Consider the following 72,089-nt stretch of genomic DNA (forward strand, 5'->3'; position numbering starts at 1 on the left):
CAAGGATTCTTCAATATATGCAAATCAATCAATGTGATACACCATATTAACAAATTGAAGAATAAAAACTATATGATCATCTCGATAGATGCAGAAAAGGCTTTTGACAAAATTCAACACCCATTTATGATAAAAACTCTCCAGAAAGTGGGCATAGAGGGAACCTACCTCAACATAATAAAGGCCATATACGACAAATCCACAGCAAACATCATTCTCAATGGTGAAAAACTGAAAGCATTTCCTCTAAGATCAGGAACAAGACAAGGATGTCCACTCTCACCACTATTATTCAACATAGTTTTGGAAGTTCTAGCCACAGCAATCAGAGAAGAAAGAGAAATAAAAGGAATACAAATTGGAAAAGAAGTAAAACTGTCACTCTTTGCCGATGACATGATACTATACAATAGAGAATCCTTAAGATGCCACCAGAAAACTACTAGAGCTAATCAATGAATTTGGTAAAGTAGCAGGATACAAAATTAGTGCACAGAAATCTCTTGCATTCCTATACATTAATGATGAAAAATCTGAAAGAGAAATTAAGGAAACACTCCCATTTACCATTGTAACAAAAAGAATAAAATACCTAGGAATAAACCTACCTAGGGAGACAAAAGACCTGTATGCAGAAAACTATAAGACACTGATGAAAGAAATTAAAGATGATATAAACAGATGGAGAGAGATACCATGTTCTTGGATTGGAAGAATCAATATTGTGAAAATGACTATACTACCCAAAGCAATCTACAGATTCAATGCAATCTCTATCAAATTACCAATGGCATTTTTTACAGAACTAGAACAAAAAAATCTTAAAATTTGTATGGAGACACAAAAGACCCCGAATAGCCAAAGCAGTCTTGAGGAAAAAAAACGGAGCTGGAGGAATCAGACTCCCTGACTTCAGACTACAAAACTACAGTAATCAAGACAATATGGTACTGGCACAAAAACAGAAACATAGATCAATGGAACAAGATACAAAGGTCAGGGGTAAACCCACGCACCTATGGTCAACTAATCTATGACAAAGGAGGCAAGGATATACAATGGAGAAAAGACAGTCTCTTCAATAAGTGGTGCCGGGAAAACTGGACAGCTACATGTAAAAGAATGAAATTAGAACACTCCCTAACACCATACACAAAAGTAAACTCAAAATGGATTAGAGACCTAAATGTAAGGCCAGACACTATAAAACTCTTAGAGGAAAACATAGGAAGAACACTCTTTGACATAAATCACAGCAAGATCTTTTTTGATCCACCTCCTAGGGAAATGGAAATAAAAACAGAAATAAACAAATGGGACCTAATGAAATGGAAAAGCTTTTGCACAGCAAAGGAAACCATAAACAAAACAAAAAGACAACCCTCAGAATGGGAGAAAATATTTGCAAATGAATCAACGGGCAAAGGATTAATCTCCAAAATATATAAACAGCTCATGCAGCTCGATATTAAAAAAACAAAGAACCCAATCCAAAAATGGGTAGAAGACCTAAACAGACATTTCTCCAAAGAAGACATACTGATGGCCAAGAAGCACATGAAAAGCTGCTCAACAACACTAATTATTAGAGAAATGCAAATCAAAACTACAATGAGGTATCACCACACAACAGTTAGAATGGGCATCATCAGAAAATCTACAAACAACAAATGCTGGAGAGGGTGTGGAGAAAAGGGAACCAACCCTCTTGCACTGCTGGTGGGAATGTAAACTGATACAGCCACTGTGGAGAACAGTATGGAGGTTCCTTAAAAAACTAAAAATAAAATTACCATATGACCCAGTAATCACACTACTGGGCATATACCCAGAGAAAACCATAATTCAAAAAGACACATGTACACCTATGTTCATTGCAGCACCATGTACAATAGCCAGGTCATGGAAGCAACTTAAATGCCCATCGACAGATGAATGGATAAAGAAGATGTGGTACATATATACAATGGAATATTACTCAGCCATTAAAAAAGAACAAAATTGGGTCATTTGTAGAGACGTGAATGGATCTAGAGACTGTCATACAGGGTGAAGTAAGTCAGAAAGAGAAAAACAAATATTGTATATTAATGCACATATGTGGAACCTAGAAAAATGGTACAGATGATCCAGTTTGCAGGGTAGAAGTTGAGACACAGATGTAGAGAACAAACGTATGGACACCAAGGGGGGAAAGTGGGGGGTGGGGGGGTGGGGGGGTGTGATGAATTGGGAGATTGGGATTGACATGTGTACACTGATGTATATAAAATGGATGACTAATAAGAACCTGCTGTATAAAAAAAAAGTGATCAAATGTATTCTATTGGAAAGAAGCAAAAATAGACCATGTTTACTGTCTAAATTATATAATAATTTAATGATATTTAGCATCTATTGCAGATGTATTTATTATTGCAGATTGTATTTGCTTTATAAGTGTCTTTGCTTTGGTAATCAAAAAAATTTTTTTAAATAAAAAAAAGAATACAAGTTCAGAATTGTTATAACTTCTTGATGAATTGAATCTTTAATCATTTTATAATGTCCTTAATGCTGCTTTTTCTTGATGTTATTTTGTATAATATTAACAGTGTCAATATCAGCTTTATTTTGGTTAATATTTTCTTGGTATATATCTTCTATTTTTTTCTTTCCATGTTTTCTTTTTTTAGTTTTAGGAAAGTATGAAAAAAAAGAAAAAAGAAAGAAAAATATTTTAAAGTCTTAAGGAACCAGAAACATGTCAAGTGGGGGCTCTCTCTGTAGAGTGACAGGGAAGTCACCTGGGCATTTCATTCGTGAGCCCAATTATTTTTATCTGTGAATCTGCAGCAAAAAGTGATGGGGTTTTCATTGTATTGGAAATAAGAAAAAGTGTAGCTTCGTTTCTGGCAGACTTGTAGGTAACATGACACTTGAATTGCATGCACTTAGTTGCTAAGAAAAATTTTATACAGCGAGGTTTATATGTCTAAATCCTGAAAGGTACAGCAGACATCTGCAGGCCTCAGAACACAATGAGATGCACATGATCTAAATGTATTCCTTCCAGGATTATTAATTATAAAATTCAATAACTCCTTTAAAGACAGGAATTGTGTGTTCAACAAACATTCCAGCAGAGCCAAGAAGCAAAGCAATCTGTAAAACTGGGCATTTGGCCCCAAAAGAGATTCCTTCTCTCAAATTGCTAAACTGATGTTGCTAAACTTAGCAGCTCTTGCCTAAGAATTTTCACAGGTGTTCATTTGCATGTGTGCAGTTCCTCTTGTTACATCATTTTTTAAACAAATTGTTTGAGTCATGTTTCAGATCTAATTTGTGAACATTGGTATCTGACTATGCAACCCCATAGCAGAGATAGTCATTTTTCAAATTTTCCGGCCATTCTTAGAGATCAAAGAGTTAGAAATTAGGCAAAATTTAAACTACAGTCTACTGTAGTCTATAGTAGACTGTATCATCAAATGCCCAGGCTTTAAACATGTCATCTTATTTAATATCCTTGCCTCTGTTGATGAAAAAATTTTGCCTGACGTATCATTATACAAAGGATGTTGTGGCCATCAAGCCAGTAGCCACTGCAGCTGCCCCCAGCTGTGCACCCTGAAGGGATTCAGGCTGGAGAAAAGCAGGATACTGGTCCTAAGGTACCTATCAAAGGAAGGATTTCAATAAGCCCAGACTCCTGCATCTTCCCATATATAGAAAAGCACGTTTTCTTTAATTAACAGTAATCTTTTGATGTTCTGAATACCTGGTCTTTCTTGCAAAACTCCTCTATATCCTGGCTCCTCCCTTACCTCTTGGGAGCCATCCCTTAGAGTGATCTGAGAGGCTGTCTTCCGGGCCGAAATGCTCAGTTTTGTGCTTAATTTTGTGCTGTTTTTTGCTCGACGCCTCAGGTGTGCTCCCCCTGCAACTGATACAGCGAGCAGTGATGGGAAGCCTCACCTTCCAAACCTCACTTCATCGTGTTTATCAAAACCTTCACATTCCTCTCTCCTGCCAGGCCCACTAGAGGTGGTCTCTTTGTTCTTAGAGTCCCCTCCATCGCCACTGTCGTTACCCGCTCATGGGGCCCCTCATGGCCCTGCCACAAAGCGTAGCAGGTGAGGTTCTCCACCATCTGACCCTGCCCCTTTCTCCAGCCCACGGCTCCAGGCGCCCCTGCACCGCTTGCCGTCACCCCACCTACCCCTCCCACACGCGTGCAAAGCTGATTCATGCCTGTGCCTTCGTTCACTCCGGCTCCTCTGCCTGCGCTCTACACCGTCCACCCTCCTCACCTTCTAAGCTGTGCAGACACTTTCTCGTCTCAAGAATCACCTCTGCCATGAAGCCCTCGCTGAGCCCGCCTCCTTTCTGATGTAAAACTGATCCTTCCTCTTCTGTACCCCACATTTTAAAGTCCTTATTGTTGTCACGTTACTCTCCCGCATGTAGACTGTAACTTCTCTGAGGACAAAAACGGGTTGCGTTTCTCTTTGTATTCCCCGTCCTAAAACCTTCCTGGCATATGTTGTAATGTTCGTTCCATGTTTGTTGAGTTAATGAAAGAACAAACAAACAAATGAATGTGAAAACTTTAATTCAACCAGGAAAATCTAACAGTGGTTCCTTACACATAATTTATCTGCTTACATCTTAGTAGAATTTCTCCAAACCATAATCACTCATCTTTCTACAACTTCCTTCAACATTCATCAACTTCAAGGGCTCCATGATTTAATCCTCTTCCTTTGATCCTTCTTTTCTGCTATATTCTAGATCCCAAACTCTTTGGAAGGAGATTTAAGACATTATCTTTCTTTTCCTTTAAGCATTTACTTAGCTCCTTCTTGGTGCCAGGGGACTAGATGGGAAAGGTTTTTTAAAAATTTTTACCTCTGTCTCATTTAATTCTCACAACTTTGTGGGTGAATATTAATATCTACGCTTTATAGATGAGAAAATTTAGTAACTTGCCCCATAATGAAGTCGGCATTTGAACATGGATACTCTGAAGACGCGCTCTTTTTCTCCATACCAGCATAGGGGTTGAGGACCATACTCGAGGCTGGATACTGGTTTTATGTTCTTTCTGTAATAAATCCATAATAGAGTTTCAGACCTGAAATATTTTTAAAACAACAGAGTAGTTCCTGGCTTTAAATTAAAATCATATATGTGCAAAAGTAATTTTATTATGCAAGTCCATTTTTCCTGTGTTTTGAAACAGCAAGACACCGTGGCACAGTGGGTGCAAAAGGGGGGTACTGGAGGGGCTGCCCCAAGGAAAGATGTACAGACTCATGGGCCTTATCACAATCTGCCAAATTCATTTCCAAAAATGTATTCAGGTCTCAGCTCCCGTGACAAAAATAACTCTTAATTTTAAGAATAGGAAGAGTGAGGGGGTTTTCATATCTTCTTACAAGAAATTTCCATCCACTGGCTTTAAATTGTACTTTTTATTCAAAAGCACAACATGTTTTTATATTTAAAGCTTCCTGGGAAGATGAGAGCCATTTTCTCACACTCTGAGTCATGGTTTTACTCTGACTAGGTGAACAGAATCCTCAAACTCTTACTAGACAGAGCCACTGAAACCTTTTAGATCAAAAGGAAATGATCGGTAAATAGCTCCTCCAATTTTCAGTTCTGCTGTAGGAAATGGAAAAGCAGAAGCTACAATGCTAAATATTAGCATCAGATTCAAGTAACAACTTTGCAGAAGAACAAGGATTAATCCGAAACTTGGGCTCTTTTAAGCCAGACCCAGGTAGTGAGGGGCCTTCTGTCATTCTGGAGAAAAAGGATGCAAACTTATACAAATTTTAAAATGAATACAAATATTTATATAGAGAAACAAAGCACAAATTATAAATTTAATGTTCATATTAGATAAGATAAATTTAATGAAGCAGTGGTTTGACAATAAAATCCCCCCTCAAATATTAGTATTTTGATTAACAACCTCTAGACACATTTCATTAATGCTCCTTTTTCTGCATACACTTTTTAATCACTTTTTTAAACATCTTTATTGAAGTATAATTGCTTTATAAGAAGGTGAATCAGCTATACATATACTTATATCCCCATATCTCCTCCCTCTTGTGTCTCCCTCCCGCCCTCCCTATCTCACCCCTCTAGGTGGTCACAAAGCACCGAGATGATCTCTCTGTGTTATGTGGCTGCTTCCCACTAGCTATCTATTTTACATTTGGTAGTGTATATATGTCCATGCCACTCTCTCAGCTCGTCCCAGCTTACCCTTCCCCCTCCCCATGTCAAGTTCATTCTCTATGTCTGCAGTCTTTATTCCTGTCCTGCCCCTAGGTTCTTCAGAATATTTTTTTTTTAAGATTCCACATATATGTGTTAGCATATGGTATTTGTTTTTCTCTTTCTGACTTACTTCACTCTGTATGAGAGACTCTCAGTCTATCCACCTCACTACAAATAACTCAATTTCGTTTCTTTTTATGGCTGAGTAATATTCCATTGTATATATGTGCCACATCTTCTTTATCCATTCATCTGTTGATGGACACTTAGGTTGCTTCCATGTCCTGGCTATTGTAAATAGAGCTGCAATGAACACTGTGGTACATGACTCTTTTTGAATTATGGTTTTCTCAGGGTATATGTCCAGTAGTGGGATTGCCAGGTCATATGGTAATTCTATCTTTAGTTTTTGAAGGAACCTCCATACTGTTCTCCACAGTGGCTGTATCAATTTACATTCCCACCAACAGTGCAGGAGGGTTCCCTTTTTTCCACACCCTCTCCAGCATTTATTGTCTGTAGATTTTTTGATGATGGCCATTCTGACTGGTGTGAGGTGATACCTCATTGTAGTTTTTTAATCACTTTTTAATAAGATTTTTTCCGCATACCCTTTTAAATCACTTCTTCCTATGAAGATTTTGTAACATTTTGTGTAGAAAGAATAAAACTTATATCTGACTTTTTTTAGCTTACTTGATTAAAATGGTGTTCTCGTCAACATTAATAGTTTAGAATAATTTTTTCAGCTTCTCAACTCATTATTGGTGATGTCATTTAAATTTTTAAGACTGTTGTGAAACTTGGAGAAATTTCTATCAAGTTTCTTTCATATAGAAGCTGTAAAATCTGGAAATTTTTTCCACAGGCAACTTTCTGGCTCCATGTATCTCAAACCTTTTTTCTCCTCCAGTACCCACATACTGCATCAGTGCTAGGCTCTGTAAAAAGTGTTCCTACATGTGTTTTTTTTAACATATTAAATCTATATTTTAAAATTTGTCTATTTTTGGCTGCACTGGGTCTCCGTTGCAGTGTGCGGACTTCTCATTGAAGTGGCGCGAGTGCTTAGTCGCTCTGCGGCGTGTGGCATCTTCCTGAATCGGGGCTTGAACCCGTGTCCCCTGCATTGGCAGGCGTATTCTTAGCCACTGCGCCACCAGGAAAGCCCCTTATATGTGTTCTTATTCGTCTCAAAAGCTGGGTGAGTAGGCACAGTGGCCAGTGGGAATACCTCTGCAAGGCCCTTGTACCCCAGATTAGCTATTAACAGCTTACATATTCAAGGAGGTGGCTGCAAACCACATAAATACATCTCACTGAACCCAAATTAAATGTATCCATAAGTCAACTTTCCCTTAGCCCAGGCCCCACATCCCCATGGCCACTCCAGGGCCATCCAAGTGGCTGGGGGTCAGGGCAGAGGGGCAGAGCGGAAGGAGGCCGCAGTCCTAACTGACTGCAGTTAAGATACCTTTTGCAGGTTTTTTCAAAGCCACATGACCATTTGATCCATTTTTGACCTTGACCGTTCCCAAAGCCTTAGGAGGGAGCTGGGTAAGTACAGACTATTAGCTCAAGCGGACTCTGCTTCACAGTAAAAGCCACCTCTAGGCTCCCTAGCTTTTCACGCCCTCAGTCTCCCACTAACCATTGGGGAAAATCATGCATGAGCTCTTAAATTACTTCAGTTTTCCACCCACCCCCATAATCACAGTCATGGAGGTTGTCAGTTAAACTGTAGAGAGTGAAGGCGAAGCTTATGAGGCATCAGGTTAGGTGATTTCAGATGTGTTCGTTCATTGACCTCTCACAGCAACACTGAGAAATAGTCCTCCCATGTTCAGATTAGGAAACAGGCTCAGAATTACTAAGTAGCAGAGCAGGACCCAGGGTCATCTCCCTGAAGTCCTTACTCTTTCTACTTTCAATGGCTGCTTCCTGCGGTCTCTTTTCCCTCCCATAATAAAATGACACACACTTATGATAGAAAACACTTTCAGTATAGAGAAGTAGAAGGAATTTTAAAAAAAGTTACCTATAGTTGCATTACCCAGATACAACCAAAGTATATTTCCATGTTTTATGGAATCTAGAAATTGAAATTATTATATTAAATAAATCTATTTCCCTCACTTTTAAAGAAACATATGTTCCTTGTCAAAAATATGAAAAATATTGAAAAATATAAAGAAACTAAAAACCATCTGTGTTAGTTTTCTAGGGCTGCTGTAACAAATCGATTGGCTTAAATACCAGGAGTTTATTGTCTCATAGTTGCGGAGGCTAGAAGTCCAAGATCACGGTGTTCATGGTGTTACTCAGGTTGGCTCCTTCTGGGGGCTGTGAAGGAGTCTATTCCAGTCCTCTCCCCGAGCTTCCGGTAGCTCCCTGGAAGTCTCTGGCATCCCCTGGCTTGTAGCAGCACCATACCAATCTCTGTCTTTAGCTTCACAGGGTTTCTCCCGGTGTGTGTATGGGGGGGGGGGGTTGTGTTCAAACTCCCCTTCTTAAAAGGACCCCAATCATGTTGGACTAGGAGCCCACCCCACTCCAGTATGACATCATTCTAAATAAACTAATTGTATCTGCAAAGACCCTATTTCCAAAGTACTGAAGGTTAGGACTTTAACAGATGAATTTGTGGGGAGACACAATTCAACCCATAGCAACATTCCAAAACCTGTGAGCCAAAGAAAACCAATGTTAGCAATTTATTATCAGGTAGTTTCTAAAATAGAGCCACAAATTTTTTGACACTCCTCCCACTGAAAGTGGGATCTACGTCCCCTTTCCTTGAGTCTCGCCAAGTTAGCAACTGTTTTGCTCAGTGGTCCTAGTATTCAAGTCATCACAACCCAGGCACCAGACAGGAGAGTGGAAGAGCTTCCAGATGTTTCCAGCCCCTAGCTGTCAAATCATCTCCAGTTTGAGTCTTACTAGCTGAGGTCCCAGGCCTCACGGAGTAAAGACAAACCATCCCCACTGCAGCCTGTTCCAATTTCTGACCCACAAAATCTGGGAGCATGAGACAATGGTTATTACTGAAGCCACTCATTTCTGGGGGAACTAGCTACACAGCAATAGTAACTAGAAATGTTATGATTTTCAGGTTTTTTTCTGTGCCTTTAAGAATATCTGTCTTACTGAAATGAGTCACTAACTTCCTTGATCAAAAGGAAATGATAAATTGTATATCTGCTTCTGAGATTTTCTATAAGAAACAGAAAAAGAAATAAGCTACATTTCTAAACGTCAGCATCATATGTATATAATGAACATGCTGGTTCCAACCATAGGTAACACAGGGACATTCACAAGTCCCAGATGAGATAAGGCGAAGATTCAGGACTCAACGGCTGCTAATACACAGTTTACTAGTCTTGCCCAATTAAAAGAACCGCAAGCTCTTGGACATGAAAATGATCAATAAGCTACACGACTGTGTTCTGAGAAAAGGGTAGTGTTTAGTTCTTCTCGACATTGTATCTCAACCAGGTAAGTAGCTAAGGCAATATTAGCAGACGTTGGAAACGAAATCAGTTTTAAGCGGTCATCAAACATGACATTTCTTCTGAAACAAGGGGTAAAGCATGTGAGGCAAGAAATACGTTTTCTGGGGCTTCCCTGGTGGCGCAGTGGTTGAGAGTCCGCCTGCCGATGCAGGGGACGCGGGTTCGTGCCCCGGTCCGGGAAGATCCCACATGCCGCGGAGCAGCTGGGCCCATGAGCCATGGCCGCTGAGCCTGCGTGTCTGGAGGCTGTGCTCCGCAACGGGAGAGGCCACAACAGTGAGAGGCCCGCGTACCGCAAAAAAAAAAAAATTTTCTGGAACATGAGAGTTGCCTCAGGAGGAATAGCTCAGGGAAGTTCTGCAGGCCAAGCTTCACCCTCAGTCCCCAGAACTGACCAGACCACATGGAGGTCAACCAAGTAGCTGTATTTTGGTCCAAAATGAGTAAGGTTGGTCTCATAAGTCCTTGTGAATCATAATTTCCTCATTACTGAGTTCTTCATTTTGACTGCTCTTTTGTGAGTATTTTTTAATGAGGGTCAGGAATGGTCTATGGTGCAAGGCTTTGCAAGTCTGAAAGTAAATGCTATTGCCTTGAAAAATAATGGAATTTTTGAGGGTGAGGTTGTTCCCAACATTTTCCCTGAAAACTCTATTAGATGTTGTTAAATTGTCTTCTGATCTTGTTGCAGAAAAGCCTAAGGTCAGTGGGATTTTCATTCTTGCAAGGTAATTTGCTTCTTTTTGCCTGGATGCTCGTAAGATCTGTTTTCTATATCCCTGTAGTATAAAAATGTTGCCATTAGTTTTTCTTGGATTGTGGAGAGCCATCTTGATCTGTGTATTCAAGTACTTTTTCAACTCAGGGAACACTTGTTAAATTACATGTTTCATTGTTACTTCTATGGTCCCATAGGAATATGAGTTTTAGGTTGAATTGTTATCTGCTCTCCTATATATCAATACCTATCATCTCCCATGCTGGGTCAATATTTTAATCCTTTCCTCTAGTTCTGAGAACATTTCTCAGGATGGTTCTTTAAATCACTCATTTGACGTTCAACAACATTCTCCATAATGTGGATTTGAATTCTGTAACTGCAGGTTTAATCTCCTTTTAATCACATATTTTTAATACCCCCTGCCTCATATTCTGATTCAGACACGTTGAGCTCTCAGATCCTCAAGATTCTAGGCATTCTCTCACCTCTTGGGCTTCACACCTGGTATTCTTTCCCCCTCATTTCATCTGGCAAACTCCTACAATTTCATTCGGCCTGATCTCCAGCATCATGTCACACAGGAAGCCTGCCACGACCCCCAGCATGGGTTAGGGGTCCTCGTGCTTCTATTGCACCCTGTCCCACCCTGTTATCACTCATATCACACAGGATTGGAAGTTTCTGTTCCCCTGGTTACCCCACTAGAGTCGTGAGGGCAAGAACCATGGCAATTTTATTCATCATCCTAATCTCAGCCCCCAGCACAATCCCTGGCATTCAGAAAGTATTTCTGCGTATAATATCACTCCCTTTCAATCGCATCTAATTGTCATTCAAGCATTCTTTTTCTTGTGGCTTCCTGCTTTTATTCATGGGTGGTGCCAATGTCTTTAGGGATGCCAAACTGTCTCACTTCTAGAGATGCGTCTTCCTCTGACTGTCCAAATACATACTTCCTTTCCCCTGTCTGACAGCACTTTTTCCAGAAGCTCCATGTTTCTCCTCTTCCTCCTCTTACCTTCCAGCAAGGGAATAAATCCAGACTTGGTGCTTTGCCAACAAACAGCATCATAACTGCCCCCCGGCCTCACTCGTTGTCTACCTGGGTGCCTTTTAAATCTCCTTCTCAAGCTGAAACAGACTGCTATGCACAACTTCTACCCCCTGCCCCTTGCTTACATCTACTGCGCTCTTCTAAACAGAAATGGACAAACCCTATCACTGCTGCCACAGATATGTAGCTAGTACTTGGAAGAAATTCCCACTTCATTCAATGCCATTTTAAACCAAGAGTCCCCAACCCTGTCCTTTTAAAACAAATCTCAGGGACAAGGATGTTATAATTTTGGGAAATATCCTTGAACACAGTTTAGAAGACCTAGTTATGCTCTATGTTGTATCAGAGTTTCTTATAGAGATCTAAATATTTAACAATATTCATAAACAGCTGGGGCATATATACAATAAAGCACAATTCTACCAATGTTGTCAATGTTTGGGTGAGCTGTACGGAGAGCAGGGAGACACCAGTCTCCCAGGAAAGGGAATGGTCTTTGCTTTTGAGATGTTTCCCTCAAAACAGGGGACTTAAGTGCTAGTGTCTGCATTTCCTGGATTTCAGTATAATCTCAGGGCTGGGAAGAGAGATTCCATCCATTCAATATAAGAAAGTTTATAAAACTTGCTTCTGCTTCTGCCAAGGGAATTCAGCTCAGAATTTATTTTCAGATAAAATCTCATGGATAACTAAAGTGACTTTTGATTAATTAATGCATATGCAGGGAAAAAATTCAGTAATAGTTCTTAAGATTTTTTGGTTAAAAGGAATTGGCATACTTGGGGGGGTTTAAAAGAAATTAAATACATTATACATGACTAGCAAACACACCCATAAAATTGTGATACATATGTTCCTGAAGAGTTATGTAAAAATAGGTTTTAATTAACATATATTCCAGATCAGAATGCCTTTTAAAAGAATACCATTCTGAAATGTTTAAAATGAAGATTTCTTTTTAAAAAATTATACCTCTTTTTTTGGTAATTTTAAAAAAAATTTTGCTTTCTTTAAATTAGGTACATTGATCCCATTATCTTAACTCTTTATAATATGAACTTATTGAAGATAATAAAGACTGTCTAACTTTTTAAAATAAAGACATGCAGACCCAAAGATACTAGACTGTTTCAGAACATTTGGTTTTTATTTTTTTTAATTTGAAAGTCAGTATTGACACTAATATAACTGCCTAACGTTATACCTACATTGCTATAAAGTTGGGCATAAATGATTTTTATAAAAATTGTTTTAAATCTTGTATTTACATTGCACTTCACCATTTTCTAAGCATCTCTGTTATACACATCTCTTTTGACGTGTAAAAATAATTGGGCGAGATGGGTAAAGGAGCCTCTACTGTTATTTTAAAATAATAATGAAAGATTAAAAAAACAATAAGACAAAGAATCATAAATTTTGCCTGAGGTCACACGGCTAGTGAGCGCAAAACTGGAGTTGCACCCCAGTCTTCTCTCAATCCAGTGCTCTAAGTCCAGAATCCTGGCCCTCTGATACCCAGCCTCATGTTCAATGTGTCCCTTTAGGCCTGGGCACAGATGTTGAATATTCTAGAGAGACTGGCTCTTGAAAGGAAACCTTTCCCCAGTGTAAACAACTGCCTTCTAATTGGCCTATTTTGTAAATGTGATTTAAAAAAAAAAAAAAACAGTATTTCCTTAATACCAGGTATGCTTGTGCTGCAATAATTTTACTTACCAGAAGATAATAAAGAATTAGTGACACCTTGTGGCAAAAACACATTAATTTGTGAGCTACTACCATCCATTTTCAGTTGAGAGACTTGTCCAAAGGCCTTATGCCCTTCACTAAGTAGTTAAGACAATAGCAAAACTTCTGGAAAGAGTAATCTATGGTTGTAGACTCTGCTTCCCACAACTAAAACTGTCCTCCCTTTGTTCCACTTGGGCTCAGTTCCCACCACTTCACGGAAACTGCTATTTTTGTCAAGTTCACAGACAACTTCCATGTTGGCAAACCCAATGGTTACTTCTCAGTTCTCATCTTACTTAACTTCTCATATTTGACCAGGCTGACCCCAGCGGTCCTGAAACTTCTGGTTTCAGCGAGACCACACTGTTTCTTTTTAACTTCTAAAGTCTCCAAAGCCTCTAAATGTTCTTGAGTACCAAATTCTTATCTCTAGCCCCAACCTTTCCACCAGACTCCAGGCTCACATCTCTAGCCTACTCCCGTGATACATCCGTTTGATGCCCAAAGCATTTCAGAATGAACAATGCCCAAAACAGAACTCCTGATTTCCTACTCCTTCCACCCAGTCGGCTGCGTCTCTGTAAATGCCATGATTATCACGTCGTTTTGCTCAAGCCAAAAACTTAGCAGTCACCCTTTGCTCCTTTATTCCTCCCCTCCATCTAATCCATCAGTAAATTACCTAAATTCATTCTCCAAAGTATCCCAAATGCACCCCTTCTCTCCACCTTCCCTGCCATCACCCTGACTCAAGCCACACCCTCTCTCTAACCTGCAACGCCTTCCTGACTCATTTCGTACCCTTACCTCTTACAATCCTTTCTTCACAGAGCGATGGGTGACCTTTGTACCCGCTAACTCAGATCGGGTCATCCCCCCACCTTAAAACCTTTGAACAGCTCCCCATAATCCAAAGTCCTCCCCCATCCTACAAGGCCCTAACGGGCTTTGACTCCTCACTACCTCTAAAAACTCACTGCCAAGCTCTCCTCCGCCTTCAGGACGGAACCGTGCACCAGCTCCTCCCCTCTGCCTGTGCTGCTGTCCCCCAAACTCCATGTGGTTGCTTCCTTCTTATGTCATACGGGTCTCAAGGTAAGTATTACCTCCTCAGGCCTTGTCTTAGAGCTAATCTAAAGCAGCTGCTCAGGCACTCCTTACATAACACCCTGCTTTGTTTCCATCGCAGCTTTTATCATTCCCCCCAAATTTTCTTCTTTCTTTCTTTTTTGGTTTACTTGCCTGTTATCTGCCTCGACCTATCCCTAGCACCCACTAAAGTGCCTGGTACAAGGAAGTTGCTTGATGTGTCTTGAATAATGAACTGTCATAAGTTCTCTCTTGCATTCTCTTACCTATGCTCAGAAAATTTCAGAAACCACAGCCATTCACTCATTTTTTAAAAACTCTAAAAGGATAAGATGCTTCCTTTTCTTTTCCTTGGAAAAACTATACAACTGTGCTATTCATTCATTCATTCACACATTCACTCAACAAACTATTATAGACAAACATTACAAACACAAATAGGATACAATCCCTACCCTCAAGGAATTCATGGCCTAGTTGTGGAGGCAAACATGTCAACACATCATTATGAATATCACTTGATAAGTAAAAGATAGAAATTGCTTGAGGACTATGGGGAGTCTAACAATATTTGAGACTGGAAAAACAGGCAGTAACCAGACAGTGAAGGCTCAGCATGTTTAAGGAGTTTGAACTCATAGGGCAAAGTGGTGACAGAAATATTTGAGGAGGGAACTAGCACGGTCAGAGTTGCACTTCAGATAGACCATTCTCTGATTGCACAGAAGATACAACTTAGGCTGTATGGGTCTCGTCAAAGGCTGGTAAGAATAGTAAGAATGCAAAGAAGAGGACTCAGAATCAAGAAGCATTTAGGAGGTAAAATGGGCACGGCTTGGTGATTATTTGGGAGATACATATATATATATATATATATATATATATATATATGAGAGAGAGAGAGATACACAGCAAAAGAGGTGGAGGGATGGGAAGAGAACAACCACCGTAAGCTGATATGTTAGTGCACAGGTTCTAGAGTCAGACAGATAAGGGTTTAAATCTTGGTTCGGTCACTTACTTGCTGTATGACATTAACATCCTTAAGCTTCAATTTCCTTGTAAGTTAAATAGAAACAATATGACAACTAACCTCAAAGGGTCATTGTATGAAATCACGTATGCAAAGTGCTTAGCATAGCGCCTGCTATATCAGAAACCTCCATGAATTGTTAAGGGGTTTTAAAATTACAGATCCTCCTCGACTTACAATGGGGTTATGTCTCAAGAAACCCATCGTAAGTTGAAAATATCATAAGTCGAAAATGCATAACCTAACAAACATCACAGCTTATCCTAGCCTACCTTAAACGTGCTCAGAACATTTACATTAGCCTACGGTTGGGCAAAACCATCTAACACAAAGCCTATTTTACAATAAAGTATTGAAAACTTCATGTAATTTGTGGAACACCTTACTGGAAGTAAAAAACAGAATGGCTGTAACTGTATCAGTTGTTGACTCTCCTATCATGCCTCACGGGGAGCTGTGGGTCACTGTCTCTGCCCAGCATCATGAGAGAGGATGGTCCCACATACTGCTAGCCTGGGAAGAGATCTAAATTCAAAGTAAGGTTTCTACTGGATGCTATTGCTTTCACAACATTGTAAAGCCAAAAAATCATAAGTCGAACCACTGTCATTGGGGACCATCTGTATTACCAATCTACCTGAATCTGTGATCATATACCTACTTTTTCTCCAATGCTATGGATGAACTGTCCATGCTTCTAGACAAGGCCAATCCCTCTACTTGTGGGTAAGAGCCCATCCCTTCTTGCCTACATCCTTACATCCATTCCCTCTCTCTCCTACATCATCCATTCTGCCCTCTCTACTGAATCACTCCTTTAAATAAACACATATACAGTTAATTCTCCCATTAAAAAATAAAAAACCTTCTCTTGACCCAATTTCCTTTTAGCTACCACCTTAGTTCCTTCTTTTCCTTTGTGGCAAACCTCCTTGAGTCACAAATTTCTCTCCTCCCATTCTCTTCTGAATCCATTATAACTGACCTTTCTTCTCCATAACTCTACTGAAGGTGTGCTTTCCCAGATCACCTCTATGTTGCTAGATCCAATGTTCACAACTTGCTTAACTTCTGAATAGGATCAGACATCGCTGACTACTCCCTTCTCCTTGAAACACTTTCATCACTCGACTCCCAGGTGACCAAACTGTCTGCAATTTCCTCCATCTCTCTGATCACCTTTTTCAGTCTCCTTTGCTTATTCCTTAACTTTCCAACCTCTAAATATGCTCAAGGCTCATCTCTCTATACTCCCTTGATAATCTCATCAAGCCTCATGGCTTTAAATGCCACCTATATGCTATTGAGTCAAAAATCCACATCTCTACTCTGGACCAATCCCCTGAAACCCTAGACTCCCATATCCAACTCCTACTCAACATCTCTACATTCAGATGACTAACACGTCTCTCAAGCTTAATGTGCCCAAAACTGAGCTTCCAATGCTGCCCCCGCAATCTGCTCCTTCCCAGTGTTCCCTGTATCAGTAAACGGAAACTTCATTCTTGGCATAACTTCTAGCTATGACTTAGTAGCTTGAATCAAACCAACACTTCTATAGGAATTAGGAATATCTGTTGCTGAAAAGAAAAATAAAACCAAAGGATAAGAGTAAAACAAAAACCAAGAAAAGCTGAAAAAACAAAACAAAACAAAAACCACAGGCGATTTGAAGGCACTGGAGAGCAACCAAGCCAGTGCGGACATACGGGATTGGGATCCCAGGGAGAAGAAAAATACATAGTGATAGAGAACTTCTCCATTGCTTTTTCTCCTGGCGCATTTACTGAGTTTCTGAGCACAGCACTTAGTGCAAGCAGAAAGCAGTGACCCAGAAGTGTCAGGAGTCTTTCAGATCTGGGAAGATAAAAGCTAGAGTTGAGAACTTTAGACAGGTCTTGAAGGGACAAGACCCCAGAGATAGGGGGACCACAGAGAAGTAAATTGGACAATTTGCTTGACAATTTGCTTAATTTCCTTTTATCCTTGAGACATTTGCTTAATTCTAATCTGCAAGGACACTAGAAATCAAGATACCAAGCAGGTGCTAAGTGGTCAAAAAGCTAAGTAGACCTTTCCACAATCTCACAGAGCTGGGAATACAAACTTTCAGAGTTCAAGGCCCCCCAAGATGGGGACCCGTTAAAATGCTAGGTTTTCTGTTGAGATTCTTAGAGGCCTATGGTCTGGAATAAGGGAAAACCAGAAATCGATCAGTCCTCCCAAAGCCTGAATCCTTTATTAAATGTCAACTCTGCCAGCTGGGTAAATTAAATCCTCTGAAGAAAGACAACATAAGCCAGAGCGTCTCTGCATTTTTTTCTACACAATGCCCGACATTTAATCAAAACCCTTAGAGTCATCTTTAACTCGTTTCTTTCTCTAGCCCCCCACTTCTAGTCCATCTGTTTCTATGCACATCAGACACAATTTAAATGTCACTTTCTCCTTTGGCCCATTCAGAAACCACCTCAAAATTAAGAGATCAGACCTAAAATCTTCATTCAGTGTTTTTACCTCTCGCATTTACCATATACCTTTATGTTAGTGTTTATACAATGCCTACATCTGCTTTAGACCATAAGCTTCAAGGCACAGGAGGGATCTCGATCTTAATAGAATGCCTTATCATTTACCAGATACAGTTCTACGTATTTTACTCTTAACTCTTTTAATCCTCATGACAAACTCTTAAGAGATAAATTCTATTACCCCTATTTTGCAAATTAGCAAGATGAAGCACAAAAACATTACCTTGCCAGAGGTTACAGGGCTAGTACGTTGCAGAACCTGCATTTAAATCCACACAGCACTTAACTGAATTGAAGAACGCAAACGCAAATGCAAATAACCGATCGCTCAGGGATGCCTAAACTTCACTTACACAAACCAATATTCTTACATTGCCAGTACTAAAACCAATCCATTGCGTTTCTAAGGGCAGACTCACCCCATGATGCTTCATTCTTCAGGGCAAAGGGGGCCTAAAAGACTCAAGAAAGTGCCCACCCTTTCCCAAAATGAGACGTCGGTGGGGCAGGCCTTCACGCTCCCTGCGCCCGAGGGTCCCTTGTAGGACTAGCAACAGAGCGGTAAGCAGAGAAGGCGGAGAATGCAGACCAGCTGCGGAGGACGGCGGCAGGCGGCCCCTGGGGCGGGAGAGGTGGCGGTGCTGGGAGGCACCAGGGAAGCCCTGGCCCGGCCCTGGCACGTAACAGAGCTAGGAGCCCGGGTGCCACGCGTGTGCGACCGTAGGTGGACAGCCCGAAGTAGAGGCGCGGCGTCAGTGCCGGGAGAAGCAGGCGAGGGCGGCCCCCGAGGAACGAGGCCTGGGAGAACCGCGCCAACACAGGCCCCGCAAAGCCACACTCAAAAGTGGGACCGGGGACCACGGCCGTCCTCCTCAAGCCTCCGCGGGGGTCTGCCACGCCCGCCTCCTTCACGCGCAGGTGCATCTACAAGGTAGACTTGGGTGGGCGGAGTCAAGACCGGAAATGCCCCGGCGCACTGGTCTTCCCCCGAAACCCTCCAGCAGGAACTTCCCTGAGGTCCCGCTTCCAGCCGGAACGCTGGGTTGCTGGGCAACCGGTGCGGGTGGCGCCGGCGGGCTCAGTGCTGCACCGAGTAAGCCGAGTGTAGCTCCCACCTCCTGCCCTGGCAACTTCCCGTCCCGCCCGCTTCCCTTCTTGCCGCCTCTCCTTGCGTCGCGGAATCCCTGCCCTTGGCACTACGTGCACCTCTCCGGCTCCCACGACACTTTTGTGGCCACCTGCTTCGAACCCAAACTTCACCGAAAGCGAAGCGGTCTGACCCTGGGCGTGGCCTGCACGTTGACGGACCGCGCCTCTCCAGCCATGGCCACCTACACCTACACCAGCCGGCCCCGGGCCCTGCCTGGCCGGCGCCGCTGTTACCGGGACGACCAGATGCAGCAGTGAGTGAGCCAACCAACCCCTCTGTGGTCTCCACGCCCACCCCCCACGTCCCGGGGCCGCGGGGTCCTGGCCCCTTCGCCCTGGCAAAACCTGCCTATGCTGCTTTCCCTTTTCTACGCTCTGCGAAATATAAAATTTCCTCCCCTAAAGAACTCTCCCGTGGTGTGGAGAACTGAAGCAAGAAAGGGCAAGAAATCATGCTGGCATGATTGATAACATGTGGACGGAACCGACTTATTTCACTAAGTTTGAGTCAAGTGATGTTTACTGTTGGCCGACTATGTGCCATGCAAGCACCTTCTAGGGGCATTTACAGACATTTTCTTACGTAGTCCCCAGTGCTGTGAACTTGGTCTATAACTCCATTATGCAAATGAAGAAACTGAGGTAAAAAGGTGTCACACAGGGCTTCCCTGGTGGCGCAGTGGTTGAGAGTCCACCTGCCGATGCAGGGGACACGGGTTCGTGCCCCGGTCCGGGAGGGTCCCACATGCCGCGGAGCGGCTGGGCCTGTGATCCATGGCCGCCGAGCCTGCGCGTCCGGAGCCTGTGCTCCGCAACGGGAGAGGCCACAACAGTGACAGGCCCGCGTACAGCAAAAAAAAAAGGTGTCACACACAATAGCGTGTCCAAAATGGGAGTCAACTAAAGCTGTTTCCACAGCAGTCTTTGGACAGGAATCAGGTTATCCTAACATGCTGGACCCCAAATTGTACTTTTACATTCATCAGTATTTGCAAATATTCAAATATCCATATTTGGAAAGGGCGTTAAATGTTATGGTTCTCTTAAAGTTCTTGCCGTAAGCCTCAAATTTTGGAATCAGCAGCACTTTACAAGAATTCAGGCTCCATGCAAGCAGGAACCTTTGTGACTTTTGTTCACTTAAGACTCTGCCTGACACGTAGCACTCAACACAAATTGTTGAATTAATGACTGAACAGGAGCAGTGTAGCTCTTGATGCTTATTTCAAACAGAGTCTAAATTCATAATTATCTTATTCTGACAATAAAGACTTTTTTTTTTTTTTTTCTTTTTTGCTGTACGCGGGCCTCTCACTGTTGTGGCCTCTCCCATTGCAGAGCACAGGCTCCGGACGCGCAGGCTCAGCGGCCATGGCTCACGGGCCCAGCCACTCCGCGGCACGTGGGATCTTCCCGGACCGGGGCACGAACCCGCGTCCCCTGCATCGGCAGGCGGACTCCCAACCACTGCGCCACCAGGGAAGCCCAAGACTTCTTTTATAATAAATGTCTACCACTTTAAGAAAGCCAAAACAAGGAAATTTAAATTTAAATTATTTATATTATAAAAGGATTCAATTTTAAAAGGGACTCCTTTGAGAAATACTTCCTGGTGCCTTTAAGTGGTTGCTTACAAATCCTTCCTATTAAATCACACCAACAGTTGAAATAAGAATCAATGGTGGTTCATTAGGAACAATTTCTTTTTTTTTATAGAGTTAGTTGATTGGTATATTCAAGTAATCTGTTGATTCAGGCCTTTGGAAGGAGTTCTTTTATATTATGTCTTTGATTTTTCAGTTTAAAATTATCCTTATTGGTGATTTTCAATTTATAAAAGTAATATATGCTTGTTGAAGCAAATGAAGAATACAAAATAAGGGGGAATAAAGGCAGAGTTAACTATCTCCCACCGACCTCTACTCCCACTTTCTTGTTGTAACCAAATTTAACAATCTTGGGCTTCCCTGGTGGCGCAGTGGTTAAGAATCCGCCTGCCAATGCAGGGGACATGGGTTCGATCCTCCCCTGGTCCGGGAAGATCCCACATGCCGCAGAGCAGGTAAGCCCGTGCGCCACACCTACCGAGCCTGTGCTCTAGAGCCCGTGAGCCACAACTACTGAGCCCACACACCACAACTACTGAAGCCTGCGTGCCTAGAGCCCGTGCTCCGCAGCAAGAGAAGCCACAGCAATGAGCCCATGCACCACAACGAAGAGTAGCCCCCGCTCACCACAACTAGAGAAAGCCCGTGCACAGCAAAGAAGACCCAATGCAGCCAAAATAAATAAATTTTTAAAAAATCTTATTCTTCCACACCTCCTTGCTTGTTCACTCATACAGGAGCATATGCACATATGTATAGAAAGTTTATTTCCAAAGTAGAATCATACTACACACATTAATCTGCAGTTGGCTTCCCCCTATTTTATAAGCTCTAATTCCTTTTTTTCCTAATTTTTTTATGTATACATGCACATACATATCTAATCTTTTAATAATTATCCTATCACTCATGCCTGTGGGTTTTCTTAGTACAGCCTTATTCCCCAGCCCCTTCCCTTGCAAACCTACTCTCCCTCTCCTGCCCCCAAACCATGTTAATGACTTTGAATGAATACTTCTGTACTTTTCTCCAGGCTCACAGGTTTATGTACACGTGTATAAATATATACATACACATACACAGCTACAAGGGCTTTACTTCATAGCAGTGGTAACATACACAGTTCTCAACATCTTCCTTCACTCACTTAATTCTTTGTGGAAATTCCTCCAATTATTTTTACTAGCAGCATGATATCCCCTGATACCATATGTTATTAAAATTTTCCACTATTGATAGATATTTAGTTCACTTCAAGTTTTTACCACAAAGAAGGAAGTTTCAGTAAATAGCCTTATGTACCTGCTTTTATATATCTATGAGGCAGATTCCCAGGGTGGGATTGTTAAGTCATGTGTTTTTTTAATACAGACAAATGGAACAAAATATCTTTCCTCCAGAAATGTTTAAACGTATCCTTTTTCCCACATCCTCTCCAGCAATAGGTGTTATGGATTTTTTTTCTTTTTGTCTTTGATATCATAAAAACAAAACCAAAATTTATCCTCACTATCACTTTTAATTAGCACTAGGAGGCTTTAATCAAGTAAGCATTATGTTTGGATTTTTCCATTCTGAAAGATCACTGGCTACAGTGGATAGAAATGTTGGAAAGAAATGTTGTTCCACACAGTTAAGAGACTAAGAGACTTCTGCAACAGTCCCAGTAAACGATAGTGGTGGCAGTGAGCAGTGGATGGATGCCAGAAAGATTTGGGGGGTAGAATCAATAGGATTTGCTGGTTGTAGAAAATGGGGAAGAGGGAAGAGTCATGGATGACTCCCAGGCTTCTAAACCAATTGGGTGATTAGTAGTACCATTTAATGAAATAGAGAACACTACAGAAGTAACAAGTTGGAGTGGGAAAATGATAATTAGTTCAATTTTGAGGTTGCCTTTGAGACATTTGAGTGAGATGTCATCAGGCATGTCAACTGGCTGTACAGTCTGGAGCTCAGAGGAGAGTTCTGAACTAAAGATAAAATTGGGAGTTTTAGGTATATGGACATTAAGTGAAGCCTTGAGAGTGGATGAGGTCAACTCAGGACAAGAGAAGACTGAATCATAAGGAAATTCTTCAGTGGGGGGAACTAACAAATACCTGGCTGGGAAAGGAGTCAGAGAAAAAGCAGAAGAGCATTCAGAATAATATGGTGGTATCAGGGAGGCCTGGGATGGAGAGCACTTCAGCGGGGAAGTGGCTGGCTGAGCCGAACACTGTCCAGGAGTGGAGTAAGATGAGCAGTGAAGCATGTCTGGGTTTTGAGTAATATGATGCCAGGCTATCCAGTAGTGGTTTCAGTATATGATAAACAAGCAATTTACTACCCCTAACAGAATCATTTCTGAGAGAGTACTGTTATTGGTACAGGTCGCTATTTGGTTTCATAACCACAAATGGCATATCGTTTACAGAATTTCAAATGAAAATATCAGCTGTGTATTTTTCACTATTGATCATTCTGACCTCTGAAGTTAAAATTTTATTAATATTTTAAAAATATCATTTTAAAATATCTTGGAGGTTAAAGAACAATAATAAATGTAACTTATGTTTTAAGCCTGATTCTATTAATGTAACTTTTCAATTCTGGAATCAAAATGTTTTCAGTCCTTTAGAGCAAGCCCCATTTCACCTGGGCTCTTTTCTGGTTTGTTAAGTCGTCTAACAGATGTACATCCTAAATCTAGCTCCACCTCTCACTAGCTAGGTAACCTTGGTCAGATTCCTTTCTGGGTCTACTTTCTCTTCAGTCAAATGGCAACCATCATTCCCAACTTGAAGCTTATTGTGAGCAATAAATAATATCTGTGAAGCGCCTGGCTTTGTAATAAACATTCCATAAACGGCAGCCATTTGTCTCCTTACTTTATGGACTGTGCTAAAAAAAATCAATTAAAATATTTTCATCTTAAATGAAAATATTTTCATTTCTAAATCCTATTAAAAATGAGTTGACTTCAGACAGAGAAAGACAAATATGACATCACTTATATGTGGAATCTAAAGAAGTGATATAATTGAACTTATTAACAGAACAGAAATAGACTCACAGACATAGAAAACAAACTTATGATTACCAAAGGGGAAAGGGGGGAGAGGAATAAATTGGGAATTTGGGGTTAACAGATACACATTACTATATATGAAATAGATAAACAACAAGGACCTACTATATAGCACAGGGAACTACATTCAATATCTTGTAATACCTTATAATGGAAAAGAATCTGAAAAAATATATATCTATGTATAATTGAATCACTTTGCTGTACACCTGAAACTAACACAACACTGTAAATCAAGTATACTTCAATTTTAAAAAATGAATTGACTTCATAGATACCAATACTCTATTACAGTCATTATTTAGAATTTGCTTTTTTACAGAGCTGAAGAACCTATGCATTACGGAAACATAATGTATGACAGAAGGGTGATCCGAGGCAACACTTATGCTCTGCAGACAGTACCACTGGTAAGTATAATTTGAATAGTATAACACAGAGCGTTCTTGTGGTGAAGGACCAATTTTTGTTTCTTTTAATTTCTAATCTGTTATAGACTAACACATTTATGAAATAAAATAAAGATGAATTGCTAGAAAAATGAAATGAAAAAAAAAAAAAGACATGCAAAATACAAGCCAGATAGTGGTTGCCAGGGATGGGGGAATAGGGAGTAGTTATTTAATGGGTACGGAGTTTCCTTTTTACAAGATGAAAAGAGTTCTGGAGATGGATGGTGGTGACGGTTGCACAATGTGAATGTAGTTAATGCCACTGAACTGTGCACTTAAAAATGGTTAAGATGGTAAATTTTATGTTATGTGTATTTTACCACAATTAAAAGTATTTTTAAAAATACGAACCCCAATTTTTTACTAGGTTAATAGAACTGTGGAGATCTATTCTAAAAGTTTCCAAATGTTTACTCTCAATTTCTATAATTAAATTGTTATAGACCAGTTCAAATAGCTCACAGACAACACGAGTCTGAGGACCACACTTTCAGTAGCACTCGTCTAATATATTTAGGTTTGTTTAAATTATCTCATGCTCCAATACTGTTATCATTATTTAATCAAAAAGTCTGAATTATGCTTCTTTTCTTTAGTTCACTCAACAAATATTTATTGAGTTTTAAGTCCTGTGCTGGGTATGTAGGATACAGAGATGAGTAAGATATAGTGTGATATTAAGAATGATTTCTTGGGGATTGACATATGTGCTCTAATATGTATAAAATAGATAACTAATAAGAACCTGCTGTATTAAAAAAAATTAAATTTAAAAAAAGAATGATTTCTTGGCACAGAAATGAAATATAGTTAACTTGTAAACACTATTTGACATATAAATGCTTAACACCACATGGGATGTATGGGATGTTAGACATTCTGAATCAGCATATATCAAAATCACCTAGAAAACTCAAAAATATATATGCTTCAGCATACCATGCATCTACTGCATTAGAACCTCCAAAAGTTGGACACAGGGGTATGTAGTATTAATAAACTTCCCTGGGCCATTCTGGTACAGCCAGTTCAGGGGCCAGCATTTAGAAACAATAGCTCAAACATGTGATATAGACATGTTCCAGCATTTTCTTGTGGCAGTAGCAATGAATACTGCCAGACCTCAAACAAGAGTAGAATGGAGAATCACTGCTTTTTTAGTCCTTTTTAAAAAAATTAATATTATGATGATTTGGTACATTTTTTTTTAGTTCTTTAGTCAGTTCATCAACACCTCACTTTAAAAGTATACTCAGACTTCCAGTTCCAGACATGTAGGAATTCACCAATTCCTTCCTATTCCTCCTTTTACAACTAAAAAACCCCGGATGTAGCACCACAAACAAACAGGAAGATTCTGAAAGGTGGAAAGAAGAAAGTGGCCTGGCTAGGAACCTCTGGACTTGAACAACATGGCAATGAGTCCATGGGTTTTCTTTTTGCCTCTCACATATCCCAGAGTGCCAGAGAAGCCTGCAACCTGCAACCACGAACACCCTGGAACCTGGCACACCCTAAGAAAAGCCTGCTCCCTCTGTCCAAAGGTAGAGGGTGGCCTCGTGCAACAGAAACCTCCTTACCATTGTAGCCCTCCTCCAGCCACACACCAATGGATAAACCGCCCTGCCCCTCCACATGGCCATTGGTGAGGCTAAGGTGGAGAGCTGGACCTTTTAACATCTCCACGTGACAGCAACAATACGAATCAGTCCTCTGATTAATCCATGGAGTTGGTGTCAACAAGGGCAGAGCAGGAGGCTGAAGTGCCACCCTCACCCGGGGCAGTGAGGTGGTAAGAGATGGTATAAATGGATCCCCTACTTTTTCTGGGGTGGCATCAGCTGAGCCAGGAGGGAGCTGAATTTTCAACCCTACCTGACGGCAACAAGGAGGAACAAGGTAGTAAGAGGCAGTGCTAGCCAGAACTCAACTCCCCTACACTCCAACGCTAGTGTCAGTGGAGCATAGCAAGGAGCTGAACTATCACCCCCACCTGGCACCAGTGAGGTGATGCAGGTTGGCACCCTGCTTTCACTGCATGGTGGTAAACTTCCCTCTCCACTCACACCTGTGCACTAAAACAAAAGGGGTGACTTCCTGCTAAAACGATTAAGACCCATAGTCTCACAGCATAATACCCAACATGTCCAGAAGACAATTTAAAAATCACTCAATTGTACCAAGAACCAGGACAGTCACAACTTGAATGAGAAAAATCAATCAAGAGATGACAACACCAAGATGACTCAGATGTAGGAGTAACCTGACAAGACTTTTAAAGTGGTCATCATAAAAATACTTCAATCAAAAATGAACAATTATGAACTTTCTTGAAACAAATGGAAAAAAATAGAAAATCTTTGCAAAGAAACAGACAAGATTAAAATGAACCAAATGGAAAATATAGAACTGAAAAATACAATAACCAAAATAAAAACCTCTCAGATGGACTTATTGGAGATGACATAGGAAACAGTCAGTCAACACAGAAACAAATCAGTGGAATTACCTGGTCTGAAGAACAGGTAGAAAATAGACGCCTGCCCCCAAAAAAGCCTCAGAGATCTGAGGAACAATAACAAAATATCTAAATTCAGTCCCAGGAAAGGAGGAAAAGTGTGGGATTTGAAAAAATACTCAAAGAAATAGTGCCTGAAAATTCCACGAGTTTGACAAAAGGCATAAACCTACAAATTTTCACCAAGACACATCAAAATCAAACTTCCAAAAGCAAAAAACAAAAAAAGTCTTGAAACCAAGATTAGGGAAATACAAATTAGAGAAATACAAATTAAAACCACAATGATGTAACTACACACCTGTTAGAAAAGCTAAAATTTTAAAATAATAGTAAGATGAAGTGCTTGTGAGGATGTAGAGCAACTGGAACTCTGGTAGATTGCAGTTTGAAATGTAAAATGGTACATTGACCCTAGAAAATCGTTAAGTGGCTGCTTATAAAAACTAACAAGCACTTACCATTCAAGTCCACAATTTAACTCTTAGACATTTATCCCAGAGAAATGGGAACATATGTTCACATATTAACCTGTTCACAAATGAACATTTGTAGCAGCTTTATTCATAATAGCCAAAAACTGAAAAAACCAAGTGTCTTTCAGTAGGTAAATGGTTAAACAAACCTGGTACATTCATGCAATCAAGCACTGCTAACAAAAAGCCATGAGGGCTTCCCTGGTGGCAGTGGTTAAGAATCCGCCTGCCAGTGCAGGGGACACAGGTTCAAGCCCTGGTCTGGGAAGATCCCACATGCCACGGAGTAACTAAGCCTGTGCGCCACAACTACTGAGCCTGCGCTCTAGAGCCCGTGAGCCACAACTGCTGAGCCCATGTGCTGCAACTACCGAAGCCCATGCGCCTAGAGCCCGTGCTCTGCAGCAAGAGAAGCCACTGCAATGAGAAGCCTGTGCACCGCAACAAAGAGTAGCCCCTGCTCGCAGCAACTAGAGAAAACCAGAGTGCAGCGGCGAAGACCTAACCCAGCCAAAATTAAATAAATTAAATACATAAATTTTTTTTAAAAAAAGGAATGAACTATTGATACAGGTAATAACCTGGGTGGACCTCAAGGACATTATGCTTAGTGAAAAAAAGGCAATCTCAAAAGGTTACATTCTGAATGATTCCTTGTATATAACATTCTTAAAAAGACAAAATCTAGAGATGGAGAACAGAATTGAAGGTGGGACTTGGAGAAATATAAAAGAGGCTCCTTTGGGGCAATGAGATAGGTCTCTATCTTTATTGTGGTAGTGGTTACACAAATCTATATATAAAATCATATAGAATAATATACACAGACACAAATCAATGCCTGTAAAAATTGTGAAAACCGAGTAAGACCTGTTAATATCTTATATGTTAATTTCCTGATTTTGATATTTTTTTATGATTGTATAAGATGTCACCATTGAAAGAAGCTGGGTGAAGCATACACAGGACGCTATGTACAGTTTTTGCAAATTTCTGTGAATTATTTCAAAATAAAACTTTTTTAAAAAGATTATAACTAGATCTGAAACAGTTAAGTTAGGCAATGCATTTCTAAAATGAACTTGTTGTATTTCTGTTACCCTAAATCTTTCAAGGCTGACATTTATAATTCTATTACATTAAAAAATAGAAATAAATCAAGCATGATATTTATAATAATGTAGAATATACACATTATACAAAGGAAAAGTCCTCCATTGAAGAATCCCAAAATGATATTAGTAATTGTATTAGAAAAATAAAACTGTAGGTGATATTTCTTTCTTTTTGGTAAAGATATTTCTTTCTTTTTGGTGGTTATTTTATAATAAAAGGAAATGATAACTATGTAAGGGAAGAGCTATTCTATGACAGGTATTGTGTTAGACTTGTTACATTATCATCTGATTTGTTCCTTATAATCTAAAACTTAACAGATGTTATTCCCATTGTACAGAGGAGAAAACTGAATATCTGAAAATGTGGGTTATTAGTCCAAGCTTTACTAATCCTAGTAATTAATAAATTAAGGAGTTGGAATTTGAGCTTCAGAGCCAGTGCTCTTCTTTCCACTATATAATGTGAATATGGGGAAAATTTACGATAGGTAGTGTTAAGTTAGGAAAACAGTATAAAATGTATGGTATCACCACAACTTCACAAACACTGTATGCATTTCAATAGCAGTAGCCATTGTATTAGGAAGATGGGATTATAGGTAATTTTCTTTTTTCTTTTTTAAAAAACTACAATTTCAATTAAAATGTTTTTAGAAGTCTAATTTTAAATATTAAAAATTTTCATGTAAAGTACTTTTATATTTCTCCTTTTCTTTTCATATTTACCTTGAGATAAGATAAGTTAGCTATAGAGAAGGACTACAGAATTAGATATGAATATGAAATCAAGGACTGCCACATATTGCAGGACTGCTGTGAATAATTATACTTTTAATCCCTTAGCTACTATTTTGTGCACTTGGACAGGCTTCGTTTGGACTGAGGATATTTTCTTTGTGAGCTAATATAGTTTTTAAGGAAATTCTGTCCATGAAATCAGATTTTTAAAAAATTCGAGCGCTTTTCAATTTCTTAACTACACATTAAAATTTACTGTGACTGAATGGTTGTATCGGTTTACTAGGCCCCAGAGGAGTTCATGGTAAAAATCCTTGAATGAGGAAAAACAATTTATTAGATGGGATTCTGTACCCATTTTAATTAACAGTCATAAATTGAAGTTACTTTATATGTTTTGTCAGATACCTTTGTAATTACCAGACAAAGTTCAAATAAATTTTTAATCATCAAGTCACTGATGATAATCAAGAGGCATTCTCTGACAGAGGCTTTTATACCATCCAGGAATCACTTTTGGAACAGCAGTCCTATATGCTTTGAGAAATATTTTCTAAATTTTAGAAGCCTTTTCTGTCACTCAGCCTGAGCAGCCCGATCCTGCAGAGATTCAGAGACAGCAGCAGGCTAAGAGGAGGGCTCTTGCCAAAAAACGAGCCCAAGAAGAGCTCAGACCACGAACGCCCGAACCCGTGGAAGGCAGAAAGCATGTAGATGTACAGACAGGTATGTGGGCCCGCCATTGGCATGGTGGCTCCTGGGTGTGCTTGGTTTTCTAAGTCAGTTCATTTTATTTGGCCTTTATATTATTTATGTGTCTGTTATGCTGTCCAGTACTTCTCCAGTCACATGGTAGGAGAAGTCCCTTCATTAAACAAACTCATAGACTATATATTATTATTATATTGGGTATGGCTGCAAGTATGAGATGGGGTTTTTGAAAAAAGAATTTAATGACCAAATTAAGTTCTCTCTTAGCCCTTTTCACATATTCTATTCTCAAACTGGCATTATTTCTTACTTTTTATAGCCCAACATGAATCAGTGTTGGACCAACAGGAGAGGACAGCAATCTAGTTTTATTTTGGTGTTTTATCTTTTGAGGGGAGTAAACCCATTTAGATCTGAGTCCCCCACTTCTCTCACCATGGCCTCTTCTTGTCTCTCCTTTTGTTCTCCATTCGCTTTGCATAGTCCCCAGGGCCATTTGGGCTTTCCTAGGCTAGTGCCAGGCTTTTCCTGCTTGTTTGACTGTTGTCAGCTGTGGAGGCTTACCTAGATCTATAGGGTCTAGCTGTGTTGTTGATAGAATCTTGATAGTCAAACAGTACTTGGTGTTCTCCTTGGACCAGTGTAACTACTCGGCATTCACCTTGCACCCTGCCAAGATGGTGAGTAGATTCATCTGAGATATTTCTGGATAATAAGGATGAAAGGAAGAGGACCATTCCGTGTTTTTTCCCTACGTTGAGGCCAAGTGTAGAATGAGTATATGTCTGTGATTAGCCAACATAGTTGTAATTCTGAGAGAGCTAAATTTTAGTGTTTATTTATACCATCAGAATATTAAGTGATGGAATAGCAGGTACTTTTTGTTGAGTATTTCTTATATCTCAGAGACTACACCAGGTCCTTTTCCTATGTATCTCCTTTATTATTACAAAGACTCCATGTGACTGATAATTATGAGCCCTTTTACACATAAAGAAACTGAGGCCCAAAGAGGATGTAATTTGGCTGGGTTCTGTGTTCAACATCTGACTCCGATTCTCATGTTCTTTGCGTGATACCATACTGCCCTTGCCTCATATAAATTATTCCTAAGGTGAAATTTGGTTTCATATGTCTGTTTATAAGATGTAGGCTAGAGGGAACATCAGGTAACACAGTGACATGGTGCATAGTTTTTTTAAATATCCAGGAATTTTAAAATCTTTATAAGTTGACTATCTTAGGACTCGTTAAATAAATGGATCGTTAACTTTGCATCCTTTGTTATACTTTGTGTCTTACGTACATCTATGGTTTCATGCTCTTCTTTAGTTCTGTTTTCAAATACAAAGCACAGTGCTTTCTCAACATTTAATTAATGTTCTAGCCTGAGTAACTCTATAGTCTTCCAAATATTATAAAAACGCTTAGCACACTATGTGAATTGAACCCCACATTTGAGTACTTTTATTCCAAGACTTGTTTTCTGATCCATTCAATTCTATTTTGAAGGGACTGTAGTTTCAAATACTTGGAATAGACCAGAATTTCAAACTTAATGTATATGGTGTTCTCTTAGAATTATACCTTGAAGAAATTGCTGACCGCATAATAGAAGTTGATATGGAATGCCAAACAGATGCATTTTTGGACAAACCACCAACACCGCTCTTTATTCCTGCCAAAACTGGCAAAGATGTGGCCACCCAAATTCTAGAAGGAGAGGTATAGTACATTATTGGACTTCCCTCTATCTTCTTTATAAATAGTTAAAGTTAGGTTTACTTAAAAGCTTAACATGAATACAAACCACTTCACAGTCAAGAAGATTCTACTTACTGCATTTCTTTACAAATTTATCTATAATAGTTTTATACTGAGCTACCCAGAAATGTTATTTTTTAAATTATTTTTTAACATGTTTATTAGAGTATAATTGCTTTACAGTGGTGTGTGAATTTCTGCTTTATAACAAAGTGAATTAGTTATACATATACGTATGTCCCCATATGTCTTCTTGCATCTCCCTCCCAATCCTACCCCTTCTTGCATCTCCCTCCCTCCCACCCTCCCTATCCTACCCCTCTAGGTGGTCACAAAGCCCCGAGCTGATCTCCCTGTGCTATGCGGCTGCTTCCCACTAGCTATCTATTTTACGTTTGGTAGTGTATATATGTCCATGCCACTCTCTCGCTTTGTCCCAGCTTACCCTTCCCCCTCCCCGTATCCTCAAGTCCATTCTCTAGTAGGTCTGCATGTTTTTAAATACCATGATCTCATTTTCCCTCTTTGCTGTTCAGAAATAAAAATTTTTAGAAATGTTTTTAGAATATTTACATATTTAATTTTTGTGCGTTTGCATACTTGCTTAATATATGAATATTAAGGTAGATTTGTACCAAATAAAAGTAATATCTCTGGTATAAAAAGTTCCACTGTTAGTTCCTTGTAGATTACATAAATTTTATGAAGATGATCTATGTTAGGAAAATAATTCTGAAATAATTACATTTTCATATCAGTGTGGAATGCATAAATAGGCCAGTTTATGAAATTGAAGAAGAGAAGGCAGTCCTTATGTACATAATGACTTCAGTGAGATTTAAGATTTGAAGGAATTTGAAAGTACGGTCGTTGAGATTGGGAAATTAAGTTTTCATAACCTACATAGAAGGGTATATTTGCCTCGAAATCCTAGAGATGAATCACCAAAATATCCGTTACTCTTGTTCCTTTGTTCTTCAAACCGTTATCAAAACGACCAGTAAAAACTGAGCAGAAAAGGCAGAGAATAAAAAAGACGGACATTTCCCTTGGGTTTCAGAGTTTTATCTGAAAATTGTTGAGTATCGAGGTTCATTCTGATGATTGCATAGGTCTTTTTATAACTTAGACTCAATCATTTTTTGCTTGTAAACAGCCTGTGTGCCCTTCAGGCTATTTTGAGGATCAGAAACCATAAATAAAACACCAGCACAGGGCTTCCCTGGTGGCGCAGTGGTTGAGAGTCTGCCTGCCGATGCAGGGGACACGGGTTCGTGCCCCGGTCCGGGAGGATCCCGCATGCCGTGGAGCGGCTGGGCCCGTGAGCCGTGGCCGCTGAACCTGCGCGTCCGGAGCCTGTGCTCCGCAACAGGAGAGGCCACAACAGTGAGAGGCCCGCGTAACGCAAAAAAAAAAAAAAAAAAAAAAAAAAAAAAAACCCACCAGCACAGTGTCTGGCACACAGAAGACACTCAATAAATAGTATTCTGTTATTGCTACTCTTCCGGATATTTTTTCACTGAGCCTTTGGTTCATGATTACAATTTTAAACTTGCTTTGTTTTGTGTGTTTAAGCTCTTTGACTTTGATCTTGAAGTTAAACCAATGTTAGAAGTTTTGGTGGGAAAGACCATCGAGCAGTCTCTTCTGGAAGTAATGGAAGAAGAAGAGTTGGCAAACCTGCGGGCCCGTCAGCACGTACATGAGGAGTTACGCAACGTCGAGCTTGCGGAAGTTCAGCGACTTGAAGAGCGGGAGAGACGACACCGAGAGGAAAAAGTATAGAATTTTAGTTTCTCTCTTAGATTTTGGTTATTTAATAGACTATGTTCAAAATCACATGTAGTATGAACAGAACTCAAGATCTTTGCAAACATATAGAAAAGACCTGTAGTAATTGTTGCTCAGGTCTCTCCTGTAGATCACAGATCTTTCCTGGACTGAATTACGTTTTTAAATTCCACTTTACATAAATGTACCTACACAGAGTTCCCAAAGTTCCTAAATGTAACAGTTTAAATTACATATGTTCCAGTGAAAGGCACTCTTAAATATCAAGAGTGCTAGAGAAAGAAATAACGTCAATTTGCCCCAAGTCAGTGGCAGAGAAGGTGGCAGGAAAAAGTGGAGTATCTTTGGGTAGGTGGGCAGTAAGAAGCAGAAGATCTGCCTGGAATTCTGCATCTTATTCTCTGTGGTGAGCCTTGCTCCACATCTGTAGAGTCTACTACTTGGGTCTTTATAAAATATTTATACTTGGGGTCTTTATAGAATATTTCTCTACATTATAGGTTTTTAGAACCTTTAATAAGAAAAGTTTTAGAATCCAATTTTTAAAATATGCCAGAAACCTCTAGTTAGGAAGCACGAGGCTCAGTAATCTTTAGATAAGAGTCTGTCTGGGTTTGGCAATAACTGTCACCCTGTATTAAACACTGGCTGGATAAATGATGAAGGAGTTCCCAGGCACCTGAAAGGGCTCAAAGAGTTTAGCTTACCACGCAGAATAGCTTAGTTGTCGGGACATTTTACCCAAAACCTAGTCAAATGGACTTTCAGTTCTCCTCCAAAGTGAATAATTAATTGTGTAAAGAGCATAGGGCTGATGGTAAAGATTGTGCAAATGCAGGATTATTTGTTCACAATTATAAAATGAACACTGACAGAATTAGCTTTGTTGAAATAATTGGTGAAGACCCTATCAAAAAAAAGTTAAATTTGTTTATTTACTGTTAGGAAATATATTTTAAAAAATGAAGTCTACAAATCATCTAGATTTATATTTGCTTAAACTTTGAAAATAGATTTAATTAGAAAATATATTAATGTTCCCACTTGTACATAGGAGTAGAGAATAGTTCATTAGCTTCAGAGGTTTCATATGAGCTACAAGAAGCAACAACAACAAAAATAGGTTTTATAATTTTCTGAACTTTATGAACTCAAAGAATCATTACAAATGAGATAACTTATTGGCCCAAGTTTTTAATCAAAGATATCTAAGCAACTGTAATTTTCATATCAGCAATACTTTAAAATACTAATTAAAAATACATATAACTGTTATTATTCTTTGATATCAGCCATACAGTCAAACATGTATGTCTTGAAATTATTTTACTTGAAAATGGATCAGGAAACAAATTTTACCTTAAGTTTCATCTCCTCTGAATTCAGTACCTACCTAGCTGTTGAAATTCATTAAAATCTTGATGAAAAACCTGAACTGGTAATAGACACCTCGCTGTTCATTTTTGGATACAAATATAAGTCCAAATTCTTCCCGCTCACTAGAGTCAGCATTTGGGGAAGACGTAATAGCTGAATAACCACCTGTGGTGGCGTTTTTCTCTGGGCAGGAACGTCGTAAGCAGCAGCAGTGGCAGGTGGTTCACAAGCATAAGGAGACTGCACAGAAAATCGCCGCCCGAGCGTTTGCACAGCGCTACCTGGCCGACCTTCTCCCTTCTGTTTTCAGCAGCCTCAGGGATGCAGGCTACTTTTATGATCCTGTTGAAAGAGGTCTGTGGAGGTCTTTGTTAGATTAACTGTCTAACAATAAGCATCCTCTTCATGGTTCAGATTTATCGCGTGCCCATTTTTATTTTGAATTGGAATCTTTCTGAAACAAATTTTAAAATCAATTACAGTTGTTTTAAGAAAGAACTGTTACTAGTAAGAGGTGCATTATAAAGATCTTGATTTTAGGATGTTTACTTTCATTGAGAAACAACATTGGATAGTAGAAAGAAATACGGACTTGATGTCAAAAACTTGAGCTTGAATCCCAGTTTTATCATTAACTAAGCTCTATGACCTTCAGTCTCCTCCTGTGTGACACGAGGATCATTTAGGAGCTAAACGTCATAATGTAAATAAAACCTAAACGCGGACTTTTTCACCCAATACGTACTGCAGCATAGTACAGCCCGTGGTTGGTTGAAGCCACAGATGCAGACCTGCAGATACAGAGGTCTGCCTGGGAAGTCATACGCAGATGTTTGGCTGTGCCTGCGGTCAGCAGCCCCAACCGCCATGTCCTTCAAGGGTCAGTTGTATATGTAATCTATATGTGTAAGTAGTTGTCGCTAAGTTTTTCTCAGTAGACTTCCTATTCCAATCAAAATCTCTTTGGGGACAGCTAGTGAGGTTATGTAATGAGGTGTTTATACTATCCCAGGCATTGTATTAAGTGTTGGAGGCTTCAACAACAACCAAACCAACCTGGTCTCTGCCTTGATAGAACCCGTACCTGTTAGCCATCTCCCAGCATCCCCTCAGAGCCACTCTCCTCAGCTTGGTGTGGCCAAACGGAGGGGAAGAGTTGGCACTTTCTCACTGCCGCCCTCCTTCCTCGGGTTCAAAAGCACTTACATCCATGCTGCTTTGTACACAGCTCCTATTTCAAATGGCTAATACTGTCTGAGGGCAGATACTAGCCATGTCAGTTTTCACCGATGACACACTGAATTCAATACATAAGGGTCAGGTTACAGACAAATATTATTAGTTTACATTTCTATTGTACTTTGCAATTTTTGTCGTGTTTTTCACACATGATACCATTTGGCCCATCCGAAAGGGCTGTGAGGGAGGGAGTATGGCAGATTAAGTCCCATTTTTCAGAAGTAGAAACTGAAGCTCAGAGAACTTGAATTGCTCTTGGACACTCGGGGGGTGCTTAGGTCTGCACTGACTGGGACTCTGACTCCAGGTCCAGTGCCCTTGCCATGCTGCCAGCTTCCCGGGGTCCAGCTGGGCCTCTTGCTCTTAGTCACAGAGGCCAGCAACCTTTTCTGCGTTCATGGGTTGCTGGAAAAGTCAGTTATAGATCATTTAAAAGCTTGCAAAGGAGATTCATGCGTCAGATTAAGACTATTTATAGTAGTGAATATATATTCTATCACACTCTCTCTTGTCACCCATTGAAAAATAACAATTAGGTGCCTGCCCCCAAAAAAAGCTTTTTTTTTTTTTTTTTGGCCATGCCGCACGGCATGTGGGATCATAGTTCCCCAACCAGGGGTCGAACCTGTGCCCCCTGCAGTTTAAGTGCAGAGTCTTAACCACTGCACCTCCAGAAACGTCCCCCAAAAAAGCCATTTTAAAACATTAAAATGTATATTGTAAGGGACCTTTTTTTTTTTTTTTTTTTTTTTGCGGTACGCGGGCCTCTCACTGTTGTGGTCTCTCCCGTTGCGGAGCACAGGCTCGGGACGCGCAGGCTCAGCGGCCATGGCTCACGGGCCCAGCCGCTTTGTGGCATGTGGGATCCTCCCGGACCGGGGCACAAACCCACGTTCCCTGCATCGGCAGGCAGACTCTCAACCACTGCGCCACCAGGGAAGCCCAGGGACCATATTTTTTAAAGGCTTATACCATAGAGTAGATTTCCATTTCAGTTTGAACAAATTTATCACTAATGGAAACACCTCGTTTCCAACCCATTTCTACATGGCCTTCTTAGATGCCCTCTGACCCTTACCTCTGAATCTTGATCAGCTTCTGTCGTCCCCAGGCTTCAGCTGGGCTTCAGGTGGAGGTGCCAGCATTGCTGAGTCCTGGCTTTGCATTGCATTTGGCTTGGAGTTCTGCTCCCAGTTCCACACCCCCTGCTTCCACCACCCCCCCCCCCGCCTCCTTGATTCATCTCACGTTGCACCTATAAAGTCAGTTCTAACACCTTTGACCCCAAGGAAGGCCTCATAGTTCTAAAAATACTGTTTCTACTGCAATTGAACAGAAATAGACCAGAAGATATATAGAGAATGTGGTAACAACAAAAGTGATGCTGTATGAGTCTGACATTTTATAATAAGAAAACAATATTGATGTATCTGTAACATTAGGGGAAAACACAAATTCTTCCAATCTATAATGATTCCTAAAAATCACTTAATGAAGTTAACTTTTTAAATTACAGATATTGAGATAGGATTCCTTCCATGGCTAATGAATGAAGTTGACAAAACCATGGAGCGCAGCATGGTTGGAAGAACAGTGGTTGACAGTAAGTTCTTTTATTTTATTATTTGAAAGTCATTTCTGAAATTTTTCAGTAGAAAGAATATATAGAAGAAAGATATTTTAAAGTTTTGGTTCTTAAATTTTCAGTATACCAGTTATATTAACAAAGGTACATAGTTTTACCCTCAATATTAATTTTGGTTCTTGTATAATTTGATCAGAATTAATATCTTCTGTCATTACTTTATAAGTTATATTCTGTTAAAACGGGCATTGACTATAATGCATATTTAGCGCATAAAGTGGCACCGAAGGTAAGTATGTTGACTTTATATAAAAGGTCATGATACAGGGAAGGGACGAGGGCTGGTGAATATTTTGTACTCATCTGTAAGTCAGCATTATAACTACCAAAATACGAAAAATCACAGTGATTTCTGCACCTATAATTTCTCAGTGTTGATCCGTGAGGTGGTTGGGAAACGACTGAGTCTGTATGAGCGTAAGGAGGACAGGCACTCTTCTCTGAAACCTGAGGATGGGCTCAGTGGTCCTGGAGGAATGAGAGACCCACCGGTGGGCTACGAGTTCCAGGATCACGGTGCATCACAGGCACAGAGGCCACTTCCAGACACAGACTCCCTGCAAAGAACACCGTATGATGCAATGTATATGGAGAGAGTGTCATCCCAAGACAGGAAGCTTATGGAAGAAGAGGATGAGCAAACAAATGAGGAAATCCTTCAGGAGTGAAGAACTGTTGCAATAGAGGGGAGCTTCGGAGCCGTGGAACCCAGCAGCAGCCAGTCAGCTTTGCGAGCAATCAGGTAACGATGCGCGAGTCCCCTCAGGTTATGCGCTAGGTTGTGTTTAGTCAACATGTCTTCTTGTCCAATGGACTGAGCAAATCAAATACGTTGAAATAATAAAACTAATTTTTAAAATGAAACTTTATTTAATAGTAGACTATTTAGAAGCTATATTATAACTCTAATGAGAATTATGTCTAATTACAAGCTTCCCATTACCAGTATATATAACTAATGAATGTATTTTTCCTTAGCCCTTCCATCACCACTGTGTAACTAATATATTTTTACTTACTCTTCCCATTACCACTATATATAGCTAATATATTTTTCCTTAGTTTTGTGGTTTCGTTCTTTTTTTAGTAAGTATGCTATTTAATGTTAGATATCAGTGCTGTCAGCCATTGAGCTTTTCTTCTCTGCAGAAAAACTGTTTAACTTACTCTAACCAAGAATCCCTAAATGTTGGGTAACTGAAAGCTATAGTGCTCTCTCCTTGCAAAGACCAAGAAGTATACCCATATTTGTATAAAATTAAACAGATAGTTACCCCTTCAATCTTCAATCTTCAAGTAATGCTCAAGGGATTCTATGAATTAGTAATATGCTCTCATCTAGTTTTTCACATTCCTGCTATTAAAAAATTTCAGGCAATGCCAATAAAGCTAAAAGTCCCTCCTCAGAGACGACCACTGTCATCGATCAGGTGTGTACCTTCCAGGCCTTTTTCAAGATATTTTTATAGATATAGATTTGAACACCTGGAAGTATATGGGATGTGTTATTTGCATTTTTCACCTAACAGTATATCTTAGACCTTTCAACATTAGTACATATAAATCTCTTTTTAAAATATGGTAAGATATTACCTAGTATGACTGTGTTATAGGGAATTACCATTTGACTTTTTAATCTGAACTTCTCTGGTGAATTTACCTGCACTATTGAAAATCACAGATATTTTATTTCTGAAATTATGAATCTTTAATCACTGAAGTCTTCTGAAGCTTTAGGTAGATATAGTCTGTTTTTCTCAGAATATTTATAAATATATAATATTTATAAATATAAATATTTATAAATGTATGTTATTTGAAATAGCTTGCAGTTATTAACACACTTACTTTAGTTTCTTTTTTCTTTTAAAGATTTTTTTTGATGTGGACCATTTTTAAGGTCTTTATTGAATTTGTTACAATATTGCTTCTGTTTTATGTGTTTTGGTTTTTCTGCCACAAAGCATGTATCGTCTTAGCTCCCTGACCAGGGATCAAACCTGCACCCCTTGCATAGGAAGGCGAAGTCTTAACCACTGGACTGCCAGAGAAGTCCCAACCTTAGTTTCTTTTTAAATTAGGTATTAAAAATATATAAGAACATCTTTCTCCATTTGTAAAATGAACTGCACTGTATGTCTCTATAGCATTTTTCATGATTCTCAAGCTAATTCCCCACATATTATAACCCCACATCATTTTAACCTCAGAGCAACTTCTGCGGTGTATGTGACAATATTTTTATTTCCATTTTCAATCAATCTTTGGTTTGTTCAGCCAGCAAACATTCACTGAGTGCCTTCTGGGTGTGGAGCACCTTGAGGAGGCTGCCTAGCAGTGGAGCTGAGTGAAGCAGGGATAAAATGAGGAAACCACAGCTCAGGGGTTTTAAGTGATTTGCCCTAAGTGACAAGCCTAGTAAGTAATGGGATGAAAGCTGGAGCCCCAATCTCCTTCCTTCTAATCTACTATACTTTCTTCTGAACAACCTTGAACCTTTGTGAGGTGCAAAGAATAACTTCAAATAAATTATTGCATTAACAGCATTTTAAAAATTGGAATCACTTCTGTCATTCATTGCTGGGTTAGTTCCATCTTGTTAAAAAGTCGTTATGATCCTCCTAAAATTTACAAAATACTAATCTTGGTAGTAAGACCAGGACATTTTTTTTAATTGGGGTTGTTGTGGATCACTTTTATTATGGATTGTTAAATACCCACAATTTTAAGAATGCTTTCTAGATGGATTTGAGGTTGATTATCTTCTACAATTCTAACCTGCCTTTACAGTAAGCCAGTCCGTTAAACACTTTGCAGATGTTTTGCTAAACATCCAGTTCTGAGCTCTATAATTCCATAAGTTAATTCAGTTTATTAAATATACCTACATCTGTAGACCCCACAGTGAAGTTGGTTAAGCTTAACTGCCATCCTGTTCCATCCTAGAGAGAAAAAAAATAGTTGCGAAGTTAGGGCACTGTCCCGTGAAGCCGGTTATATATTATCTGTAGGAAAAAATACTGAATGGAAACTTTAAATTGGCTATGCTCACATTTGCTAATACTCTTCTTACGAGTCCTGTTCCTTTCTATTTTCAACCAACACTAAGCTAACAGAAGCTAAATAGTAATAAAACGGATAATATGTAATAACTTTATAGAGATTGTCATCCCTGACAAAAATTCCCATATCACTGAAATAGATCTGAAAGGTAGAAGTGATTTTCTCTAGTGTAGGTATCATGGTGTTTAAGCCATTCTGACTTCTGTTGAGCTGAGGAATATTGGCGTGGGCTGAGAAGTCACTCAGAGCATCACATGATGGTGACTGAAAGCAGACACCAGAGCCAGACTGCCTGGTCCTGAGTTCTTCGCCACGCATAAGGGGTTTGCCTCTGTAGTTGGGAAAAAGAACTGTTTTATCAGACTGTGGTTTATTTTGAAAACATGTAGGAGAGTGGAGGTTTTGCAGAAGGAAAAAGTATTTGGACATGATAGTTCCTTTAAAACTCATAATGGGTGTGGGAGAAGTGGCATTTTGCATATCATATCAAAATGTTATGGTACCATAACCACCCGAACGTTAATGGTACTCATTTCTTCGAACCTAAAAAACTTTCATTTTCTTGTCATGTTGTTAAAACATATTAACCACATCAGCTAAATTTTTTATCTATAATTTTAGTTTTCATATGTTTTGTTTACTATGCAAAATCTGTTCCATTCTGCTTTTCTCTTTTGTTTGTAGGTGACTCACAGTTTTATTATGTATTCTGTAGCTCAGTAGCCATAGCCATTTATCTCAGTTTATTTAGCATAAAGGCATTCTGAAGAGGCCCAAATATGGGTTTGATTTCCCCATAGCCCAATTAACACCTATTGTTTTTTAGCCATAACTCCTAGGTCTAACCAGAACCAACCTTCTCCAAGCTTCTCCAAGTTTGTTCACAGAGACCCAAACAAAAATGTTACAGATCAGGTGTCACTATCATGAAAAACTACTATTAATGGTATTGGATTGATGTCTCTAATTCTCCCTTTGAATTAGAGCATATTAACCTTTCTGTTTTAGTGCTTTCAACTTACAGATTAAAATTTAATAAATTGATAGCTTAGGTGATATTTTTCTGTTTTTCATAAACCATGAAAATAGCATAAATGAAATATATGAGTTAAAAGATACAGTAGTGGTGTTATAGGTTTGCTTATAAATAAAATCAATCAAGGTATCAAAGTTTGAAATTTCAGTATAAAAATATAACATTTAAAGAATTTAAAATTCTTTTTGAAAATAGAATTTGAAACATTAATACATTTTTATCACAATGTGCATTTATAACTTTTGTAAATTATACATTTTGTTGTTATACATCTTTATATTTATAATGAACTTGTGTGTATGGTCTTCTAACATTTTGGATTATATTGATGTCTATTTTTACCACTAGGTGTCAGTAAATCCCTAAAGTAAAGTTGACTTGCCTCCAACGTCATACATAATTTAATGACCCTAAAGAGACCTTGGTAGACAAAGAGTTCAGAAATATATTGTACTCCTTGGAGACTCTAGACCAGGGGTCCCCAACTCCTGGGCCGCGGATCACTACCGGTCTTCAGGCTGTCAGGAAGCGGCCGCACAGCGGGAGGTGGGCAGCGGGCCAGCAAGCAAAGCTTCATCTGCTGCTCCCGTCACTCGCATTACCGTCTGAACCATCTTACACCTCCCCTATCCCTGGAAAAATTGTCTTCCACGAAACCAGTCCCTGGTGCCAAAAAAGTTGGGGACTGCTGCTCTAGACTCACACTGAATATTTTATCTTGCCCTAAAGTCATCTGCCAGCTCTGCAGGGACTGCAGCAGACTCCACCCTATACCTCAGACCCTTAAAATGGTGGTGTTAGAATGGACGTTAGCTGTATGTACTCCAGTCTTCTATCCAATACAGCATCCTTAACAGGTGGTCACTTAGTCTTTGTTTAATCACTAAGGATGGGGCTTTCCCTTTATGAGCTGCCCTAGAACAGTGATTCTATCTTATTTAGTTTTGTCTCCCCAGGCTCAAGCTATGGTAAATACTTAGTCAATTACATTGTTTGACAGTTCTCATTATGAGAAATCTCTTCTATACTGAGTCAAAATCTGTCCCATTATAACCTATTCTTTTTCGTTTATAACCTGTAATCAATTGGCATGATTATGGTGGAGGAAGACAGAATAATTTTATTACCATACCAGCACTGTCCTGTACTCCAATAGTTTTTTCTTTTTTCCAAGTTTTTCTTTCTCCCAATGAAGTACCACCACTGTTCCCAATTATTCCTTGTATGGCATAGTTTTAGAACTACTCACTCTCCATCCTGGTTACTGTTACCTTGAAATTCCTATTTGGTCAAAGTCATCTTAAAACATGTTACCCAAAATTAGGTATCCTACTATAGATATAATCTGACTCAGCAAGGAGTATTGTGGGACTATCATCTCCTATGATTTGGACATCACCAACTCACTTCTTCTAAATTCAGATATCTAGAAACCTCATTTTTAGAGCATAAGAGAGAGAAAGCCAAAGTGACTTCTGAGCAGTCACAGTGTCCGAGTCCACACATTTTGCCATGGACCATCTAAAGCTATTCTAACATTGCTACCCAATTGGGCTGTTTATTAACCCCACAGCGTATTAGAAGTAGCATATTGACAAGGAGAGAGGGACTGCTATGGGAAGACCGTGGGCTAACATTTATAAGAAAAAAAAGGTAGAAGAAAGGCAGGAAACAATAGATAGCTCAAAAGGCACAGCAGTCTGGGGCCAAAATTGAATATTCCTCATCAGCTCTTGAATACATGATTACATTACAGCACAGTACAGAAATTAATGTTTATGGAAGAAGCACTTCTGGAATGGTGGAGTAAGGACCTCTGAAACTCAGCTCCTCCATAAAAGCAATGAAAACACAGGCAAAAATTGTCAAAAAAATAACATTTTCAGAACTCTGGAAATTAACCAAAGGCTTGCAACAATTAAGAGTATTTATTCAAGAACAGTAGCTGAATCACAGAAGAGTAAGCTTTGTGGCATTTTAACTTGCCCTGTTCCCATCTCATTCTTCCCAGCTCCACAATAGCCTTGAAAACCAACAGACTCAAAACCACGGTAACTGAGAAAACAAGCAGCCTATCAGCCACTGGAGGGAGCAAAACATGCCCTAGAGCTCTCCGGAAAAGCCATATCCCTAGAAAACTGTCAGTATTTGACCTGTCTGGGGGCTAGCTCCCTGGATAAGTCCTTTTACAGGGCTTATCTTTATTTGACCTGACTCAGAGCTTGCTCGGTGAGGAAAGTCCCAACACCAGGGCATTTGTTTAAAAATAAATAAATAATCAGCAGTAATTGTCTAACATCACAGCTGCCTGAGGTGGAAATGCCAGTTGGAGCAAACAGGAGGCTGGCCAAAAAACTTGAAAAGGAAATCTGAGGAATGTGATGTCCACAGGAGGTTTTGAAAAGCTTCAACATATTCCTGGGAATCTAGGAATATGTGTAAGGTATGTGTAACGTGTAAGGAATATGTGTAAGGTATGTGTAACGTGTAAGGAATATGTGTAAGGTATGTGTAACGTGTAAAATATGTGTAACGTGTAAGGTGCTTTGTAGGGCTGTTTGCATGCTCAGGAGAGACCTGGGAAGGCCCTTATCTCTCATCCCTGGCTGACCTTGAGGATCTACACAAGCAGGAGTTAAAAGCTAAGTCAGAGTTGTAAACTGCTGAAATACTGAGGGTGTGTCTCGACACACATAGAGCCCCGCAGCAAAGGGTGTAAGACTTACTGGTTCAGGGCACTTAAGAAATCTCTCTAATCATTAGCTGAACACTAAGCTAACTGAGCAGACTTCAGTGGCAACACAAAGAATACAGACTTTACAGAATTTGTTCAGGAAGGCCATTAAACAGACAAACACCAACAAAAAACCCAGGTTGAAGGGGTAGAGCAAGAATCTGATGTCCAGAGTTACCACATTTTAATTCTTTAAAATGTTCAAGGCCTCTCTGGTAGCGCAGTGGTTAAGAATCCGCCTGCCAATGCAGGGGACACGGGTTCGAGCCCTGGTCCGGGAAGATCCCACATGCTGTGGAACAACTAAGCCCACGAGCCACAACTACTGAGCCTGCGTGCCACAACTACTGAAGCCCATGCGCCTAGAGCCCATGCTCTGCAACAAGAGAAGCCACTGCAGTGAGAAGCCCACGCACCGCAACGAAGAGTAGCCCCCACTCACCGCAACTAGGGAGAAGCCCACGCGCAGCAACAAAAACCCAACACAGCCAAAAATAAATAAGTAAAATAAAATGTTCAAATTTCAACAAAAAATACACGACATGCAAAGAATAAGAAAGTATTGCCCATGCAGAAGAAAAAACAAAGCAGTCAATAGAAACTGTCCCTGAGAAAGTCCAAATTTTGAACCTATTTAACAAAGACATTAATCAGCAATTATAAATATGTTCAAAGAACTAAAGGAAACCATGTCTAAAGACTTAAAGTATGAGAATGATTCTCACCCAAGACTGAATATCAAGAGGTAGAAATCATAAAAAGGAACCAAATAGAAATTCTGGTGTTGAAAAGTACAATAACTGAAATGAAAAATTAACCAGAGGGCCTCAGATGTGAACTGTTAGAAGAAAGAAGCCATGAAATTGAAGTTAAATCAATTGATATTATCCATTCTGAGGAATAGAAAGAAAAATGAATGCAGAAAACTGAATAGAGCCTCAGAGACGTGTGGGACACTATAAGAACACTGACAGACACATAGTGGGAATCCCAGAAGGAGAGGAAAGAGAGAAAGGGGCAGAAAGAACACTTGAAGAAACCATGGCTGAAAACATCCTCAATTTGATGGAAAAAAAATGTTAATATTTACATCCAAGAAGCTCAGTAAACTCCACGTATAATAAACTCAAAGAGATCCACAATTGCACACATCATAGTCCAACTGCCAAGAGACAGAGACAAAGACAATTCTGAGACAGCGCCGCCAGGGAAGCCCCATAGTGGGTTTTATATATCATTTTTTTCACTGACTGTTTCTCAAGTAACTTTAATTCAAAATAATCAATATGCCACTGAGACATATTTGGGGGCAGCATGCCCTGGGCCTCAACAGCAGCAAGACAAAAATAACTCATCATATACAAGGGCTCCTCAATATTAACAGCTTATTTTTATTCAGTCACCATGGAGGTCAGAAAGCAGTAGAATGATGTACTCAAAAGTGCCAGAAGAAAAAGGCTGCCATTCAGGAATTTTATATCCGACAAAACTGCTCTTAAAAAATGAAGGAGGGGGCTTCCCTGGTGGCGCAGTGGTTGGGAGTCTGCCTGCTGATGCAGGGGACACGGGTTCGTGCCCCAATCCGGGAAGATCCCACATGCCGCGGAGCGGCTGGGCCCATGAGCCATGGCCACTGAGCCTGCGCATCCGGAGCCTGTGCTCCGCAACAGGAGAGGCCACAACAGTGAGAGGCCTGTGTACCACAAAAAAAAAAAAAAAAAAAATGGAGGAAGTAGGCAATCTGAATAAGCCTATATCTGTTAAATAAATTGAATCAATAGTTAATAACCTTAGAAAACAAAACACCAGGCCCACATGAGTTTACTGGTGAATTCTACCAAACATTTAACACATTATACCAATTCTCTACAATTTCTTTCACATAATAAAAGCAGAGGGAATATTTCCTAACCTACTCTATGAGACCAGCATTACTCTAATACCAAAATCAGACATAGACATTACAAGAAAACTACAGACCAATATCTCTCATGAACCTAGTTGCAAAAATCTGCAGGAAAATATTAGCAAATTGAATTCAACAACGTATAAAAAGAATTATAGGGGGCTTCCCTGGTGGCGCAGTGGTTGAGAGTCCGCCTGCCGATGCAGGGGACACGGGTTCGTGCCCCGGTCCAGGAAGATCCCACATGCCGCGTGGCCCGCCAAAAAAAAAAAACAATGGAATGGCACATGGAAATGCTAACTGGTCAGTAATTACATCAAAATTAAATGGGTTAAATGCTACAATCAAAAAGCAGAGATTGGCAAAACGGATTTTTAAAAAACAATTTAACTATACTATCTATAAGAGACATAATTTAGATTGAAAGAACCATTGGGTTGAAAGTAAAAGGAATGAAAAAGATATGACATGCAAACAGTAACTAAAAGAGAACTGGAGTGGCTATACTAATATCAGACAAAATAGACTTTAAGACAGAAATTGTTACAAGAGATAATGAAGTGTATTATATGATGATAAAAGTATCAGTTATCAGGAAGACATAACAATTATAAACACATAGGAATATAACAACAGAACTCCAAAATAATGAAGCAAAAACTGACAGAACTAAAGGGAGAAATAGACAATTCGAAAACAGCAGTTGAGGACTTCAAAACCCCACTTTCAGTAATGGATCAAACAACTAGGCAGCAGATCAACAAAAAAAAATAGAACATGGGAACTACATTATGAACCAACTAGGAATACACATCCATAGAGCACTCCTCCCAGCAACAGAATATATATTCTTTTCAGGTGTACCTGGAACATTTTCCAGGATAGGTGATGTTCGGCCATAAAATAAGCCTAATAAATTTGAAATATTAAAGTCGTACGAAGTATGTTCTCCAACCACAATACATTTAAATTAGAAGTCAATAACAGAAGGACATTTTGGAAATTCACAAATATGGAAATTACACATACCCCTAAATAAATAGGCCAAAGAAGAAATCACAGGAAAATTAGGAAGTATTTTGCGATGAATGAAAACTAAAATATAACTACCTGGGCTTCCCTGGTGGTGTAGTGGTTGAGAGTCCACCTGCCGATGCAGGGGACACGGGTTCGTGCCCCGGTCTGGGAGGATCCCACATGCCGCGGAGCGGCTGGGCCCCGTGAGCCATGGCCGCTGAGCCTGCGTGTCTGGAGCCTGTGCTCCGCAACGGGAGAGGCCACAACAGTTTTATATATATATATATATAAAACTACCAAAATTTACGGGATGCACCTACTTTTTTGTTTGTTTGTTTGTTTGTTTGGGGCCATGCTACGCAGCTTGTGGGATCTTAGTTCCCCAACCAGGGATCGAACCTGTACCCTCAGCAGTGAAAGCGTGGAGTCCTAACCACTGGACCACCAGGGATTTCCCTTTGTTTAAAAGAAAAAAGATCTTAAGTCAGTAACCTAACCTTCCACCTAGGAAATTAGATGATGAAGAGTGAAATAAACTCAGAGGAAGCAGAAGGAAGAAAATAATAAAGGTTGGAGTAGAAATAAATGGAGAATAGAAAAACAATAGAATCAATAAAGCCACAAGTTGGTTCTTTGCAAATATCAACAAAATTGACAACCCTTAGCTAGACTGACCAAGAAGACTCAAATTACTAAAATTACAAATGAAAGAGAGGATATCACTACCAACTCTACAGTAATAAAAAGGATTATTATAAGAATATTATGAACAACTGTATGCTACAAAGTTAAATAACCTAGATGAAATGGACAAATTCCTAGAAAGACACAGATTACCAAAACTGACTTAAGAAGAAATAGAAAACCTGAATATACCTATAACAAATAAAAAGATTGAGCTAATAATTTTTAAAACTTTTCACAGAAACCCAGGCTAGAATAGCTTTACAGGTGAATTCTAATAAGCATTTAAAGAAAAAGTGATACCAATCCCTCACAAACTCTTCAAAACATAGAAGAGGGAATACTTCCCAATTCATTGTATGAGGCTAGTTTACCTTGATACCAAAGACATCAAAACTACAGATCAACATCCTTTAAAGTCATAGGTGCAAAAATCCTCAACAAAATACTAGCAAATTGAATCCAGCAACATATAAAAAGTATTATGGGGCTTCCCTGGTGATGCAGTGGTTGAGAGTCCGCCTGCTGATGCAGGGGACGCGGGTTCGTGCCCCGGTCCGGGAAGATCCCACATGCCGCGGAGCGGCTGGGCCCGTGAGCCATGGCCACTGAGGCTGCGCATCCGGAGCCTGTGCTCCGCAATGGGAGAGGCCACAACAGTGAGATGCCTGCGTACCGCACAAAAAAAAAAAAAAGGATTATGTATCATGACCAAGCGGGATTTATCCCAAGGATGCAAAGTTGTGAAATCTGAAAATCAATCGATGTCATATACCATATTAATAAAATAAAGAACAAAACCTCATCATCTCTATAGATGCAGAAACAGCATTTGACAAAATTCAATTTTTTTAATTAAAGCAGCCAACAATACTGGGAATAGAGGAGACCTCCCTCAGCCCTATAAAAGGCATTTAGGAAAACCCCACAGCTAACATCATAATGTAATGTGAAAGACTGAATGCTTTTTCCCCCTAAGATCAGGAACAAGACAAAAATGTCTACTCTTGCCGCTTCTATTCAACATTGTACTGAAAGTTCTGGCAATGGCAGTTAGGCGGGAAAAAATAAATAAAAGGCATCTAGCATCCAGATTGGAAAGGAAAAGTAAAACTAGAATTGCAGAAGACATTGTCTTGTGTACAGAAATTTTAAGGAATCTACGAAAAGACTACTAGAACTAATAAATGAGTTCAGCAAGTTTTCAGCCTATGAAATCAATAGTATGCAAAAGTCAATTGTATTTCTATACACTAGCAATGAACAATCTGAAAGGAAATTAAGAAAACTATTTTATTTATAATAGCATCAAAAGGAATAAAATACTGAAGTATAAACTTAACCAAAGAGATGCAGAACGTACATAATGAAAACAACAAAACTGATGAAATTAAAGACCTAAATAAATAGAAATACATTGTATGTTCATGTTGGAAGACAATATTGGAAAGATCGCAGTGCTCCCCAAAGTGAGCTGCAAATTCAGTGCAATACCAATCAAAATCCCAACAGTCTTTTTTTCAGAAATGGAAAAACCTATCCTACAATTCATGTGGAATTTCAGGAGAACCAAAAAAAAATAACTAAACAATCTTGAAAAAGAAGAGCAAAAGTCATAGGACTCACACTTCCCAATTTCAAAACTTACTACAAAGCTACAGTAATGAAAACAGTGTACTGTGGGATAAAGATAGATGTATAGATCAACAGAGAGTCAAAATAAACCCAGACATTTATGGCCAATTCATTTTAACAAGTGTTCAGAACTATTCAATGGAGAAAGAATAGTCTTTTCAACAAGTAGTGCTGGGACAACTGGATATCCACATGTAAAAGAATGAAGTTTGACCCCTACTTCACACCATATGCAAAAATTAGCTCAAAATGGATGAACTCATATGGATTTAGCTCAAAGACCTAAATGTAAAAAGCTAAAACTTTAAAACTCTTGGAATAAAACATAGGCGTATAATTGTGTGACCATGGGTTAGAAAATGGTTTCTTATATATGACATCAAAAGCATAAATGACAGAAGAAAAAAATAGATAAATTTGATTTCATCAAAATTTTAAATGTTCTTCAAAGGACACCATCAAGAAAGCAAAAAGACAAACCACAGAATGGGAGAAAACATGTTCAAACTGTATTCCTAATAAGGAGCTTATATCCAAAATATACAAAGAACTCTTAGACATTTTTCCAAAGAATTTAAACAAATGGGCAATGAGCACATGAAAGGGGTTCAATGTCATTAGTCAACAAGGAAATACAAATCAAAATCACATTATTATACTACTTCATACCCACTAAGGTGGCTAAAATCAAAGCCAGACAATAGCAGGAGATGATGAAGATAAAGAGAAATTGGAAAGCTCATTTACTGAATTGTAACATGGTACAGCCACTTTGGAAAACAGTCTGGCAGTTTCTTAAAGTGTTAAACGTAGAGTTATGTATGACCCTGCAATCCACTCCTAAGTATTCCATTTCTCCACCCAGGAGAAATAAAAACATATCCACACAGAAATGTGTACATGAATGTCCATAGCAGCATTTTTCATAAAAGCCAAAAAATGGAAAGAATCTAAATATCCATCAATGAACAGATAAACAAAAAGTAGTATATCCAAACAATGCAATATTATTTGGCAATAAAAAGAAAGAAGTGCTGTTTATATGCTATAACATGGATGAAGCTTGAAAGTAAATTATACTGCAGAAAGAAGCCAGTCATAAGTCACATTATGTCATTCTATTTTCTATGAAATGTCCAGCATAGGCAAATCCTAGAGGCAGAAAGTAAATTTGTGGTTGCCAGAGGCTGTAGAGGGTGTAACTGGAATGCCTGCTAATGGGTATTAAGTAATGAAAATGCTCTGAATAGTGGTCATAGTTGCACCAAGTAGTACATTTGAAATGGATGAGTTTTATTATATGTAAGTTATGTCTCCATACAGCTGGCATAAAAAAGTTAATGTTTATAAAGATGACCTTGAAGCATCAAAAAATTAGTGAAATTATGTTCAGTGCATTCCATGTAAGATTCTTAGTGTGTAATGCTCTATAGAAAAAAATTGAAGATCAGACAACTGCACAATTTTGCTGTCCACAATAATTTATTCTTCAGTCTTCCTGGATAGATGAAAGACTGTTTTTCTGCCCCAAATATGTTCAGTAATTGAGGCTTCCTATAGATAAGCTAGTTTTTGCTGTCGCACAAAGAAAAAGCACCATATTCTCAGTCTTTTGAATTGTTGCTCCTTCAGATATACCTGCCTTAGGATAAAGAGTTCCATGAACGAATTTCAGAAGAGCAGATTTCCACCACCCAATAAGTAACCAATAACTAAAAAGCTTTCCCCTTCAAAACAACAAAATATACATAGGGAAAAAACCCAGCAATACTGCTTTTAATTTTCTACAAGTGGAATTTTTTTTTGCAAATATTCTTTGCTGACTTAGGGTATATGACTATATCTTAGTCATTTAGGAAATATTTAAATCCATTAGGAAATTCCAACTGTCAGAATAGTAAATATTTTTAAAATTCCAAAAAACTAAAGAAAAACTTAAAGTTTTAAACCCTAGAGATGGCTGAGATACAATACCAATTTATTTACAAGTCAATCCTTCTTGCCACATTATGGTTTCTAACCCATTCTACCATGAGTTCACTGTGAGTCTACCAGAAGAATTTCTGCATTTCAAGGTGAAAGAATTTTCGTAGCCATCAAAATTCAGCAAGCAAATAAAGTTGATGATTTATGGCAGGACATCGGTTATGTATGGATTTCAGGCCCTAAAAATGAGTTGAAGACCATCTAATCATAGTACAGAAAGAGACTTGAGAACCTTTCCAATCCTGTGGATCTCAAAATTCGATTCAGTCCACAAAAACTCTTCATTGAGCATGGCAAACGTCGAAAAATAAGGACAACGCTATGAGTTTTTTGTTTAAAGATCTTTAATTCTGAGATTATATTTGGGAAGGGGGTGATGAAAGAAATTGAAGTAAAGGTAGCAGAGGGTAGTTGCTTGGGATTTTTCCCTCTACATGTGCATTCTTAAACTTGTTTTTTAAAAGTTATGAGTCTGTGGAATCTAAAAATGTAGGAATATTTGTCCAGACCTCCCTCATCTCTTGAGTAGGGTACATATATTAATAACTCACGACAATTCCTATCCTATAAATGAAACTAGCAAAAATTCTTTTCATTGAGAGTGAGAGGAGGCTTGAAATTTTACTTTCTATTATCACTTTCAAGATCTATAGACTTTTTTTTTTTGCGGTACGCGGGCCTCTCACTGTTGTGGCCTCTCCCGTTGTGGAGCACAGGCTCCAGAGGCGCAGGCTCAGCGGCCATGGCTCACGGGCCTAGCCGCTCCGTGGCATGTGGGATCTTCCCGGACCGGGGCACAAACCCGTGTCCCCTGAATGGGCAGGCGGACTCTCAACCACTGTGCCACCAGGGAAGCCCCTATAGACTTTTTTATTGAAGTGTAATTGATTTACAATATTATATTAGTTTCAGGTGTACAACGTAATGATTCAATATTTTTATAGATTGTAATTCATTTAAAGTTATTACAAAATATTAGCTATATCCCCTGTGCTGTACAATATGTCCTTGTAGCTTATTTATTTTATGCATAGCAGTTCGTACCTCTTAATCCCCTATCCCTACCTTGTCCCTCCCCTCCCCATTCTTCTCCACACTGGTAACCACTGATTAGTTCTCTATATCTGTGGGTCTGTTTCTGTTGTGGTATGTTCATTCATTTGTTTTATTTTTTAGATTCCACATATAAGTGATAACACACAGTATTTGTCTTTCTCTGTCTGACTTATTTCACTAAGCATAATACCCTCCAGGTCCATCCATGTTGTTGCAAATGGCAAAATTTCATTCTTTTTTATGTCGGAATAATACTCCATCATATATATACCAGATCTTCTTTATTCAGTCATCTGTTGATGCACACTTAGGTTGCTTTCATATCTTGGCTATTGTAAATAATGCTCTATGAACATTGGGGTGCATGTATCTTTTCAAATTAGTGTTTTTGTGGGGTTTTTGGATATATATACCCACGATTGGAATTGCTAGGTCATATGGTAGCTCTATTTTTAGTTTTTTAAGGAACCTCCATACTGTTTTCTATAATGGCTGCACCAACTTGCATTCCCATCAACAGTGCACTAGGGTTCCCTTTTCTTCACATCCTTGCCAACATTTGTTATATGTGGTCTTTTTGACAAAAGTCATTCTGACGGGTGTGAGGTGATATTCATTATGGTTTTGATTTGCTTTTCCCTGGTTATTAGTGATGTTGAGCATCTTTTCATGTGTCTATTGGCCATCAGTATGTCTTCTTTGGAAAAATGCCTATTAAGGTCTTCTGCCTGTTCTTTGATTGGGTTGTTTGTTTTTTCTATATTGAGTTTTATGAGCTGTTTGTATATTTTGGATATTAATGCCTCATCAGTCATACCATTTGCAAATATTTTCATATTTTCCCCCTTTCCATAGGTTGTCTTTCATTTTGTCAGTGATTTCCTTTGCTGTGTAAAGGCTTTTAAGTTTAATTAGGTCCTATTTGTTTATTTTTGCTTCTGTTTCCTTTGCCTGAGCAGACAGATCCAGAAAGATATTGCTATGAGTTATGTTAAAGAGTGTTCTGCCTGTGTTTTCTTCTGTGGTTTCAGGTCATACATTTAGGTCTTTAATCCATTTTGAGTTTATTTTTGTATGTGGTGTGAGAAAATGTTCAAATTTCATTCACTTTCCAGTTTTCCCAGCACCAGTTATTGAAGAGACTGTCTTTTCTCCACTGTATATTCTTGCCTCCTTTGTCATGAGTTAATTGACCATAATTGTGTGGGTTTATTTCTGAGCTCTCTAGTTTGTTTCATTGATCTGCGTATCTGTTTTTGTGCCAGTACCATTACTTTTTGAGTACTGTTGCTTTGTAGTATAGTCTGAAGTCAGGGCATGTGATACCTCCACCTTTGTTCTTTTTTCTCAAGATTGCTTTGTCTATTCAGGATCTTTTCTGGTTCCATATAAATTTAAGGATTATTTGTTCTAGTTCTATGAAAAGTTTGATAGGGATTGCATTAAATCTGTAGATTGCTTTGGGTAGTATGGACATTTTAACAATATTAATTCTTCCAATACATAAACATGGGATATCTTTCCATTTTTTTGCGTCATCTTCAGTCTCTTTTATCAGTGTTTTGTAGTTTTCAGAGTATAGGCCTTTCACCTCCTTGGTTAAGTTTATTCCTAGGAATTTTATTCTTTTTGATGTAATTTTAAACAGAATCATTTTATTGCTTTTTCTTTTTGATAGTTCATTATAGTGTACAGAAATGCAACAGATTTCTGTATATTAATTTTGTATCCTGCAACTTTACTAAATTCTAATAGTTTTTTGGTGGAGACTTGGAGACTTCAGGGTTTTCTATATAAGGTATCATGTCATCTGCAAATACATGACAGTTTTACTTCTTCCCTTCCAATCTGGATGACTTTTCTTTTTCTTGTCTGAGCGCTGTGGCTAGGACTTCCAATAATATGTCAAATAAAAGTGGCAAGAGTGGATATCCTTGTCTTATTCTTGATTTTAGAAGAAAAGGTTTCAGCTTTTCACCATTGAGTATAATGTTGGCTGTGAATTTGTCATAAATGGCCCTTATTATGTTAAGATATGTTCCCTCTATACCAACTTTGATAAGAATTTTTATAATGTTGAATTTTGCCAAATGCTTCTTCTGCATCTATTGAGATGACCCTGTGATTTTTATCCTTCATTTTGTTCATAGGGTGTGTCAGATTAATTGATTTGTGGTTATTGAACCATCCTTGCATCCCTGGAATGAAATCCCACTTAATCATGATACATGATCCTTTTTAAATCTTGTTGAATTCTGTTTGCTAATATTTTGTTGAAGATTTTTGCATCTGTATTCATCACAGATATTGACCTGTAGTTTTCTTTTTTTGTTGTGTCTTTGTCTGATTTTAGTTATCAGAGTAATGGTGGCCTTATAGAATAAATTTGGGAATGTTCCCTCCTCTTCAATATTTTGAAATAGTTTGAGAGGGATAGGTATTAGCTCTTCTTTATATGTTTGGTAGAATTCCCCTGTGAAGCCATCCAGTTCTGGACTTTTGTTAGCTGGGAGGTTTTTTTGTTTGTTTGTTTGTTTGTTTGTTTTTTGCGGTACGTGGGCCTCTCACTGCTGCAGCCCCTCCCACTGCGGAGCACAGGCTCCGGACGCGCAGGCCCAGCAGCCATGGCTCACGGGCCCAGCCGCTCCGCGGCATGTGGGATCTTCCCAGACCGGGGCACAAACCCGCGTACCCCGCATTGGCAGGCGGACTCCCAACCACTGCGCCACCAGAGAAGCCCCAGTTTGCTGTTGTTTATTCCATTATTTTATTTCATTGAGACTATTTGGAAGTTATTAAACATTACTAAAAAGGAAAAAGATCACCTATAGTCTCACCACCAAAAGCTAATAGCAGTTATCACCTATAATATTTTCTTCCAGTCTTTTTTTTTTTTTAACATGAATGTGTATGTTTATAATTCCACCAAATTGGGATCATGTTGAATATCGTTTCATTTTCTGCTGTTATCATTTAATCTCTTTTGCATTTCACACTTCATTCAGTATTCTTTACAAACAGTACCTAAAGTGCAATTACTGGTTTAATGATGTCCTACTGTTGGTCCTTGAAGAACTTTAGGCTCAATACATATTGATGTTAATTGCTTTCCAGAAAGATTGCCCCAGCTTTTTTTTTTTTTTTTTTTTTTTTGCGGTACGCAGGCCTCTCACTGTTGTGGCCTCTCCCATTGCGGAGCACAGGCTCCAGACGCGCAGGCTCAGCGGCCATGGCTCACGGGCCCAGCCACTCCGCGACATGTGGGATCTTCCCGGACCGGGGCACGAACCCGTGTCCCCTGCATCGGCAGGCGGACTCTCAACCACTGCGCCACAAGGGAAGCCCTGCCCCAGCTTTTTACCCTCCCATCAAGGTCAGTGTAATTTGGATGTTATATTTTTACCTTCTTGAAATAAATCACCTTTAAGCTAAAAAGCAAATAGGAATCTCAACCTCCAGTAATGACAGAATAAGACCTGACTGGAGAATTCCCCACAGAAAGCAACTGTAAGCCCTAGACATAATACAAAAAGCAACTATCTCAATGAATTAGAGAGTGAACAGAGCAGACAGAATTTGGTGGAAAGGACAAGCTCAGAGTAGGAGAGGAGGGAGCTGCACAAAGTAAGTTCCCTGTTTTATGGCTTCTATTCTGGGGTTAAACGTGGTCTATGAGTAGTGCATGGTCTTGGAGGAGGTGCTAATTGAAAACAGCAATCTCTTTGGCCAGAGAATCATGGCCACTGAAGAGAGTAGAGGAATCTTGGAAGGGAAAGAGCAAGAAAGGGTTCCACCAAATGTGTCTACTCACATCTGAGTGACCTCTGAACCATGTATATATAAACCAAACTGAGCAGCTCATCTAAGGACAAAATATCTGAACTGAGACTGGAACTGTCACCCAAAAAATAGATTTTACAATTCAAGCACAGACAAGATAGTTGCCTGCTTAAACAAAAGAAACAATCATGTGAGAAAAATAAAAGAATCCAGAATTTCCCCAATTTAATATTTATCATTACTGGGATACAGTCGATACCTACTTGTCATATAAAGAACCAAGAGAATGGAACACATTCTCAAGGTAAAAGAAAATCAACTGAGTCCAACACCAGGATGTTCCAGATACTGGGACTAGAAGACAGTGATTTTAAACTGCTGTCTTCTTCAATGAAGTAAAATAAAATATGCTTTCAGTAAGTAAAACCTAAGAAATATCAGGAGAAAAGTAGAAATGATTAAAGAAAGAACAAAATGACATTCTAGAACTGAAAAATACAATTTCTGAAGTTTTTAAATTATTGGATGGACTTATCAGACAAATGGAGATGACAGAATAAATAGTATACTTGAAGAAAAATCAATAGAAATTATTCAGTGTGAAGAACAGAGAAAAAAGTGAAAGATACCAGATTGTCAGTGAACACCAAGCAGAAATAAACAGGAAAAATTTCACACCAGGGCACATCATAGTCAGACTGTTGAAAGCCAAAAATAAATAGCAAATGTTGAAAGTCATAAGAGGAAAATGACACATTACATACTGGGGAAAAATGATTTGATTAACAAATGAGTTCAAATCAGAAACTATTCAGGCCAGAAGAGAGTGGACCAACATCTTTAAAGTGTGAAAGAAACAAATGACCTGGAAATATATACCCTTCAAGAATAAAGGTGAAATAAAGACATTTTTAGACCAAAGAAGACAGAATTTATCACCAAGAAACCTACATTTCAAGAAATGCTAACAGAAGTTCTTCAGGCTGAAGGGAAATGATACCAGATAGAAAGTTGGATCCTCAAAAAATAATAAAGAGGATGAGAAAGGATAAATATCGAGACACATAAAAGATGATTTTCTTCTTTTTGCTTTTTCCACTTTTAAATTCTTTATACAGTATAAGTCTTATAGCTGTTTAAAGCAAAAATTATAAAAATTGTCCTTGATAATAAATAATTAAATGTTTACTCGGCAAAGGTTTATGAGTACCTTTGAGAACAAAATTGCGTACTTAATATATGCCAGGCACCATATCAAGCCTTTTTGCATGCCTCAATTTAATTATCACAGCAGTCCTGTAAGATAAGAATTCCCATTTTCCATTAGAGGAAACTGAGACTATGAGAACTTAGGTGACTTGCCGGTGGCTGGCCTGCTCGTTCACAGCAGAGCCAGTACCCGATTCCAGTTCTGCCCGATCCTCAAGCCCAGGCTCTCAACTCCCTATACGGAGCTGCCTCCCATCTATTTGGACTATAAGGTATGAGACACATCTGGAAATACGAAGTGCCAGAAGAGAGATAGAGACCAGAGCCTGCAGTGCTAGTGGGAGGAGAGGTCAATGTGGACTGCAGAGAAACAGGGAAACCTTTAATGAAGAGGGGGAGATTTTAACAGGGCCTTGAACAATGGTTAGGGTTTGTATTGGCATTAAGGTAGGAATAAGCAAAATACTTGGGAAGGAAGTATGGGGTTAGTAAGCCTACTAGACTTACACTAACATTTCATGGTGGAAACCAGTATGAAATTGGTTTAGAAAAGGAAATTGGAGGGAATTCCCTGGCTGTCCAGTGGTTAGGACTCCATGCTTTCACTGCCGAGAACGCAGGTTCAAATCCCTGGTCAGGGAACTAAGATCCTGCAAGCCACGCCAAAAAAAAGAAAAAAGAAAAGTAAGTTAGAGCCAGGCTGGAAAAGCTTGGATATAAGTATAAGGTATAGCCATGTGTCTGTGTGTGTGTGTGTGTATTTTATATATATATGTATATAAAATCATATCAGAGGCACTTTTCCAAACCTTAGACACCTCACTAGTATAATCAATCCTCTCTCTTTCCTTCACGCCTACTTCTTGAAACAGGGACTGCACTTGTCCTCGCATTCTTACCTCCTACTGTTTTCAAACCTATGGCAATCTGGATTTTGTCTTCATCACTCCCCTGAAACTGGTCATCCTAAAGTCTCCAGTGATTTCTCAAGTTTCAGATACAGACTTGCTTATCTTACTGACTTTCACAATAATTAACATTCCTAAGCCCTCCTGTGTGAAGCTGAAACTAATTCTCATGTGTCTCTGTCTTGGTCTGTCCCATGTGCGCTTCTCCCTTCCTTTCTCTGCTAGTAGTCAGTGTTCTTCAAGGTTCTCTTCTCTCTCATCTCTCACTTAGTGCTTCTACTCCCCAAATCCCAGGTAATCTCATCAACACCCACGACTTCAACCCACCTACACTCTGATGAGACCTCGGGCCTAAGCTCCAAATCTATATCACTAACCATCTCTAGATAGCTCTGTCCAGAACTATGAACTACTTCCAAGTTATCAAATTAGCCTGCCAGAGATTCATGGATGCTGGTAAATTTTGACATAAGACTCCTGAGTCGGAGACATAGGGTGATATGTTACTCACAGCAAGAGTTGTACCCAGAATATCAGCGTTTTTGTGCTGGTTCTGGAGCTCTAGTTCCCACAAGGCAAAATGAAGGCCAAATGGAACTTGCACATGCGGTGAGTGGCCGTATGGGAAAGGAACGTGAGCTTAGAGAACTCCAGCCTTCTATAGTGGGCAGCAGGCATGCCTGCTCTTTGCTCCAGAGGGAGACACTATCATTTTCTTCAAAAGTTGTTCAAGTGTTTTGGGACTTCCCTGGCCGTTCAGTGGTTAGGACTTCACCTTCCAATGCAGGGGGTGCAGGTTTGATCCCTGTTTGGGGAGCCAAGATCCCACATGCCTTGCGGCCAAAAACCCAAACCATAAAAGAGAAGCAATATTGTAACAAATTCAGAACAGTCCACATAAAAAAAAAAAAATCTTAAAAAAAAAAAAATGTTGTTCAGGTTTTCTTCAAAGGTTATTTGCTATCTAAACACCCCTGAAAAGATAGAGTCTGAAACAGAGGGCAGTCCATGACTTGCTCTCAGGATGCACAGAAACTAAGGTGACTCACAGAGAACTGTTTCTTTACAAGTTCCATTTTGCTTTCACACCGGCCTCTCAAATGCAAGACATAGTTAAACAAATTCACCATCATCTTCTGAATTTGTTCCTTTCTGTCTTCACTATATTGAATTAACGGTACTACCCACCATTGATTTCCTTGCTTCTATACATCAATATAGGCTAAAAGCTGAAATACTTAAAAAGAAATCCAAAAATCTCAATGGCTTAAACCCAGTAAAACTTTATATTACTCTTATGTAAAACCCAGTTCAGATGTTCCTGGGATGGTGACTCTCCTGAGAATCTCCCTTAGAAAAAAATAAATCCAATATCCAGGCTGTTCTGTTTTGTGGCTCCACAATCCTGTGGCTTCAGGGTCTCTTTGGCTTAATCACATGTGCAGTCATTCAACTCGACAGCATTCCCTCTCCCGTCATTTTCTTCTAGACCATTGCAACCACCTGCCTCCAGTCTTAGCGTCCTCTCACTTCTACTCTGGCAATCCATCAGAACTTTAGATCTGATTGTGTCACTTTCCTCCTGAAAATCCTTCATTGTCTTAACCGTAGTGTACAAAGTATAAAGTCCAAACTCCTTAATAGGACATGCAGGGCCTCTGTGATCTGGCCTCTTCCTATCTTTCCAGGCACATTTCCCATGACTCTCGCACACATAACCCTTTGTTCTCACCAAATCAAATTACTAATGATTTCCTGATTTTTATTTCCTCTGGTTTGCTTCTCTGCTTTTTGTACGTGTTGTTCCTCTTGCCTATAACCCTCCCCCAACCACTGCCACACACACACATATGCACACACATACACACACACCATTTGCCTGTTTAGCAAACTTCTCATCCTTAAATACTCAGCTAAAGTGTCCCCACTTCATGAAGCCTCTGCCTTAGGACTGTAGCGTTCTGGCAGCACACATACCAGCTGAACAGTACTTACGGGAGAAAAACTTAGAAACAGGAGTAGTGAAGTGCAGTTTCCCCATTCTCCATCCCAATCTGGGAGAGCTGACAGGGATTGAGCAGAGCTGGAATTAGACTCCAGGAGAGAAACCTCAGCCCTGTGTTACGACATGCATCTGATCAGTTGCATAATAGGGTAAGTATTAGGCCCTCCCCTAGCATGATCAGGATCTGAGATCCAGGCCTTATAGCTGCGGCTGTATAACATGGTGGATCCGTGATTTCCAGCTCTGATCTGCCACTCGGCATTCCATCAGGACTGACTGCACTGCCTTAAGCACTTAGCTATGGCCGGTTTCCTTAGCGCAGATTGAAGATCCCCGTGGTCTCCATGGAAAGCCAGCTCTATCTCTGAAAGGCCAATTCTGCAGAGGCGGAGTCCTGGATAGGTTGACCCCTACCTCAGTTCACCTTCCTACATCCAAAAGCTGCCTCATTCCTTGTTCCATCAGCATCTCATGCCATTTCACTCACGAGGACTGAGATGCCAGTCCTTGACATATTCTAAAGAGGCATTGCAGAACAGACCAGAGGCCGTAAGGTCCAGATCCAGGCAAGAAAAGAGGTCACAAGATCAGAGCCAGCGTCATGGCTGTGGCACCTGTGTCCCGTTGCTTTTATAGGGGCTCGAGCTTGATTTAATGCCCTGTTGTCACTACCTTGAAATTTTCAATAGTTTTTGCACAGGGGCGCCACATTTTTATTTTGCATTGCAGCCGCAAACTAACGTAGCCAGTCCTGTCCAGGGTGTTCCCTGGAACGTCCGAAACAAGCGTCCTTCTCATTCTTACATGTGGGAGACTGACTGTTCTAACTCACTGCTGGGTTGGTCCATATTCAGCATGACGTGTTGGCCAGTGGGCAGACAGGCACACCCTTAGCAGACAGCACAATGTCAGGAGTGATCCTCTTATCCAGAACCACCCTGGCCAAGGAAGCAGGCCAACCTGCTGGGTCTTTATGCCTTGGAAAATCTCACTGGCTCTTTGTCTAAGCACAGCTAACAGATCGCTATCACTGTTGTCAGCTCAGTTACCCCCAGCCAAGAATGAAGCCACTTGAGCAATTGTGGTGTCTCCTGTATTCCACCGGAATATTCCACCATCACAGGAAGGTTGCTCACTCACACTGGGGCCGGGGGCCAGCTGCTCTGGATAAGTGTCACGTGTAGTCACAGGGATCAGTTGGTCAGTGGCCATTCTCCCCAGCAGTGGGCACAGCGGTGCCATGAGAATGGGCTCTCTGAGGTCAGCAGTGTTGCCCTCAAGCATTTTCCAGTGGCGTCCCTGTCATCCTGGCAGACTGAGCATGGCCTGCTCAGTCCCAGGGCCAAAGGTCCATTGCTGGCACTATGTTACCTCAGATTCAGCCCACATCACGTGGTGTTATCACTGTTCATCAGCCAGTTTCTACCACTAGACTGTGAGCTCCCTGAGGACCGAGATATGCTTTACATTTGAATTTTCGGATCCACATCGTGGGCATCAACAAATGTCCACCAAGTGAACAAAACCAAGGAAGGGTTAGCCAACATTCGTCTGGCGTAAACTTCAACAAAGCTATTACATCAAGCTCACTTCATTTAATTGTTTTCCATATTTTTCTGACCCCTTGGTTTGCCGGTACCCATTCTTATAATTCACCTCAACTCATACATTCACACTTGTAGTGTATGAACAGTGCTTTGCCCAAATGACCAACGCCTTGTTTACTTTTTCACATACCTAGTAATATTTTTGTGTCAACCAATTTTCATGCTTTCCTATGACTTTGGTTTTTCCTAAATTTCTAGTATCTGATCACTTTTTTAATAAGATGAATCAATAAGATACACTCTTTAGGATGCTGTTACTAACATCACCTTAAAAAAAACTCGTTTCAAAAGTAATTTTGGCAATTAAGTTAATCAGTGACTCATTTTTGTTAGTTACCTTGTTGGATAAAACTAAGTTACTCAAGTGCTTTAAAGGTAAACTTATTAACTGCCTCTTGGTTGAGTTTCTGTGTTCTCTGTAATGCAGTCATGCCACAGGGTGGTAAACTGGACTCCGTTCTCAGGGGTTGCGCTGAGGCCTCTGAGAAAGAGGCAGGAGGTGCAGGGATTACTGCCTGGGGAGCAGGGGCGCTTGGAGCAGTGCCCCGAGGAGCTGCAGGGAGCCAAGTACCCCAGAGTGGGGGTCCTTCGGGGGTGACTGGGGTGCTGTGCAGTTTCTAGGTGGGAAAGAGGCTTCCCGGAGACCACTCAGGAGTTTGACCTACAATCCCTGGAGTTGGAGTTAATTGCCATTGAAGGGTTTCTAGCAGACTTTAAGAAGTGTCACCAAACAATAAAGACTGGATTTACACAGCATGTCATGAGTGACATGCTGCTGGACAGGAGCATTCAGACGCCCCTCAGGACATTCTAGGGCGGGACCCAGCATGCCCCTTGTTCCCACCCGCCCCACCGACCAACAGCTCGGTGACGTGAGCATCTGGCTGGCAGGCCCTCAGAGCCACCCCAGCAGCCGATGGCAGAGCCCGCTTCTTCAGGCAGTGTGAGTGCAAGAGTCTAGCCCTCACATCCGCCGTCCAGAGGGCCCTGATGGCAGAGCACAGCTGCCCACCTTGGGGGGGGTCTCCCTCTCCCTGGCCCGGGCTCGGAGGGGAGAGAAGCAGGCGTTCACAGCAAGCTGGGGAGACTGGGGGAGAAGAGGAGGAGGGGCCCGACACACCACCCCCGGGCCTCTGCCACCCTGCTGCAGACCAGCAGACCTGAAGCTGGCTGAGTCCCGGAAGGGGAGGCACTTCCAGTTGGATGAGCGTCTGGATTTTGACCGTTGCACTGCGTTAGACTCAGTTATTAAACTGGAGGTTTAAGTGCCTTAAGAGTGACCAGAGGGCTTCCCTGGTGGCGCAGTGGTTGAGAGTCCGCCTGCCGATGCAGGGAGCACGGGTTCGTGCCCCGGTCCGGGAAGATCCCACGCGCCGCGGAGCAGCTGGGCCCGTGAGCCATGGCCGCTGAGCCTGCACGTCCGGAGCCTGTGCTCTGCAACGGGAGAGGCCACAGCAGTGAGAGGCCCGCGTACCGCAAAATAAATAAATAAATAAATGAATAAATGAATGAATGAATGAATGAATAAATAAATAAATAAATAAATAGCTAGCTCTAGAAGCTGCCCAAGATTTCATCCAAGAAGCAAGGAGAAACAAGTCCACAGAGAGGGCTTAACGAGCCAGTGGGGGAAGAATGAAGTTGTGTTCTGCCTGCCCTGCCTCAAGTACAGCTTGCTCAGTACTCTGCTACCACTGTGTAGGAGTAAAGTGTATTCATTAAATGCCCTGAAGGTCAACTTCTCGACATTGCCACCCTGTATAGATTCTTTTGTTCTATTGCACAATCATTTATCTTTCTCTAAACATAACACAAAGGAAATGCAAACACACATGTTTACAGAGCATTGAGTTTCTAAGCAGACATACAGCCAGCTTGCGATCTTGCCCTGGTAAAGTTGAATACTTTGGCAGCCAGCAGCGTTTCAGCAGGTCCCTGAATTGTAAGCGAAGCCACCGTAATCAATAGAAAATATCAGGTAGTGACTTCACATCTTTTATTCTCATTCCTTTTAGGAAGAGTCCTTAGAAGTTTAAAAGTTTACCAAAATAACAGGAATACATAGCATTTTGCACGATGCTGAACTGAATCAATTTAGTTAAGAGGGTTCTCAATATTTATCTTCAAACTACTATATCCAGTTATCTGTTTTTAAAAAATCTATCAGAAAATGAGAATGGAGTTTTTAAATATAAAATAGTAAAGCTAAATAAAAGGCTCTCCTATAAAGCTGAAGTTCCTTGACAGCTGAACCCAGTGAGTTCAGAGGAGACAGGATAGGCCACGCTGGCCTTGGCAGTAACATCGCGAGAACTCAGCAGCGGTGTGCTAATGTTGCATCAAGGAATGCTGTGACCCCGCTACTGTTCGTCTGCTTCTCTAGAGCTTCACTTCAGACTCTGAAGTAATAAAACATTTGAGTTTTATTTCCACGAGGTCTAGGAATTATTATTTAGTAGGTGGCTCAGCCTGATGGGTCATCCAAGACCATTCTAGCACATGTGTGTGTGATGAATGTTAATTTTTAATATAAGAACAATACTGAATAAGAACTATTCCCTTTAGCCTGACACACCAGAACTAAACTGACTATATCTTATAGACAGATGTATTGGCTGTTGTTACATTAATACCTCTCTACACATATAAGGGAATGCTACTTGTGATATCTTTGTCTGGATTTGGTATTAAAGTGGTGCTGGCCTCATAGAAAAAGTTCAGAAGTATTCCTTCCTCTGCAAATTTTTGGAATAGTTTCAGGATAGGTGTTAACTCTTCTCATTTAGAGAAGAGTTTAGTTTTGTAGAATTCACCCATGAAGCCACCTGGTCCTGGACTTTTGTTTGTTGGGAGTTTTTAAATTACTGATTCAATTTCATTACTGGTAACTGGTCGGTTCATATTTTCTGTTTCTTCCTGGTTCAGTCTTGGGAGATTGTACCTTCCTAAGAATTTGTCCGTTTCTTCTAAGTTGTCCATTTTCTAGGCATATAGTTGTTCATAATAGTCTCCTATGATCCTTTGTATTTCTGTCATGTCGATCGTAACTTCTCCTTTTTCATTTCTAATTTTATTGATCTGGCTCCTCTCCCTTCTTGATGCGTCTGGCTAAAGGTTTATCAATTTTGTTTACTTTTTTCAAAGAACCAGCTTTTAGTTTCACTGATCTTTTCTATTGTTTTTCCTGTCTCTATTTCAGTTATTTCTGCTCTGATCTATATGACTTCTTTCCTTCTCCTAACGTTGGGTTTTGTTTGTTCTCCTTTCTCTAGTTGCTTTAGGTATAACGTTAAGTTGTTTATCTGAGATTTTTCTTGTTTCCTGAGGTAAGCTTGTAAACTATAAACTACTGAGGGAATGGTATTTGAAGTGTGCCTCTTTTAAAGAATTATGCTGAGAAATAACATAGTACTTTCAAAAGATTGAAATCATACTACCTACTCCCTGAAGGCCAATTGAAAATTGTGTATACCATGTATACCAACTTAATTTTTCTCTGCTTTTCAGTCTGGATTGTGGAAACTTTCATTCTGGCTTCTGTATTATGATGTCTGGTCAAGGATAAAATCTTCTGGGAGGGCAATAGTAGTTTTAAGAAAGGAATGACCTCAGATTTGTATTTTGAAGATAATTCTAGCAGAACTTTAAAATAGATTTTTGGTATGATTGGAAACAGGAAGGTACAATCCCAGTTGTCCAGACAAGAGACAGTAAGGTATTGAGAGCGTGGAAAATGAAAGCAAGGGACAGTTATGAGAGATTAGAGATGAAGCAAAGTCTGTAAGTTAAGAATTTAAGAGAAGATGAAATCAAATTCAGGTGAAGAAATTGGACTAATTAATTGCTCACTGAGTCTCAGTTTTCACATTTCTAAAATGGAGATTTAACAATATATTCCCTCAGCCTCATCACAAGATTTCTGTAAAAAATAACATAGGTAAATGTCAAATGGCTTTGTAGTTTCAAAAATGATCCTCAGATATTTTTTCTTATTATCTCTTGAAATAGATTTTTAAAATTTGTGTGCCAAAGCAAAAATATGTCACCAACAGATTGAGCCACAGCCGCTTGTGCAATAAATACACACTGCATGCTTGCTATGTGCTAGGAACTACTATTCTAGACACTGAGGTTCCAGCAGTGATCAAAACAGACCAGAGGCCTGCCCTCGTGAAGCTCCCACTCTAGTATCAAAAGACATAGGAACAGCCTTTGGAAGCCTACCCTGCTTCTGAGTAGAGACAGTGAAAGACGAGAAGATAGTGGAAGTGCCTGTGACAGAAACAGGACTGAAAGGAACTGCTGGTTTGCAGGGAAGGAACAGGGCGGCTGTGATTTGGAACCTGTTCAGGTTGTGGGGAAACATCCTCGTGGAGGTATGCAAATAAGCTGTTGGGGTGACAAGAGTTTGGGCCACAGGGAAACTGGACTGGTTTGGGGGCACCATCTCATAAAGGTGGTAACTGAAAGTGAAAGAATGAATGAGATCTTGGAGAGTGAAAGAGGAGAGAAATTCACAGGGTGATAGTTGTAGAATGCAGGTAATGGACAGGAGGAAGGAAGAGGAGGCAGTGAAAGGAACAGATGATATGACAGAAAACCTGGAGGAAACCTGAAGAAATGGGACAGTAGAACAGAAAGTTGGATTTAGCTTCTAAAAAAATCATTGTAGGATTCCGTTAGGCAGCCTTCCATCTTAATTTAAAATTAATTAAACTTGGGCTTCCCTGGTGGCGCAGTGGTTGAGGGTCTGCCTGCCGATGCAGGGGACACGGGTTCGTGCCCCGGTCCGGGAAGATCCCACGTGCCGCGGAGTGGCTGGGCCCATGAGCCATGGCCGCTGAGCCTGCGCGTCCGGAGCCTGTGCTCTGCAATGGGAGAGGCCACAACAGTGAGAGGCCCGTGTACCGCAAAAAAAAAAAAAAAAAAAAAAACCAAAAAAATTAATTAAACTTGTAAAAATCACACTTTATACAGACTCTAGATATACCTCAACTTCATCTAAGAAAACCATACCTGAATTTTTCACATTTCTAGACCAAAAGTTAATATTCAGTCATAATAGGATACTTTAAAAATACTTAATTCTCTAAAATGAATATCAAAACGTGACTAATTAGTTTCTGATATAAGTTGTCAGCAGTTCTTTTTATGATTTATTTAACATAGTACCACATTTCATCATTCACAGCACAGTTGTGTATTAGAATTTTGCTACCACACCTCCCCACAAAAAAGAAATGCTGGAAGTGATAAGCTGAATAATGGTTCGCTGAAGATGTCCACATCCTAATCCCCAGAAACTGTAAAGATGTTACCTTTCATGGCAAAAAGGACTTTGTAGATGTGACTAAGTTAAGGATCTTGAGATGGGGAGATTAACCTGGATTATCTAGTTGGGCCCAATGTAATCACAAGGGTCCTTATAAGAGGAAAGCAGGTGGGTCAGAGTCAGAGAAGGTGATGTGACAGTGGCAGCAGAGGTTGTAGTGATATGCAGCCACAAGCCAGGGATTGTGGGCAGCCTCTAAAAGCTGGAAAAGGCAGGGAAATATATTCTCCTCTGGAGCCTCCAGAAGGAACCAGCCCTGCTGACACCTCAGTTTTAGCCAACTGAAACTAATTTCGGGCTTCTGACCTCCAGAACTGTAAGACAGTAAACATGTGCTGTTCCAGAGTCACAAAGTGGTCATTTGTTATAGCAGCAATAGGAAACTAATATGCTCAATAAACATTCTTAGTGGAAGAGAGGACTTTAAAGTCAGATGAGTTAATTGTCAAAATTCCTAAAACTTCAGGGATTACTTTCATAAACTGTCTAAAAACAAAAACAAATAATAGAAAACAGACCTATGCTCTGGACTGCACTGATAATTGACATGCCTACTGTCATGTTGTTACTGATGGCATAGTGATTGCCACCAGCAAGTCCACTCCAGGAGAATTTTGTGTATGTACGATATTAGAAACCCTTGTTGTTTTACTTTTCATATTTTTTCAGATTCATATGATGGCTTTTCTTTTTCCAAGTTCAATTACTATGCAAGAACTTGACCCTTTATAACGTAGAAAATACTGGATGTGAGCACCAGGCCAGTGGTTGCTCCCTGTGCTATCCCAAGTTGCTCTCCCACACAGCCTTGCACACAGCAAGGGGGTGCTCAGTGGGTGTCTGTTGAGTAAATGAGCAGCGTGAAGCCCCGTCAGGAGCACTGCACCCTTGTCCTGGCCCCTGCCTGGCGGCTGTGGAAGGGGGAAAGCCCTTCCGTCCTCTCATTTCACTTTCTTCATTTGTCGAGTGAGGGCCTCAACTAGATCTATGTAAAGTCTCTTCCAAATTCCTGAATACTGTGAATGACGGCATCATGCTCACTCTCGTTTACTTCTCACAGGCAGTGATGGATGTAAAAGATTGTGTCAAAAATCCTGCACCATTTTCATTTGTGACCCTCCCTCAAATGCCCACTTTTTTTTTTTTTTTTTTTTTTTTTTTGCGGTAGGCGGGCCTCTCACTGTTGCGGCCTCTCCTGTTGCGGAGCACAGGCTCCGGACACGCAGGCTCAGCGGCCATGGCTCACGGGCCCAGCCGCTCCGCGGCATGTGGGATCCTCCCGGACCAGGGCACGAACCCGCGTCCCCTGCATCGGCAGGCGGACTCCCAACCACTGCACCACCAGGGAAGCCCTCAAATGCCCACTTTTAAAGTCAATAGCAATGTCATCTCCCTCAAGCCTCCTGAACATCCTCCAAGGAACCTTTTTTGCAGGGCTTGGACGAGCAGTGCAATGGGACTCCAGCCACAGCATCAAATGTGGTAAGACTCCTGGCTGCTGCAGTCATAGACATCTGTAACAGACATTTAAGGATGCCAAGTGCCCAGGAAAACAAAAAAGCCCAAAGCATGTGAGGCTTTGTCAGTGTGGAGAGAATAGCTAAGTATACAAGACGTAGAGCCATGCTAAGCTCCCTGCGCTCGGTGTGGCACTGCAGCCCCCCAGCTGCCCCAGATACAGTGAGCACTGTCATTATCCCCCTAGATACAGGGGGAACTAAGACCACTGAAGCTGAGTAATTTGTCCCAAGGTCACAAAACTATTCAGAGTCAGGGCCAGGGTTCACACCCAGCAGGCTGGCTCCAGAGGCCCCTCCTACTAAGCTGGGAAAGGACAATCAGCTCTACAACTACCATCTAAGTGAATTAGCAAATAGGAAGCTTGCCTCTAGAAATTCTGTTTATATGCTGACTTTCGAGAGAGAACTGACATTGCTTAAAAAAAGATATATCAGGGCTTCCCTGGTGGCACAGTGGTTGGGAGTCCGCCTGCCAATGCAGGGGACACGGGTTCGTGCCCCGGTCCGGGAAGATCCCACATGCTGCAGAGCGGCTGGGCCCGTGAGCCATGGCCGCTGAGAAAAAAAAAAAAGATATATCAGCATCTGGGTTTTCAGATTAACCCTGATGCAACTTTTCTGGTCATATTTAGACCATATAGAACCTCAGAAAGTTTATATCACTTTAAAATAAAAAGTGACTGCAAAAAACAAACAAAAACAAACAAACAAACAAAAAAAGCAAAAAAAAAAGCAAAAAAAACCCAAAAAAACCCAAAAAACAAACAAACAAACAAAAAAAAGTGACTGCATTCACATACTGCACACAGGATTTAATTAGTTATAGAGCTAGTTCCACATAAATGAAGACAATGGTATAACAGTTTACATGACACTGAAATAGTGTAGTCTTCCCAGAAGTCAAGAGAGAACAGTTTGGTTTACATGTGTGTAACGTGTGCTTCGTTTTTTCTTTTTTTTTTTTTTTTAGTAGTATCCAATAAGTTGCTATGCGTGGGTTTTTTAGGAAAAACAAGTATTTGTAAACAAATGAATATGCCCCCAATTTTAATGAAAAGTTATCATTTAAAAATTGTTTAAGGTTCAGGTTCCCATTCTTCAGTTAATACAGGCAACAAATATCCCTGAAATGACTCATCTACTTCTGATCATTAAAAAAAAAATCTTATTTCTTCTACTTAGGAAAATTTTTACAAATGTAATGGCAAATAAAAGCTGTCTATAGCACCTTAAGAACAGACTCTACAGGGACTTCCCTGGCAGTCCTGCGGTTAATACTCCACGCCTCCACTGCAGGGGGCACAGGTTCCTTCCCTGGTTGGGGAACTAAGATCCCACATGCCACGCAGTGTGGCCAAAAAAAGAACAGACTATACAAAGGACTCATAAATACACAATACACAAATTTGTTATTTCTAATACTTTTTATTTCTTGTGTAGTACCTGCTAAAATTATTCCTAACAAAGTCACAATAAGTGAAATATGTTTAGATGGCATACCTATATAAATTAAAAAATAACTTTAGTAGATCTAGAGATTACAGTGTTATAATTGCTTCAGTATTATTCATGTATAAAGTATTAGTCATTCCTTTAATAATGTTCATGTAAGTTCTTTAAGAAATCATCATGCATTGCTTTCTATTGGGGGCATGTCAGCTAACAATTTCCATTGGACTCCCTCCGCAGGGTCATGTTTCCTGTCCTAAAAAAATGGGTCCCATGGAAAATCATGTTGTTTGGTCAGGGTTCTGGATTTTTTCAATGAGAGAACTGTCTTATATTCAATGTGCTTTTATATTTTTTTATATATTGTGTATATGTAATTTTACAGATCTTTATCCAAGATCACTCTTCATCCTTTGCATCAAGAAGATTTTGACTACAACATTTTGAATCATCTGTTTTCATTTTTTGGATGGAGGAAGAAGGGATAAACGAAAATGTGAACATTTCTATTTTGTGGTTGGTTTATCTATTCAGTATAGATTCTTCATGAAACCCTTTTTTTTGACACTATTGTTTTCACTCGTGAGTCAGAAAAAAACATAAACCACTATCTACTCCTTCCTCCAACCAAAAAAAAAAAAAACCCAACATAAAAAGATAGTATTCAATAAGAAGAGGCATAAATATCACCTGTCAAGCAGATGACAGTTTTGTTAGTGGGATGATCAGGGAGGAGCCAGCCGCACGTTTGAAGGAAGAGTCTAGAGTGCACAGCTGAACCACGGGGAGAAAACAGAGTTAGTCTCCATAGTGTGTCATTTATTTATTCAACAAATATTTATTCAGTACCTACTGTGTGTCAGGCTCTTGTTTGTGACTAGGAACACGATGGTGAACAATCAGATAAAGTTGCTACCCTGACTTTCACATCTCCTGAAAACAAATAAATAAAATTCTGCCCCCCTCATTTAGCAAACCCCATCAGCCCCATTATGATCATTATGAGATACACCTAAAAGTACTTTTCAAACAACACTTTTTTTAACGTGTTTTTTTTTTAATTGGGGTATAGTTGTTTTACAGTGTTGTGCTAGTTTCTACTGAACAGCGAAGTGGAGTTCCCTGTGCCATACAGCAGGTTCTCATTAGTTATTTTATATGTATTAGTGTATATATATGTCAATCCCAATCTCCCAATTCATCCCACTCCCTCCCCCGCCAAACAACACTTTTTTCAGTGAATATAAGTTGTGATTCAGCTGGTCTGGCTATCATTTCTTTTAAAGCTTCCCAAAGTTAGTGGAATGTGCAGCCACACACACTGGTGAAAAGTTGAAAACCTCTAAGCATTGTTTCTTCTCTGGGTTCTTTCCTAAATGGTGGTTTCTTTATTCTCATTTGACCCAGAATATACTTCCCAATGTTAACAGAAAAAATAGAATTGGAGCCACTGAATTAGGGACTGCTGCCAGACACTAGCCATGCGTGCCAGCCTCCCAACCCCCAAAGAACAGCGGCTGGAGGGAGTGTGGGCCATAAACACGGTGCTGA

The 72,089-nt window shown here is 39.9% G+C and overlaps 1 protein-coding gene across 1 annotated transcript; it reads left to right on the forward strand.

The window, feature by feature from the left end:
- Positions 1 to 18,919: 18,919 nt before the first annotated feature.
- Positions 18,920 to 39,258, forward strand: RSPH3 (radial spoke head 3; the record flags this gene model as incomplete). The annotated part of the gene is made up of 8 exons (XM_082855537.1): positions 18,920 to 19,359; positions 24,105 to 24,192; positions 29,669 to 29,810; positions 31,375 to 31,520; positions 33,135 to 33,338; positions 34,919 to 35,081; positions 37,483 to 37,569; positions 37,984 to 39,258. 8 exons carry the CDS (start codon positions 18,920 to 18,922, stop codon positions 38,277 to 38,279), a joined length of 1,566 nt encoding a protein of 521 aa, XP_082711663.1. The 3' UTR covers positions 38,280 to 39,258.
- Between the last annotated feature and the right edge of the window lie 32,831 nt (positions 39,259 to 72,089).

The sequence above is a fragment of the Leucopleurus acutus genome, assembly GCF_964270905.1.
Source record: "Leucopleurus acutus genome assembly, chromosome: 15".
In the NCBI taxonomy this organism is placed as follows: Eukaryota; Metazoa; Chordata; class Mammalia; order Artiodactyla; family Delphinidae; genus Leucopleurus; species Leucopleurus acutus.